General features: G+C 41.8%; 5 protein-coding genes across 7 annotated transcripts in view; 3 read left to right on the top strand and 2 right to left on the bottom strand.

The window, feature by feature from the left end:
* LOC109895772 (ral guanine nucleotide dissociation stimulator) overlaps window positions 1-20,318 on the top strand; it is a 32,221-nt gene extending 11,903 nt beyond the window's left edge. For 2 of the 3 annotated variants that reach the window (XM_020489746.2, XM_020489745.2), the window contains exons 2-18: window positions 7,411-7,715; window positions 7,846-7,920; window positions 8,058-8,251; window positions 8,404-8,528; window positions 8,655-8,870; window positions 8,982-9,085; window positions 9,348-9,432; window positions 10,747-10,824; window positions 10,984-11,070; window positions 11,185-11,217; window positions 11,559-11,680; window positions 11,779-11,874; window positions 12,835-13,039; window positions 13,308-13,382; window positions 14,984-15,241; window positions 15,442-15,556; window positions 17,369-20,318. In XM_020489746.2, the coding sequence (XP_020345335.1) occupies window positions 7,411-7,715; window positions 7,846-7,920; window positions 8,058-8,251; window positions 8,404-8,528; window positions 8,655-8,870; window positions 8,982-9,085; window positions 9,348-9,432; window positions 10,747-10,824; window positions 10,984-11,070; window positions 11,185-11,217; window positions 11,559-11,680; window positions 11,779-11,874; window positions 12,835-13,039; window positions 13,308-13,382; window positions 14,984-15,241; window positions 15,442-15,556; window positions 17,369-17,544 (2,349 nt within the window). In that variant the 3' untranslated portion in view covers window positions 17,545-20,318. Of the gene's footprint in view, window positions 1-790; window positions 1,230-7,410; window positions 7,716-7,845; window positions 7,921-8,057; window positions 8,252-8,403; window positions 8,529-8,654; window positions 8,871-8,981; window positions 9,086-9,347; window positions 9,433-10,746; window positions 10,825-10,983; window positions 11,071-11,184; window positions 11,218-11,558; window positions 11,681-11,778; window positions 11,875-12,834; window positions 13,040-13,307; window positions 13,383-14,983; window positions 15,242-15,441; window positions 15,557-17,368 lie in introns of those variants that run through there. The other variant, XM_020489742.2, reaches the window with a different exon arrangement.
* A 5,596-nt stretch (window positions 20,319-25,914) lies between these two features.
* mmp11a (matrix metallopeptidase 11a) lies at window positions 25,915-39,604 on the bottom strand. The gene is made up of 8 exons (XM_020488733.2): window positions 39,343-39,604; window positions 33,687-33,949; window positions 30,655-30,798; window positions 30,355-30,488; window positions 29,961-30,199; window positions 29,600-29,804; window positions 29,033-29,293; window positions 25,915-27,633 (listed from the first exon to the last, which is right to left on the bottom strand). The coding sequence occupies exons 1-8, from the start codon at window positions 39,451-39,453 to the stop codon at window positions 27,515-27,517; spliced, it is 1,476 nt and encodes a 491-aa protein (XP_020344322.1). The 5' UTR covers window positions 39,454-39,604; the 3' UTR covers window positions 25,915-27,514.
* A 10,576-nt stretch (window positions 39,605-50,180) lies between these two features.
* p2rx7 (purinergic receptor P2X, ligand-gated ion channel, 7) lies at window positions 50,181-56,626 on the top strand. The gene is made up of 13 exons (XM_020489747.2): window positions 50,181-50,459; window positions 50,740-50,887; window positions 51,050-51,121; window positions 51,227-51,299; window positions 51,598-51,694; window positions 52,074-52,154; window positions 52,606-52,747; window positions 53,898-54,034; window positions 54,212-54,302; window positions 54,847-54,912; window positions 55,005-55,109; window positions 55,259-55,366; window positions 55,503-56,626. Exons 1-13 carry the CDS (start codon window positions 50,341-50,343, stop codon window positions 55,938-55,940), a joined length of 1,677 nt encoding a protein of 558 aa, XP_020345336.1. The 5' UTR covers window positions 50,181-50,340; the 3' UTR covers window positions 55,941-56,626.
* Window positions 56,627-56,722: 96 nt separating this feature from the next.
* LOC109894887 (P2X purinoceptor 4) lies at window positions 56,723-60,668 on the top strand. Its single transcript, XM_031830216.1, has 12 exons — window positions 56,723-57,031; window positions 57,173-57,320; window positions 58,002-58,073; window positions 58,300-58,372; window positions 58,584-58,680; window positions 58,767-58,847; window positions 58,968-59,109; window positions 59,355-59,491; window positions 59,569-59,662; window positions 59,847-59,912; window positions 60,079-60,189; window positions 60,396-60,668. Exons 1-12 carry the CDS (start codon window positions 56,895-56,897, stop codon window positions 60,423-60,425), a joined length of 1,188 nt encoding a protein of 395 aa, XP_031686076.1. The 5' UTR covers window positions 56,723-56,894; the 3' UTR covers window positions 60,426-60,668.
* Window positions 60,669-60,736: 68 nt separating this feature from the next.
* LOC109895088 (small nuclear ribonucleoprotein Sm D3-like) lies at window positions 60,737-67,699 on the bottom strand. Its single transcript, XM_020488734.1, has 2 exons — window positions 67,507-67,699; window positions 60,737-60,801 (listed from the first exon to the last, which is right to left on the bottom strand). Exons 1-2 carry the CDS (start codon window positions 67,697-67,699, stop codon window positions 60,737-60,739), a joined length of 258 nt encoding a protein of 85 aa, XP_020344323.1.
* Window positions 67,700-70,649: the final 2,950 nt, after the last annotated feature.

Below are 70,649 nucleotides of genomic sequence, written 5' to 3'. Positions count from 1 at the left end.
ATCTTGTGCTGCTGAATGAGGGGACATGGGAGAACATGTGGGCTCAGGAATGTATTGGAGAAAACACCCCCTGTTGTTAAAGCAGATGTTTTCACAGTCACACCTGTTTTTCTCTTCTTTCTCACACTTAGAATAGTGTATGTTATTGAATATTGTATTTTGCAATGTGTTGTAGTAATGTTTGATTCTTAAGAGGTTGCAAGTGTTTTCCAATTCTGACCAGTAGAGGGAAGTGTCACTGAAGAGAAATACCATCAACATTGTCTGTCCAGTCAATGTCAGAGATGACATGAGCACTCATCCACAGAACATACAATTATACCCATAATGATACAATTCCTTTGACCTGCAAACGTATCATCTTTTTTTTTAGATAACCAGCTGTTTTAAAAAAAGGAGAAACGTATTGAATGTTACTTGTAGTTGTTGCCTCACCTCAAGATAAAGGAGTCATTGTAAAAATACCCCAGCACTAATTGATGTGGTACTGTTATACTCACCCATTCCCTGGGGGTACATAACGTCTAAAGGATCCACTTGCCTTCAAAATGCTTCACTGACTATGGTCCATTTATTAGATTTATTCTAAGGTTTTGGTGGCCAAAATGCTCTAGTTGTTTTCGATCCTTTTATATTTCTACCGAGGTATAATACCCCTGTTGTTGCGCGTTATGGCTACATGCAGTGAATACATTTTAACCGGACGAATGTATCAATATTACAATACCTTCTCTGGAGACGGTTTCCACAGCGACAATAATAGTAACAACGATTCCCTGAGGGACGGGTACCGTAAGAAAGGTGGAGCTATGAAGCACTTTCCGTAACTGAGTCATGCATTACCAAGTACAGTAGGTCGAGGCGCTTGCCTTTAGCACAGAAGCATACTCCGTTTATGTACGTCCGTTTTTACTGTGTGGGTGGGTCCATGGTAAAAAGTAATGTTATTGTAGCCTATCATACGAAGGAACTATGGATGTACGACCAAGATAGGTTGTCACAGCAGCGATTGACTGCCATAATCGTATCCTTTATCAATGGTCCACTTTATGGGGATGTACTCCGATGCGCAAAACATCAAATCAGGATTCCTCGATGAGATGTTTGATGCTGGAACATGGAAGGTGCGAAATATTTGGGATGGGGTAAAGCTGGAGGTTGGCGAGGACGAAAGCCCGGTGGTCCTTCACAGTTTTACCCATTTGGACCCTGACCTACCACTATTTGAGGTAAGCCAGTGCGTAAAGAACTCTACATCAATACCGAATCAGTAATTATAGGCTCGTGGCCTAGAGCTAGTGTCCCTAAACTGAACATTTGGGATGTGGTAGTATCCTATTGATTTTGAGTCTTATCAAAATGTATACAATGTAGGCCTACTGAAGTTCATAGCGATGTTTCACAGTTGTTATATGATTGTTATCATGACATAAGTACTGAGTGTCCTGTACTACCCACATTTCAAAGGAAGATTCAAAAGAGTGGGCTATGTTCCTTCTAACTTAGGCTACCATCTGCTGATGCTCAATACTGGCCTTATAGGCAGATGGGGAACGTGTAAAGAAGTACATATACCTTAGCACATATTATACTATGGGTCTGTACTTTTAACAGTTGTTTTTCACTGAGAGGTTGCCGCAAATAAAGCATTGGGGATGACTAATCAAATTGGTTGGCCTTACATAATGCCTTCTTCGATCAGAGGAGATCAGATGAGGACGAGAGCGTAATAGATACAGTGACTTTGAATGTTGTTAGTTGTTACATCAGATCAAGAATTGGCAGGCAAAACATCTGTAATTCTGGGAAAGTGCGTATACAAACCGTGTGTGTGTACTTACTGTATGTTACCAGTAACACCACCGTCTGGCATGCATGTTTCTAAATATGTTCAATATCCTTCTGAAGAATAAATGCTGCCTTAAGAGTTTCAACAAGCTTGTGAAACGAAAGGCTGGAACTCAAACGCTCCATTATTATTAAAGACAGTATGTTTCCTTCATTGGCACAAGTGTAGAGGGCAATTCAGTCTCCACTCCTACATGTACTAACTCTCTCTCTCTCCTATAATCTAATCCTCTCCAGTAACACAATTACCTAATGCTTAATCCCCCTCTTTCATTGGCCTAGGAGCTGCCTCTACAATCACAGCCATTCTTCTCCTTCAGCTGAGTAGGCATGGTGAATGTACAGTATTGGAATTCAATAGTTCAGTTGTGTATAAATAAACTCAGTCCATTGACATTAATTTGACACTTCAGCCAATGGCTGTTGATTGCTTTAGGGCCCCTATAGCCCCTGTAACCCATATGCAGTTATATATCCTTGAGCTGAAATGATGGTGTAGTGAGAGTCTGTAAATAACTCGGGTCTATCTCAGGAGTGCTGTGACACAGGCTTGGCATAAGATTGATACTGTTATGGTCACTCTGTCATCTGAAATATTACATTACTGACAGTGGTACAACCAAATCAAATCAAATGTATTTATATAGCCCTTCGTACATCAGCTGATATCTCAAAGTGCTGTACAGAAACCCAGCCTAAAACCCCAAACAGCAAGCAATGCAGGTGTAGAAGCACGGTGGCTAGGAAAAACTCACTAGAAAGGCCAATACCTAGGAAGAAACCTAGAGAGGAACCAGGCTATGTGGGGTGGCCAGTCCTCTTCTGGCTGTGCCGGGTGGAGATTATAACAGAACATGGCCAAGATGTTCAAATGTTCATAAATGACCAGCATGGTCGAATAATAATAAGGCAGAACAGTTGAAACTGGAGCAGCAGCACAGTCAGGTGGAAGTTGAAACTGGAGCAGCAGCATGGCCAGGTGGACTGGGGACAGCAAGGAGTCATAATGTCAGGTAGTCCTGGGGCATGGTCCTAGGGCTCAGGTCAGTTGAAACTGGAACAGCAGCATGGCTGCATGGCAGCACAACCAAGGGTAGAGAGGAGGAGCCACTTTGTCTTGTGGATGATGTCCTCACCCTGTATATGTGTGTCCTTCCTTTGGCCCTTGTCCATTAGCCATGATTCATAGTCATCTAGCCAATGTACTGTTATGATGATAAAGTACTGCACTTTATAGCTAATTGTTTATTTCGGGTTTTGAGTTTATTAGGTCAATCAAAGAGATTAAACTGGTGATACTGGCACAAATTCTCCTTGGTAAAGATGGCGGACTGTCATTGAAAAGTGTTATTGTTAATCATGCAATAATTAAAATATGAGGGCTTAAGAATTTAAAGAGTATTTCCACATATGTGGTAATGAACAAATTGGACATATCATTTGTCAAACAAATAAGTCAATAGCAAATCATACTCTCCCACCGAATAGTTAATTACATACTTTGTTGTTGTTTTGTGTGTGTGTGTGTGTGTTTGTGTGTGTGTGTGTGTGTGTTTGTGTAAATGCTCTACAAATGTCCTTTTTGTTAAGGAGACCATTGTTTGTTGGATCTCATCCTGTACTGTAATGAGAAACTGTAGGTGGATTTGTAGCTCATTTGAATGGAGACGGAAAGGAAGGGAAAGGGAGAGGAAGAGGGACAGCGAGTGAAAGAGAGGGAGAGTGGCACTGAGGTTCAGGAAGGTGGAATGAAAGAAACAGACAGTGTCTGGAATGTTTAGGCCTGCATCCTGGAAAATAACTTTATTCCAAGTTTTTGAAACTTAATACCAAGTAAGTAGTTGTCTTTGACTTACTTCCAAACATGAATTCCTACTTATGTCCTAAACCGTAGGACACTAATGTTATAGCAAGGATGTGGGCCTTGTTCTGTCTGACTATTCCAAATATCATTTTTGTGGATACAGCTCCTGATATGAATTCACATAGAACAAAGAACATTCTGAACATTCAACTCTCTTGTGCTCACAGGCCCTCTCTTAAAGAACAGCACTCAAAAGAAAATGAGTAAGACAAGCAGATAATGCACACTCGCATTTTACCCTTGCACACTAAGTTTTGTGTAAATCATAAACTGATGTCAACGGGACATTTTCTGCACCGTTTGTGTAATTTGTGTGTATATTTGTGTTTATAGTTGAGATTTTGCTCTAGAAAAAGTGATCCTAAGCTGTACATGATCTCATTGGCTTTCATCAGTCATTGTGTGTGAGCGGAAGCTGCTGCCTGTGCTAGAGGGTCACTGTTGGACTGCACTATTGTTTGTGTTGTGTATTTGTTTACTTTATTTCGGAGTAGATCTCTTTCTGGTGTGGACTTTCTATGGGTCAGTTCCCTGAACAACTGGAGGAGAGGATGATTATGAAACCAGCTGTGGATTTGCCAACCATTTCCCAATAGCCAACACTATCAACAAACTACCGAAATACAATTATAAAAAGTTGATTGTTATAGCGATGCTATGTGCATTAGCTGTAATAGTGCCATGTGACAATGTGTATTCAGCCACATGTAATGAACGGATTATCTGCAACTGTTGGCTGAAGGATGGAGGTCTCTATTGGCACTAGCTCAGAGTCTAAAGATCAATGCTTTGTTTATGTTGTCATTGTGGCTACAGCCTCGCTACATGCTATTCATAAGGTTTCTAAATGACTGAAGCTAACACATCCAGATAGATTTTTTTTATAGATGGGATACATGGTACACACTGTAGGTGAGACCATGAATATGACCACTCATTGTCAACTTGCATTGACAGAGGAAGTGAGCTTGCAAAACAGAACCCATTCAAATGTTGCAGTTGTCATGGTTACAGTGAGGTTCCTGGCCTGTCAAGTCAAGACTAGTTTTCATTCTTTCATTTTTGATGGACTTTCCAGTTAGAATTCGCTTTCCGATAAACTGATGACTTGTTTAAAAGGAGACTCTTCCCCACGTGAGTTTCATTTCCTTTCTTCCCTATTAGAGATTCACACCACTGTCTAGTATCTAGTCATCATCACACCCTTGTGACAAGCACCTGTTTGTCATAATGAGGAAGTTTACTTCTAGAATGCATGGTGCCACTCTATTAGTGTGTGCTCAAGTACAACACTTGATCAAATCAACTCCAGATCCAACACTTAATTCAAAATGAACTCAGGTAGGCCTATCAACACTTGATAAAAAAAAATCTGCACTAATCAAATTATCATATGAACGAGTACTCACAGAATAATGAAAATCTGTCAATGAGATGGTGCGTGACAAAGGTCTTCGTGGTTTATTTGAATCTGATGGTGAACAGATGTAGGATCTTAATTTGATCACCTTGTTGCAGGATAACTTTATGGCAATGCAGGACATTTAAAAGGTGTAATGCATTTGAGATTTAAAAATGATTCTGAAGTTTGTAATTTCCACTTTGAAATTTCAGGCTTGATTTTTCCTTACAAAACTGTATCAACCCCTACAAAAAAATGTCCATTCATTATAATTCACATAATAATGAACATTTCCTGTTGCTAAAGGATTCTTTTCATGCTGTAGCAAACTGGCTTGGATTAAGATCCTTCATCTATATATTGTATGTTTGTGATGGTGGCTATTTTTGTGTTAGAACAACAGAAAGTGGAATTGAGACCCTAGGCACACTACTAGGGCTACCCATGACACCTCTTTCGCTGACTAAGCTATGAGTCAGGCAGAGAGGGAATATGACTGGTTAAGGCTAAATGGGGGAAGCTGTTTTCTCTTACGTATATGTCTGTTTCCTGGCCCTACTTATGCCCTGTTCCTGTGGCTCATTGGGAGTTTCCTCTGGTTTCCATGGTAACCTGGTCTCTGGAGAGTCCCCTGACTTTTCTGCAGTTGTAAATAGGTCCTGTGTGGCACAGCCATACCACAGGCAGCCACAGTTCATCACTGTATACACATACACAGACTACACAAATATAGTTTTCCACACAAACCTAATCTTATCTAAACCCTTTAATCTACATTTACATTAGGATTATGGTTTCTTTCTCCTTTTCATTCTTTCATTATTCAAGACCTGGTGAATCTGAATAGCACTGATTTGAGGCCTTGCTCCATGAACCTAGAGAGGTTGCCATTATGTTAATTAAGAGCAGGGCTGTGTTCCATTGGGTTTAGATTGATAGGCCAGCAGCATTTCTGTATGGCTCAGATGATAAGGGCTACTCTCACTGACAAGTCCAGTGCTGGTGTGCTCAGCCTCTGCCATACAAGGGAAAGGAGGATACCTAGTCAGTTGTACAACTGAAAGCATTCAACTGAAATGTGTCTTCCGCATTTAACACAACCCCTCTGAATCAGAGAGGTATGGAGGGCTGCCTTAATCGACATCCACGTCATCGGCACCTGGGGAACAGTGGGTTAAGTGCCTTGCTCAGGGGCAGAGCAACAGATTTATACCTTGTCATCTCGGGGATTCAATCCAGCAAACTTTCGGTTACTGGCCCAACGCTCTAACCACTAGGCTACATACATGTCAAAAAAAAGATTTGTAACAACACTTCTGTTCAAAAATAGGTTGCATCATTGATAGTATGAATATAGCACTTGAAATGGAAATGCAGCTGCTCCACTCCATGGAAACCAAGCAAAACAGAGCAGCTGTGTGATTGAAGGTGAGAGAGTACAGAGTAGGCTATGACTAACAGCAGATGTCCTGAGGGAGAAGCTGCTGTATACCCAGCTACTGAAAGGTTCTGATGAATAGTGTGTGACAGATACACAAGTAAAGGTATGACTGATGTCTGTGGCATGCTAGATTACTGTACATACCAGTCCCCCATAGAGGTCGGAAGCCAAAAAGTGATTAAACTGATGTTGCTTGGCTATCTGGGCCAAGTGCCTGGGATGCTCACTGTAAAGTCCTGTATTGTAAATGTATTCTGCTACATGTACTGGTTATGTCAGACTGTGTGCGTTTAAATGACCATTACTGTTTACAACATTCTGTGTTGGAGAGCTGGAGAGAAAAAAACGAATGGTGACAACAATCAACAACAGTGAACTGTTTTATGGCCTCTTTCATTGGGCTTCTACACCTGCATTGCTGGCTGTTTGGGCTTTGAGGATGGGTTTCTATACAGCACTTTGTGACATCAGCTGATGTAAGAAGGGCTTTATAAATACACTTGATTGTTAGTTCCTTGTTTGTAAAGCAGGGCTCTGTTGTTGGGCTGTGTATCTATAGCAACCTCTGTTTGCTGAACAGTATTGTTATTTATGCATATACCCCAGTGGAGGCTGCTGAGGGGAGGACGGCTCATAATACTGGCAGGAATGGAGTTAATGGAATGGTATCAAACACATCAAACTGGTGGTTTCTATGTGGTTGATGCCATTCCATGGACTCCATTCCAGCCAGTATTATGAGCCGACCTCTCCTCGGCAGCCTCCACTGTGAGTGATTGAGAGATAGAGCAAAGGCCCGATCTCAAACGTTGCTTGTGTATTTCCAACATTTTGCTGTCTTTTTTCCCCCTGTAGAGCTCGACACAGGAGATCGGAGAGGAGGTGGAGGAGGGGGCAGTCTTCACCATCACCCTGAGGAAAGTGCAGCTGCACCAGTCGGCCAGTAAAGGGCAGCGATGGCTGGGGGTGGAGACAGACTCTGCACTCAGCCTGTATGAGACATGTAAAGTACGCACCATTAAGGCTGGTACGCTGGAGAGGCTGGTAGAATACATGGTGTCTGCGTTCAGGGGCAAGGACTCCACCTACGTCACCATCTTCCTCTGCACCTACCGCTCCTTCGCCACCACCCAGCAGGTGCTGGGCCTCCTACTCAACAGGTACAGAGACTGTCGGCTATGAAGCTAAAACCACACCTGCTGGTGTACACACAAACACACACAAACTAACACAGTGTACGTGTCAGTTCCCTCTGTAGAACGTTGACAGATGTTGTCCTTCATGTCTTAGGTATGCCAAGTTTCAGAACCAGCCTGGTATAGACTTACACAGACACACTCAGGAGGACCACACAGAGATCAGACAGTAAGTGTCTGGGGAGACCAGCGTGTTCAAACAGTTTGATCTTTCAGAATTCTAATGTACCACTGGTGCTCTTCCCTCTCTGTCATCTGCACGTCTCCTCATTCCCTGCCTCTTCCCATCCGGGTTGTGTCTTGCAGCAATGTGTCATCCATCCTGGGGGCGTGGCTGGACCAGTACTCAGAGGACTTCTGGAGTCCTCCACAGTATAGCTGTCTACACCACCTGATGTCCTACCTGCACCAACACTTCCCTGGCTCTGACCTGGAGCGCCGTGCACTCAACCTGCTGGCCCTCTTCCACCGCAGGCATCGGTGTGAGCCGGACCTTAACGGTGAGAGCCAGGATAGGGTTAAACTGGTCTGTGTCTCAGAGATATCAGGGATGATGGGGATGCTGATGCTTATTAAGGGCCTGTGGTGAACTGGTAAAATAGACGGTCATTTAGGCAGTCTGATTATTATCTCAGCTGTGTTTTCTTTACAGTGGAGCAGGTTGGCTGTCCGTTCGCCACACAGGAAGAGAGTGTCTTTGAGGACGAGCTTCCTGCCCTGAACTTACTGTCCTTTGACCCCATCATGGTTGCTGAGCAGTTCACACTCATGGATGCGGTGAGACATTCCCCTCTTAATTTGAACTTGCTGCTCGAGTTCAAGTTACTTCAATTTCATCTTCTTTGTGCTCACCCTTACTTACCCTTACCTTCTCTCTCCCTCCCCCCTGACATCACCCTGTAGGATCTGTTCAAGAAGGTGGTCCCCTACCACTGCCTGGGGGGCATCTGGTCCCAGCGGGATAAGAAGGGGAAGGAGCACCTGGCCCCCACCATTCGGGCCACTGTGGCCCAGTTCAACAGTGTCACCAACTGTGTCATCACCACCTGCCTCAGCAACCCCTGTCTGAAGCCCACCCAGCGGGCCAGACTGGTGGAGCGCTGGATAGAGGTGGCCAGGGTAAGGCATTAGACCCACTCTCTGGCTCAATCACTCAACAGTTAGTTTCATGTGTAGGTCATTGGTCATGTCTGTTTTTGTCACTCCATGGGTTCTTTCTGTTGTGTTTAGGAATGTCGGATCCTCAAGAACTTCTCATCTCTGAGAGCTATCCTCTCTGCTCTGCAGTGTAACTCTCTCCACCGACTCAAGAAGACCTGGGATGAGGTGTCCAGGTGAGACAGGGGATCAGCGACAGAGGGATAACAGTTGGGTTGGAGGGTGTACTATTAGATTATGAATTGAACCAGGGGGGTTTCATGGTCAAGTTCCCCAACCACCAAAGAAAACATCATTAGTGACATGGGTTTATGGTTGGGTTGATGGTAGAAGTTAAAATGTAATTTATAGTTTTTTTTGTAGTGGTGGTTTAGGTTTGTCTTTGCCACTGAGATATCAGGTTCCTCTTTTGACCTATTTGACTTATTCTGCCAACAGAGAGAATTTCCGCACCTTCCGTGAGCTGTCAGAAATCTTCTCGGATGACAACAACTACTCTCTAAGCCGAGAGCTGTTGGTCAAGGTGGGTCAATGCTCAGAGGGAGAAGCGTGGATGTCGAAACGATTGTGTGCATAAATGACCCAAATGTTACTCAGCACCTAGTAGATCTTTTAGGATAGGGACTGCATAAACAGGATGTGGTTGTGTCAAAAGTGGGGGTTGACAACTTAGTAGTTGACAGGAAATGTGGCTGGCTGACCCATTACTGCTTTATTGGCCCTCATCTCTATCTGTACAGCTGGGTCTCCATAGCAACCTGAAAATGAATAGACAAACTAGCTAACACCTTGTCTCCTCTCAGTTGCTAGCTCATTTATCATTCATCATGAGTTGTACAACACTGTATAGAATCTTACCTTGTAGTGTTCCCTCTAAAGTGTATCAGATCCACCAGTGCAAGTATCAGTGTGTTTGTGTTTCGAGAGGACTTGCTATGCCTGCAGAAGAAGAGCGTGTCACCAGTAGTCGTTCATATTTTACTCTTTCAACACGAGGCTCAGTGCTTCTACCAGGACTAGAGGCAGGTCATATTCTCTTTGATGAAGTTCACAGACGATTAGATAGCAGACAACATATTCAGTTATATCTGAATCCTCCAAGAGAAACATATTTAGTCTGCTCACCTGAATACATTCCTACACAAAGAAATAGGACGTGCCCTCGTCGTTGTTATGCCTATTTAGCATAAGTTACTCTTTAACTGCCAGCATATTCTTTCACTGGTGAAATGGGGAAATTACTTTGATGTCATACGAAGCAATTATGATAGGAAAAAGCAGAGTGTTTCTCCAACAGGTATTCCTATCCACATTCCTAGGCTATTAGGCGTGTAAATGAATTGGCCCTAACATTGAAGCCTGGGGTGCTTGTTGACGTACTTGTACATTGGCTGTGAATTGACAGAGGAAACCTGTGCTTGCTCAGAGGGAATCCCCGCTGACGTCATAGGCAGTTGGCAAGTACAGATAAGAGCACCACCCTAATGAGGCATGAGCCTGTAAGGGATATCCCAAGGCGTTGTCCTGCTTACCTCTGCTCCCACTTACCACTACTACTCTATCTATCTGGGCCAGCCCAACCAGGCCTGTGTAGGATTGCAAGCTCTCATTACCTGGGGTGAAGAATCACTCTGGTTTGCACCATTCACAGAAATGTGAGAGTTAACTCGACAGTGCCCATACTGCACCCTCTCATATATTTGTGAATTAGTTAAGCCCTGTCCGTCTACTCTTCTGAAATTGAATCATGGCCAATACCAGTTGTGTTTCCCATTTGGTTTTTGCACTGTTCTAGGCAGTTTTGTAAAACCAGATTCTCCTCCCTCTCTCTCTGCAGGAGGGCACCTCCAAATTTGCCACCCTGGAGATGAACCCTAAACGAGCACAGAGGAGACACCAGCAGCAGAGAGACTTGGTGAGTTGAGATGTTTTTTTTTAACATGAAATACCAAAGTCAACCACTTTATGCTGTTATTGTGTTCATAGCGCCATCTAGTGGTTAGATGCGTGTTATTGCTCCTGTGGTCACTGCTCTCTCTGATAACTCCTCTCTCTGACTCTGTCTCTGTCCCAGGGGGTGATGCAGGGGACCATTCCTTACCTGGGCACCTTCCTCACTGACCTGGTCATGATGGACACGGCTATGAAAGACTTCACAGAGGTGAGAGTCTACCTATCTCTGGATCCTGTAGCCTCTTCAGTCCACTTGTTAAGTCTCTGTTTATAGCAACATGAATAGTGCCCACATCTAATTGTTCTTTGTTCTCTATTCCAGAGTGGACTTATCAACTTTGAGAAGCGACGAAAGGTAAATTAAATTCATATGTACCTATGATAAATAAGTGTTGGTAAACAGGGAGACGCCCTGGTATTATGGTTGTGGCCCACCAGAGGTGACTGGCAGAGACTCACCTCCCCCCTCTCTCGCTCTCTCTCTCTCTATCTATCTCTCTCTATCTCTCTCTCTATCTATCTCTCTCTCTCTATCTCTCTCTCTATATCTCTCTCTCTCTCTGTCTCTCTCTCTATCAATCTCTCTCTCTCTATCTCTCTCTCTATCTATCTCTCTCTCTCTGTCTCTCTCTCTCTATCTATCTATCTCTGTCTCTCTCTCTCTCTCTCTCTCTCTCTCTCTCTCTCTCTTTGCAGGAGTTTGAGGTGATAGCTCAGATTAAGCTTCTGCAGTTGGCGTCCAACAACTACAGTTTCACCCAGGACAGCCTCTTCAGGGATTGGTTCTCAGAAGTGGAGAGACTCAGTGAGACAGAGAGGTGAGGAGAGGCCTAAGGATTTTTATGAAAGGTAAAATGAAAAGAATCAAGTCTATATGGTCATACAGTGTTGTCATTTACATTCCTTTTCTCCACAGCTACACTCTGTCCTGTGAGATTGAACCGCTGTCTGAGTCTGCCAGCAACACTCTCAGAGCCAAGAAGAACGGGGGCATCATGAAACGCTGGAGCGAGTAAGTCCCATATAGTATAGACAACTTTTCACACTATCCCTAAATGTATTATACACTGAACAGAAATATGAACGCAACATGTAAAGTGTTGGTTCCATGTTTCACGAGCTGAAATAAAAGATTACAGAAATGTTCCATACATGGTAGTGAGCATTTCTCCTTTGCCAAGATAATCCATCCACCTGACAGGTGTGATATATCAAGAAGCTGATGAAACAACATGATCAGTACACAGGTGCTCCTTGTGCTGTACACAACAAAAGGCCACTCTAAAATGTGCAGTTTTGTCACACAACACAATGCAATTGGAATGCTGAATGCAGGAATGTCCACCAGAGCTGTTGCCAGATAATTGAATGTTAATTTCTCTACCATAAGCCGCCTCCAACGTCGTTTTAGAGAATTTTGCAGTTTGTCCAACTGGCCTCACAATGTCCCAGTTCCTCCATGGCCTGCATACTCACCAGACATGTCACCAATTGAGCATGTGTGGGATGCTCTGGATCGACATGTACAACAGCGTGTTCCAGTTCCCGCCAAAATCCAGCAACTTCACATTGCCATTGAAGAGGACTGAGACAACATTCCACAGGCCACAATCAACAGCCTAATCAACTCTCAACTCTAAGAAATGTCACACTGCATGAGGCAAATGGTGGTCACACCAGATACTGACTGGTTTTCTGATCCACGCCCCTACCTTTTTTTTAAGGTATCGGTGACTAACAAATATTTTATTCCCAGCTGTGAAATCCAGAGATTAGGGCCTAATGAATTTATTTCAATTGACAGACTTGCATGAACTGTAACTCAGTAAAAATCTTTGAAATTGTTGCATGTCGCGTTTATATTTTTGTTCAGTGTAGTTGAAAATTATTATTGACATTTTCTTACCCGGTGTTTTCCATTGTGTACAGTGGTCCGGTTCTTATACGTCTCTGTGTTTTCCTCCAACTCCAGTCGGCAGTTAACTGAGGCCAGCTGCAGCAGTGCAGGAAGCTCCCACTCCAAGTCGTTTGACCAGTCCCACTTCAGACTGTACCAGGGAGGGGGAGTTGATAGTGGGGACACCCTCAGCGTCACCTCAGCTGGCTCCAGCGGCTCTGACCTGGAGGATGTCAACTCCAGCTTCCTGTCTGACTCACCGGACGCCCAAGAGAGAAAGGTGAGGAGGCGGACCATGGTCACATGGGGGGGAGGAGAACACTCCCACTAGATGCAGAGGCATTTCATCATGCCGCACACATCCATCTTGATTTTTTTTTCTGAGATACTGAAATTACAGCATCACTGCAGCAATTTCAGTCCTGACATCGTCATGTCTTTGAATGAATGTTCTATAATGATTAAGGGCCATGTGAATTGACACTGCCCCATGTACTTACTTTACCGGGCAGACTTTTGGCTAACTGTGGCTGTGATTCCCTCTATAGAGCTCTACATCCTCAGTAAAACATTCAGCGTCTGCTTTGGGGAAAGAGTGGCAGACTCCTGATCCCAACTTCACGGTACTTCCACTCAGCAACCTTTTCTTTCTAATCCTCTCACTCTAACACGAGGGGGTTTCTTCTTTCTAACCCTCTCACTCTAACACGAGGGGGTTTCTTCTTTCTAACCCTCTCACTCTCACACGAGGGGGGTTTCTTCTTTCTAATCCTCTCACTCTCACACGAGGGGGTTTCTTCTTTCTAACCCTCTCACTCTAACACGAGGGGGGTTTCTTCTTTCTAATCCTCTCACTCTCACACAAGGGGGGTTTCTTCTTTCTAATCCTCTCACTCTCACACAAGGGGGGTTTCTTCTTTCTAATCCTCTCACTCTAACACGAGGGGGTTTCTTCTTTCTAACTCTCTCACTCTAACATTAGGGGGGTTTCTTCTTTCTAACCCTCTCACTCTCACACGAGGGGGGTTTCTTCTTTCTAATCCTCTCACTCTCACACGAGGGGGTTTCTTCTTTCTAACCCTCTCACTCTAACACGAGGGGGGTTTCTTCTTTCTAATCCTCTCACTTTAACACTAGGGGGGTTTCTTCTTTCGAATCCTCTCACTTTAACACTAGGGGGGTTTCTTCTTTCTAATCCTCTCACTCTCACACGAGGGGGTTTCTTCTTTCTAATCCTCTCACTTTAACACTAGGGGGGTTTCTTCTTTCTAATCCTCTCACTTTAACACGAGGGGGTTTCTTCTTTCTAACCCTCTCACTCTAACACTAGGTTGGGTTTCTTCTTTCTAACCCTCTCACTCTCACACGAGGGGGTTTCTTCTTTCTAACCCTCTCACTCTAACACGAGGGGGTTTCTTCTTTCTAACCCTCTCACTCTAACACTAGGGGGGTTTCTTCTTTCTAACCCTCTCACTCTAACACTAGGGGGGTTTCTTCTTTCTAACCCTCTCACTCTAACACTAGGGGGGTTTCTTCTTTCTAACCCTCTCACTCTAACACGAGGGGGGTTTCTTCTTTCTAACCATCTCACTCTAACACGAGGGGGGTTCTTCTTTCTAACCCTCTCACTCTAACACGAGGGGGTTTCTTCTTTCTAACACTCTCACACGAGGGGGTTTCTTCTTTCTAACCCTCTCACTCTAACATTAGGGGGGTTTCTTCTTTCTAACCCTCTCACTCTAACACTAGGGGGGTTTCTTCTTTCTAACCCTCTCACTCTAACACTAGGGGGGTTTCTTCTTTCTAACCATCTCACTCTAACACGAGGGGGGGTTCTTCTTTCTAACCCTCTCACTCTAACACGAGGGGGTTTCTTCTTTCTAACCCTTTCACTATAACACTAGGGGGGTTTCTTCTTTCTAACCCTCTCACTCTCACACGAGGGGGTTTCTTCTTTCTAACCCTTTCACTATAACACTAGGGGGGATTCTTCTTTCTAACCCTCTCACTCTAACACGAGGGGGTTTCTTCTTTTCTAACCTCCTCATTACCGTCTCATCACAGACATTACTTCTCAGCTTCTCACCCTCATTATCTTTATACTTACGACTCATACTTTCACATTTCACATTTTATTTGTTTCTTGCAGCATGCCACTCTGCAACAGAAGCTTGTTCTTTGGACTGTAAATGGTTGTAATCAATCTCTCTCTCTTTTTCTCTAGTTTTGGGAGTCCACCTCCCTGTCATCTCTAGACACCTCAGGGATGGGTTCCGGTTCAGGCTCCAGCAGTGCTTCGTCCTCCTCGGTGTCCTCCTCCACTCCTCTCCCAGGCGCCTCCCACTCCCACAAGCGCTCAGTCTCAGCCGTATCCTGCTACTCCACCCTTTCCCTGCCCCGCTACAACCAGCAGGTGGATGACTGCTGCATCATCAGAGTCAGCCTGGAGGTGGACAACGGCAACATGTACAAGAGCATCCTGGTAAGACCAAGGAGGAGGAGCAGGAGAGAGTTATTTGATATTGATAGATTCATTTCTTGTGAAATGTTTTCCTTGTGGAAAATTTTAATTGTTAGCAGAGGGTGGTTCATTCAATAAACAATGTCTGAGCCAGAGAAGAGATTTCAGGCACATCAGTTTTATATGTCAACTAAAAATGTGTTCTTTATCTCCTGGTGCAGGTGACCAGTCAGGACAAGACGCCAGCAGTCATCAGGAAAGCCATGGTGAAACACAACCTGGAGCGAGAGAAAGCTGAGGACTATGAGCTGATGCAGAAAATCTCTGAAGAAAAAGGTAATATTATAATTTACCAAAAATATGTTAAAGGCCCAAAAACTTGATTTCCTGTGCTTTATATTTCCACAATATGAGGTTGGAATAATACTGTGAAATTATGAAAATGATAATAATGCCCATTTAGTGTAAGAGCTGGTTGGAGTTTTGGCCTGCCTGGTGACATCACCAGGGGTAAATTAGTTAATGGACCAATAAAAAAGAGTTCCAAACTGCTCTGCCAATAACAGCTGGTTTACTGTTTTCCCCTCCCCACTCAGACCAAGCAGTTACAAGCATTTTGCTACACCCTGCAATAACATCTGCTAAACACGTGTATGTGACCAATAAAATTAGATTTGATCCCTCCCAGACAGTCCTAGCAAAATTCTTCCTTGAGAAATGTCTCTTTGCTAATAAGCTATTTTTGTTTCTCTTTGACCATTTTAATTGAAAACAATCACAGTTAGGTACTTAATTGCTATCCCTTCTTAAGAAAAGAAAAAAATATGTTCATAAAATAGTTCGCAAGTGCAATTCCTCAACAATATTTTAAGATTTAATGATTTTCTTACGAACTTCTCAAATATCTTCTTACAAATCTTAAGATGGTTGTTGCTAGGCAACCGATTTAGATTGCGATCTAGCTAGCAATGGCAATTATGTTAGCATATTTCTTACAGAGACTACCGTTCTAAAACATGTTCTTGGGTTTAAAATAATCAATACTGAATCTTTCAGATGAAGTTTGTGAGTGAATGTTAAACCAATGTTCAATTGCTTTTATGAATTTAGCTATCTTTGCATTAACTTTATTTTCAAGAATCAAAATGCTTAACTTTTTACTTAAGGAGAAACATAAGAAATAGCGCAAGAAAGTTTCCAATAAACTTTTTGAGGAATTTGCTTAACTTTCTTCTTAAATCTATAGTTAAGGTAAAAATGGCAGTCCCGAAGAACCCGACTCAACCTGCTGAGCTACCGTTCAGGTTACACTTAATTAAAAAATCCTAACTACATTCATTGTAAGTACGATGTCCAGTAGAGGTCGATGTTTGAAAGCAGCTTGGAATCGAAGAATGCAGTGGAACCACAGAGAAATCAGAGGGATCTCGCTTTTTGCAACACCGGGTTTGAACAAACACGTAAGATTCATTGTCGTTGATCACGTGATGATGTTACTTTGAAAATAGTGCCACAGATAGAACAATGAGACAAATATTTCACTGGATGTATAAATGTGGTAGTGATGGTAGTTAGAGGAACCCCAGTGGCCGGCAGTGCGATGGTAGTGAGAAGAACCCTAGTGGCCGGCAGTGCGATGGTAGTGAGAAGAACCCCAGTGGCCGGCAGTGGGAGAAGATGGAACGAGATGGATTTTGGACGACATTCTGCAAATTTTCTCATCGATGAAACATTTAAACTCAATGCAGTTTTCAATTCCCAAAACAAAAATACGTAACGAACAGAGTGGACTAAGTTTTGTAGACTTTACCCTTTGCCAAAAAATTTTAAAATTGCGTTGTTTAGGAGTGCAAATGTGAATTGAGTTATTGCACACGCGCACTTCAAAGTAAGCGTTCCCCAACGGAAATATGCAAATGATATTGAGATCAAAATGGCTGCATTGGACCTTTCCATATTTCGTTTTCGCCCATATAATACTTTTCATTATCATTCAAACAGATTGTCATTAATAGTATATCCATTTGTTGTTCTTACCACTGACACTTATCTCCATCCATCTTGTATAGTGTCCTAATTTATGAATTACTTACCTGGAAAACAAATGTTTTTACTGACAATATATACACCTCTCCTCTCACCCTATAGAGCTGCGGATCCCAGACAATGCCAACGTTTTCTATGCCATGAACTCTACCGCCAACTATAACTTCGTGCTGAAGAAACGTACCTCATCCAAGACAGGCCGGGCCAAGAGTGTAGCTAGCTCTACGCTGCCCCGCATGAAGCAGAAGGGCCTGAAAATTGCCAAAGGGATCTTCTGAGGGCGAGTGCCCCAGCTCTCTGTCAGTCTTCTGGATTAAGGCCCTCTAAATCCACCTACACTAAAGTATCTGAGAACTACACTAGAGATGGAGCCTAGTGAAAAACAAGAACTGTCTGCATGTATCATAAGCAGGCAGCAAAGCAGGAGAAGCAATTACTGGTATCAACACAATTGTGTCCAGACCAGGACTCTCCAGACAAGCCTGAAGAGACTGATGTCTTCTTGGCTCAGGACTTGATTATTGGGAGCTTAACAATGTGCTGTCCCTAACCCTTCGTGCCTGAGTTTGTGGCAATGGTGTTTACAGATATTTGGAATATCTGGTCATGTTAAATACTCTCTCTGACTCTGTGATGATAAGAGGGGTGTTAGTAAATATAGTAAAACAGGAGCACAAGGAACGTACAGAAAACTAAAGTGGCCTGGTGTGATTAGATAGAGAGGTGCTCCTTTGTAAGTTTGAAGAGTTTACTGCAGATGCTGCCATATTGAATATAGGTTCAAGTCTGTGCCCATTTCAGAGCAAACAAGGTGTGAATAGTGTACACTCTATTAAGAGCAGCCAAGAGACACATCTTGTTATATTCAATTATAACCACTACAAGGAAGAAGGATGTAGCAATGGAGCTCAATATGCTCAAAATAAACATTAGAAAGATTACAGAGAGTTAGGTGTAAAATAAGAGAAAAACGTGATAGAGATACAGTATTATGGTATTTAAGAAATACCCAACTTCACAGCATAATATCAGCATTACTTTGCAATGGACCTGTATGTTTGACGATGTTCCCATTACAGTTAGGCTATTGCTTTAGTTGTTTTTGCCACCATTTCCTTTGCTATGGGGCTGCTGCTAAATGTACATTTTCTAAAGGTCAATAATTCACCTTCATTTAAGGGGCTCAGAGGACAGCATTTCATACCACCCTGTCCCTACTGGACTATCTCTGTATGGAAAACAAGGGTTTACATCCCAGTACTGACAGTGGGATAGTGGTATCATGTATAATCTGTAACTGCCTGATGATTCCCCTTATGGCTGCCCAACCATGCAAGAGGAGTTAATAATCCTCGCCTCAAAAGAAAGCAGTGCATCAAACCCCAAAGCTTCTTCTTACTTACAAGCAGACAAGAGTGAGAGGAATGACACCAACTCTGAAGTTATTACAAGCATGACAGTGGTCTTTTCATGTCATGGAATAGACGACCAAAAAGTTGTCATTTCACTGACATTACATGCCTTTATTGCTCAGTGCTGTATGCTGGTCCCAACCCCTTCAGTTGCTTTTTAAATGTGTGTCCTTTCCTTGATGACCATGGTAGGACCATAGAGATGAGTAATAGCAGCATGGTAGAGACTCCCCCGTGATGTTAAGAGTTCTTTTTGGGGGGACATACATAGCATAATGATTGGTTATCTCTTCTGGGCTGTGTCACTGAGGGTATTCAATTAATGCTCCGGACTTCCCCGGGTGAACTGGGTTAGCTTTAATTGCATTAGTTTTGTAACCGGGTTGCCTCCTAGGAGTAAGCCATGTACCCCGTTTTGGCCGATGGCGAAGTTGGCTCTAAACAAAAGTGACGTAGGTTAAGCACATGGTTTAATGACTAGGATTCTGTGTTTTCACATGCAGAAGTGATTGCTTTTGATTTTTTTTAAAAGGCTTTAACTGCCTTCCCAATGAAAACTAATTAGAAGATTCAAACATATTTTATGGAAAAAGAGATGTATGTTTCTGAACGATTCATGATGCTGCCTTGTTGACAACATGACCGAGCGGCACAAATTACAATTCGATTTGAGAAGGGTACTCCTCCCTCACCGCTTTGGCCCATTCACGTCATGGGCCATAGCCTGGTGCACTTAATCGAACTCCCTCACTGTGATTTGTTCCCTTACACTGTGATTGGGTCTTTGCCGATTGCTCCGATTGGCTCTCTTCTATGCAGAGCACTGTGAACACACATTCTCTCTCTGTCTCTCTCTCCATTATGACACAATTAAATGGGGAAAACTCAACCCTGACGGAGAATAGATAGAGGTCCACGTGGTGGTAGAAAATATTTCAGGCCATGGAGAAAGGTGGCTGGTTTACCCCTTCCTATATGTACCAAAGAGATGAGTAGAGTGGGTGAGGGAGGGAGGGAGGACGAGGGGTCTGTTACTCTCAAAATACATTGTTTGTTTTATTTCTCTATCACTTGCTTTTTCTCGGAGAGATGGCCATTTCTGAGTGTTATGTTCTGAACACTACAACAACATTCTAAGAACCTCAGATACACTGTTCAAGCCTAGGTGGCAGTGTGGTTATTACTGGTTACCCTTGGAGAAACTGAACCACTTAGCAACAGGAACTAATTTGACTCTTGACATTTGAAATGGTTCAGTATGTTTTATGCTTTACCTAACTGTGTGTTTACTACCACTTGACTGATCACTGATTGTTTTGTGGTGTTATTCATCATTTACTGGAGTCTGCTTTGCTTTACCTGGAATGACTGGTCCTACTCTGCATATTACTTTGGCAGTATCTGTTGCCATTGCCATTATCATAGAGTTAAAAACCTTTTATATGTATTTGCGGTGTCTTGTCTCATGAAAATATTAAGATGTCATATGGAATTGTCTTTGTTTATATATTTGTTGACCTGGCATTATTTATTGGTTTGTACAGAGATTTTGCTATGCATTGTACATTATTTCCTCTTACGTAATTATAGATTCATATATATACTCATGTATATACAAATAAACACTTATGTTTACAAAAGTCAATACTCACTCTAATTTCACTCGTTGTTTTGGTGTAATTTAGTTCAATCAGGTGAGACGATGGCTCCTTCCTTGGTAGATGTGATAGTAATGCTCACCCCTGGTATAAACGGATCAACAGTTTGATACCCTCATACAGCCTACACAATAAATTACAGCAATTGAAGAATATTCACAGGAAAACATCTATGATGAACATAGGCTACAGTATATTATCCCTGGGATTTCCCTACTCCATTGAAGTTGAATTTGCAATGATTCAGTTAAGGGTTAGGGGTTAAGGGTAGAGACGTCCCAAGGATCCGTATCCAGGGGGACCCTGAGAGAGCGCTTGTTTGAAATTGAAAAGTGTCGCGGTAGCTTCTGATAAAGAATAACATGGGATCCCGAGGGGTTCGTGCTGATTGTACAAAGATTGTGAAAGACGGTTAAATGGCATCCCTTGAGAAGGCAAGAACAAGATGTATGTCAGGAGAAGTGCAGTATTATCATAAGGAGACATATACTTGGAATACGGAGGAGGAATGCAGGGAAAAGGAGAGGCAGAGGAGGTCTAAGAGAGAGAGGGAGGAAGATGGTGAGCTTGAGTTGGTTAAAAAATTGTAGAAAAAAGGGAGATGGTTTGTTGAAGAAGAATGGTAGAAAGTGTAAGCAGAGTGAGCTGAAGACAGGAGGAGAAATGGACGTGAATGAGGATGAAGTATTGGAGGTGGTAGGTGTGGTGAAGTTCTCGGAGCCCTGAGTTTTCTCCTCATTCCCAGTATAAGGCGCTCGTAGATTCAGGCTCAGCTGGGAACTTTATTGACAGATCATTTGCCCATAGTTTAGGGATCCCTATTGTTCCAGTGGATATGCCCTTCCCAGTTCATGTCCTAGATAGTCAACCATTAGGGTCAGGGCTAATTAGGGAGGCCACCCCTCCACTGGGCATTGTGACGCGGGAGGGTCACAAGGAGAGAATCAGTCTCTTCCTTATTGATTCTCCTGCGTTTCCCGTGATGCTGGGCCTACCCTGATTGGCCTGTCATGACCCCACTATTCCGTGGCAACAGAGGGCTCTCACGGGGTGGTCACGAAAGTGCTCGGGTAGGTGTTTAGGGGTTTCCGTCGGTGCGACTACGGTGGAAAGTCCAGACCAGGTCTCCACCGTGCGCATCCCCTCTGAATATGACGATTTGGCTATCGCCTTCTGTAAAAAGAAGGCAACTCAATTACCACCCCATCGACGGGGGGATTGTGCGATAAATCTCCTAGTAGACGCAGCACTTCCCAGGAGTCAAGTGTATCCCCTGTCGCAAGAGGAGACTGCGGCTATGGAAACATATGTCTCCGTATCCCTGGGGCAGGGGTACATTTGGCCCTCCACTTCACCTGCCTCTTCAAGTTCAGTTTTTGCGAAGAAAAATAATGGAGGTCTGCGCCCATGTATTGACTATCGAGGCATCAACCAGATCACGGTGAGGTACAGTTACCCACTACCTCTCATAGCCAGTGCGATTGAGTCAATGCACGGGGCGCACTTCTTCACAATATTGGATCTCAGGAGCGCTTACAACCTGGTGCGTATCCGGGAGGGAGACGAGTGGAAGACTTTCAGTACCACCTCAGGGCACTATGAGTACCTCGTCATGCCATACGGGTTGATGAATGCTCCATCAGTCTTCCAGGCCTTGTAGACAAGATTTTCAAGGACCTGCACGGGCAGGGTGTAGTGGTGTATATTGATGACATCCTGATATTCTCCGCTACACGCGCCGAGCATGTGTCCCTGGTGCGCAGGGTGCTTGGTCGACTGTTGGAGCATGACCTGTATGTTAAGGCTGAGAAATGTCTGTTCTTCCAACAGTCCGTCTCCTTCCTAGGGTACTGCATTTCCACTTCAGGGGTGGAGATGGAGAGTGACAGCATTTTAGCCGTGCACAATTAGCCGACTCCCACCACGGTAAAGGAAGTGTAGCGGTTTCTAGGGTTTGCCAACTAATACCAGATACTCAGGTAGCGGCTCCCATTACCTCACTGCTGAAGGCGGGACCGGTGCGGTTGCAGTGGTTGGCTGAGGCGGACAAGTCCTGACAAGTTCTTCTAAGTCCTGTCATCTCATCCCTTTGCCCTTTTCCCTACAGACTGCAGAGGCCTCGTTTACCCACATCTTCCGGCACTACGGGGTGCGTGAGGATATACTATCTGCTCAGGGTCACGTCGAGGGTCTGGAGGGCGTCCATGGAACGTCTGGGGGTCTCGGTTAGCCTCACCTCAGGTTATCACCCCGAGAGTAATGGGCAGGTGGAGAGAGTTAACCAGGATGTGGGTAGGTTTCTGAGGTCCTATTGCCAGGACCAGCCGGGGGAGTGGGCAGCGTTCGTGCCCTGGGCAGAGATGGGCCACAACTCGCTCCGCCACTCCTCCACTAACCTCTCCCCTTTCCAGTGTGTATTGGGGTTTCAGCCGGTTCTGGCTCCTTGGCATCGGAGTCAGACCGAGGCTCCTGCGGTGGACGACTGGTTCCGGCGTGCGGAGGAAACATGGGACGCTGTCGGAAGCTGGGTCCGTGGTTTATGGGGCCATTTAAAGTTCTGAGGAGAGTAAACAAGGTTTGTTACAGGTTACAGCTTCCCCCCGATTACAGCATTAACCTCTCGTTCCATGTGTCTTTCCTCAGGCCGGTGGTGGCCCGCTCCAGGAGTCTGAGGTGCGGGAGGTTACTCCCCCCCTCTGGACATCGAGGGGGCACCGGCATACTCCGTTCGTTCCATAATGGAATCGAGACGTCGGGCCAGGGGCCTTCCGTACCTCGTGGACTGGGAGGGGTATGGTCCGGAGGAGAGATGCTGGGTTCCGGTGGAGGATGTGTTGGATCCTTCAATGCTGCGAGAGTTCCACCGCCTCCATCCGGATCGCCCTGCGCCTCGTCCTCCGGGCCCCGAGGCTGGTGTCGACGCGCAGCTGGAGCCGCGCTTCAAGGGGTGGGGTACTGTCACGACTTCGGCCGAAGTTGATGCCGCTCCTTGTTCGGGTGGTGTTCGGCGGTCGACGTCACCGGTCTTCTAGCCATCGACGATCCATTTGTCATTTTCCATTTGTTTTGTCTCGTTTTTCCACACACCTGGTTTTCATTTCCCAATTACTGGTCATGTATTTAACCCTCTGTTTCCCCCATGTCTTTGTGTGTGATTGTTATTTGTTCAGGTCAGTATGTTCTGGCCGGTTTGTACCGGATGCTGTTTATCACCCATGTTTTGTGGCAACCGTTCTTTTTGCACTTTGTAAATTGTTTACTTTGTGCTGTCGAGTAAAGTGCGTTGTTTCACTCATCTCTGCTCTACTGCGCCTGACTTTCTACACCAGCTACACCCACCAGCCTGACAATAAGCCTAGGTAAAAGGCAATTATCTTACTTGTCTATTATTATAATGTTACATGCCTCATGCTTAACAATTATTTTACCATTTTGTCCAAGACAACATTTCTTTCCCCTTTCATTTAATGGCGTGACCCCATTGGATATTATGTCACACTGAATGACAATACACAACAGGCAGTCAAATTTGACTGTTTTAACATAGTGACACTTTCTGATACACAACAGGCAGTCAAATTTGACTGTTTTAACATAGTGACACTTTCTGAAGTTTCTTACCACTGTAAAAATGCTTCTAAACATCAGTTCTGAACATCAGTAATGGATCATCATGAAATAATTTGAAGTGTACTTATTGCAATTACAGGGACTCGAAAGTCCTGCATAGTTACTTTTCATCACTTTCTCCCGAAATCGGGTGTGGATCATTTGCTTGCCTGCTGCCTTCCTTGGATGTGGTAGCCATTTCTCAGGCTCCCTCTCCTGAATCAAACCCTGATTCCTTGTTTCCAGTGGTAGCCATGGTAGGCACAGAAACTACCATAAAAAGTTGATAGGTCAGACATTCGAATGAGACTCCAGGGCCACAAAGGGTCACCAAAAGCGTCCAGGGCACCCGACAGCACTCCGTATGGGGTTTGGGTCTGATAAATGCACCTGTCCCCAGAGATCAGAACTTGTTTGCATATCTTAGCACTAGAATTCCAAGTAATCCAAGTAACATTGGAGTGATAAAGGGAACAATAACTGATTTAATGAACCATTCACCGTTTCAATGTACCGGCCATGTGTAATTGCTTAATCTTTGGGACAAGAATATTAACCACGTAGGGGGGGGGGGGGGGGGTCTCCAAAAGAGGCACGGTTGATGGGGGCCCTACCAGTGAAACTGGTAGGACAGACAGAGGGACCAATGTGATTGATGGTCTAATGCAGGAAGTGAGAACCAGGAATGGGAGCACCGCAGCCAGCCCCCAATATCTGCCTGCACCATCCCTAGGGCCAAGTAAATTAACAAGACCCTCCCCAGAGGGCAGAGACAGACCCAGAGGTTGCTAGAGCAATGTTCACCTGCTAAAAGTGTGAAACCATGCATGGGAGAATGAATACATAAATATTGCACTCAAAATCACTTAAATTAATCAAAATTGCAACAGGATACAAAAAGGTCTAACGCGAATACGTCTTAAAAGGTAATTATAGAAGTTTATTAAAACATCTTCGGGATCAGTGTCCCTTCTACGGGATGGTTGACCTAACGTAGTCTAATGCGATTAGCATGAGGTTGTAAGTAACAAGAACATTTCCCAGGACATAAACATATCTGATATTGGCAGCAAGCTTAAATTCTTGTTAATCTAAAGGCACTGTCCAATTTACAGTAGCTATTACAGTGAAATAATATCATCCTATTGTTTGAGGAGAGTGCACAATTAGGAATATACAAATATAAAATATATAATATAAAAAAAGTTATTTTGTACCATCATCTTTGAAATGCACCAGCCCAGGTGTATATTTTGGCCACTTGATAGCAGTAGTGCATGTGCAAAGTTTTAGACGGATCCAATGAACCATTGTATTTCTGTAAAAAAAATTGTATCAAGACTGCCCAAATATGCCTAATTTGTTTATTAATAGGTTAATGGGATGTACCATATTCATATCACACCAAGGGAAAAAAGGCCCAGCCAATCAGAATGAGTTTTTGCCCACAAAAGTTATTTATTACAGACAGAAATACTCCTCAGCACCCAGCATCCATCAACTCCCCCTCCCTCAGACAATCCCGCAGGTGAAGAAGCCAGATATGGAGGTCCTAGGCTTGCGTGGTTACACGTGGTCTGCGGTTGTGAGGCCGGTTGGACGTACTGCCAAATTCTCTAAAACAACATTGCAGTCAGCATACCAATTGCACGCTCTCTCAAAACTTGAGACATCTGTGTCATTGCACATTTTAGAGGGTACCTGTATCATGATCATGCAGTTTAATCAGCTTATTGATATGCCACACCTTTCAGGTGGATGGATTATCTTGGCAAAGCAAAAATGCTCACTAACAGAGATGTAAACAAATTTGTGTACAACATTTTTGAGAAATAAGCTTTTTGTGCGTATGGAACATTTCTGGGATCTTTATGTTCAACTCATGAAACATGGGACACTTTACATGTTTAATTTCATATTCATCCATCTATCTATTTATCTATCTGATTCATAAAAATGGACAATGTACTCAGGCTGAAATATTTTATTTGTACCAAAACACAGTACAGAATTCATATATTTGTATTTACATAGTAAATGTGACATTTGAGTAGAAAAACATGTAAATATGTAATTAGAACCGATATAATGACTCTTTTAATTAAAGATCAATTATGTCCTGAAATACTTCTGAGCTCTATAGTCAACACTCGAAATGTTAGAAGAGACAGACTAAAAACAAGTTATCCACCAGGCTGCAGCTATTGGCTGTCAAACACAAAATATCACAAATACATACACTACCGGTCAAAAGTTTTAGAACACCTACTCTTTATTTGTACTATTTTGTACATGGTAGAATAATAGTGAATACATCAAAACTATGAAATAACATATATGGAATCATGTAGTAACCAAAAAAAGTGTTAAAACAAATCTAAATATATATTTATGATGTGGAAACTCCTTCAAGACTGTTGGAAAATAATTCCAGGTGAAGCTGGTTGAGAGAATGCCAAGAGTGTGCAAAGTTGTCATCAAGGCAAAGAGTGGCTATTTGAAGAATCTCAAATATAAAATATATTTTGATTTGTTTAATACTTTTTTGGTTACTACATGATTCCATACAGTATGTGCTATTTCATGGTTTTGATGTCTACACTATTATTCTACAGTGTAGAAAATAGTCCAAATAAATAAAAACCCTTGAATGAGTAGGTGTTCTAAAACTTTAGACCGGTAGTGTATTTTACAGTAAAGCAGATATATCAGTGTCCTGCACTGACAAACTGCAGTCATCCAAAAAGTAACTTATCCTCATGGCTTAGATTCACATAATGCAGCACCAAGTTCACCCCATCCCTTTGCACTGACTGAGAGCACCATGGGTGGAACATTATTGAATGAAGTATATTAATCTTAGAGAGAAATTAAATGTGACAAGATAATGTACTTGATGTCATACATATAAGACTGTGAGTAAGTGTTCATAACATTTGAGAACAAAAGGTGTCCCTGATTGTCAGTGATTAACAGATTTAGCACCTTAATTGCAGTGCTTTAGACATATTTCCCTTTAAGAATAAAGCAAACATGTTTATGCTGCAACATCTCTGGAGTAAATTATACATCATAATATAGTTAAAAATAACCTCCTGCAATTGGTTGGTACTGGACTGTAGATGGCACTGTACTGTCAGCCCATGGTCTTGAACATCGCAACTCCTGACCATAGAACCGAACCCAGTAACAAATAAATACAAGTACATAGCTGCACATGAAGTCCAAACTCTGAGGAAACATTTGAATTTGTGTTTCCCTGAGAGGAAAAAAAGGATCTAGTCCGTTCAAAGTGTTAAGATCATGATTAAACAAAAACATATTTGAGGAGGAACACACATCTTTTGGAACTCACTCAAGTAAAAGAAATAAAGTCTCTTTCTAAATAGTTTGTTTCTTCAACATTTGGAAGAAGATGAAGAAGCCTCTGTCGATGCAATGGTCTTGTTCCCAAAAAATGCACAACATTACAATGTTGTATTTGAAGACCATCAGTACGAGAGCATAGTTGGACTAAACCTGGACTTGGGTTTGATCTTGAGACAGCGGTATCACTTAATACTGATTATTCATGCATTTAGGCAGCCAAAGAAGTCCATTCCAATATAGCGAGGATACCCCTGTAGTAAATTCATCTCCACAGGATCAAACTTCCAGTACTGCCTCCCTCGGATAAAGTGGGCATAGCCTGTCAATAAAAAAAAAAATTGATTACACTCGTGGGAATTGGCCTATAAGAACTGGGCTACATTGAAATGTTTCTTACAGAAAACATATGCATAACCATGGTAGCAATTAAAAGGGAACTGTTTGGAGATTATGGAAAAATGATTAGACTAAAGGTGAGGACACAACAGTTCACCTGACACAAGACTGAATCCAAACATTACCCTGATTTTGATTGATTTTCTGTGCATTTTACATTTACTGTACTATTCGCTGCATTTATTGCTAAAGAAATCTGAAAATATCCTGGATACATTCAGTAACATGCTAAGAATATTCCTGAAAATGTGGGGTAGGTGAAATATAAGACAAAAAAATGACAAGGGTTTGAGTGAGAGGACTAATTGGTGTCTCCAAGTGGAGACAGTTCCCAAGTAATGTACTTTTATGACTCAAAGAAGAGTCTTCAACTTATTTTATCTCTCCTAGCTGTGCCGTTGAAGAACTAGAGCAAGCACACTTGTATTTGTTTTGTTTGGATCACAGCCCTGCATCCCCGCCTTTCCATAATTATTGTTGTTGTTTACGCAATACAAAAACGGTCAATTATAAATTACAATCTAGGTTAGGTGGGCATAATTTGAAAGTTGGTTCTATTGCCAACATCACTAGCTAAATTATCAAGTACGATCTTACAGTGTTAGACTTTCACAAGGCAGTTCAGAGAAACGGATAGTAATTTTAGTGATCATAGAATGGAGTCATGAGTGCATTCAGATGAGTGGTCCACAGCTCATTTTCTACACAATAGAGAAACACAGAAGCACATTCTGTTCTGAACAACTCAGGGTATGACGCCATGTCATCTTGTAACTGTACATAAAAAATAGTGATGTTTGCACACTCGACATCCCAACAGCCACTTGTCAACATTCCAAAATTCTAAATCTAGTTGCGAGCACGTAAGTTCAGAATTCCAACAGTATATTACATGAGTTTTATAATATGGAAATGTGAAGTGCACATTTGGACTCACAGGGTTTGGCTTGCTTGTATAACATCCAAGTGGTATTTATTATAATCCGTAATTTACAGCATTTCTCAAACAACAAACATTTAGCTAAAGTTGCACGATTAGCGGGAGGGATGGGGGAAACGTCTTGTCGCGTGGTGATCAAGTTCAGAGTGGCTGTCGGTCAAAACCCATGCAGCTCTGTGAGGCAGAGACCCTGGGCTCTGACATCATGCATAGCATGTTACAGTACAGGCACTGCGTTCCAATTAAGGTGCTTATCCTTCTGAGTGTCTGAGTGAAAAGGACTACTCAATACAATCCAATAATTATTCCATCATGGAATATTTCAGTGTAGGACTCACCTCAAAATTGAAAGCTGAAAGCTTATATTCATAAGATATATTACCGTATTGGTCCTTGAAGGCTGCGTCTACATCACTGGGGATGCCGCTCCAGTCCTGCATGTTGCGAGGGTAGACAGAGTGGACGCGGTTCTCCTTGGGGCTGAACCTCCAGTAGCTGCCTGACTTGAAGAAGTAGGTGTTGTAACTGCTGTCCTGGCCCCAGAGCAGGGCTGCCTGGATGTGGGAGACTGACAGGCCGAGCCTCCGCACAGGTTCTGGCCCTGTGATCTGTCTCTCTGCATCAAACACCCAGTAGCTTTGACCTTTGAGAGAGAGAGAACTTCATACAGTTGATGCCCCTGCTGTGGCCCTGGAAGTATCTGGGCTAAGTTTTCATAGTTTACATAACTATTGGCTACCCTTGTCACTCTTGACATGCCCTACTTAAGGTTGCTGAATTTGGTCTTGGAAGAACACTTTTCTGGGTAACCAAAAAAGGCATAACGCTATAATGCAGTAATTTTACTGCTTGTCTGCCTACATGTATATTTACCTGCCTGTTTCCAACTTGGGGCTTTTCTATACTCATAAGACATGACTAACCACAGCATAGACAGCCAACATCTCACCTTGAAAGAACCAGATACTCCCTGATTGGTCTTCAAAGGCAGCATCAATGCTCTCTGGAATCCCCCTCCAATGGCGGGACGCCAGCGCGGGGTAGCCCGCCTCCAGCCGCCCCTCCCGAATGCGCCACACATAGCTTGATTTAAAGAAAAACAGCTCCCCGCGGATCATAGACACAGCATCAAAGTCTGTCTGGCAGACGTCAGGCTGGAGACAGAAAGAGGATCAATAGTGCATCTCCATACTGTCATATTATGTGTATTCTTGTGTGGCTAGTATCTTAGTTGTATTTTATGTCTTATGTTATTATTATTTGCCTGTGTAGCACCTCAAAACATATGAATGGCAAGATGTAACACTCACGATACTACTAATGATCTCATTGGTCTCTGTGATGATTTGTGGTGGTGATAGTGGCGATGGGGGCGGGATATGTGGACGATGGCCGTACAGGTATTGGATCCCCAGCTTGTCATCCTCGCTCAGCTCCAGGGGATAGGAGAAGCTGTAATAAGGGGACATCACGGCACCCGGTTCCCGGGAGTGCTGCAGGCCCAGAACATGCCCAAACTCATGAGCAGCCACTTGGAGGAGGTCTGTGCCTGCAGTGGAATCAGGGAGAGGGTCACACCTACGGGGATACACAGTACAACCACATAGCTGACAACTACTTCCTGACTGTACTAATTTTACATAGAGCTCTATGCAAATCAACTCTTCATAATTCTTGCATGTTCACTGCCAAGCAAACACTCACCCATGTAGTTGCCAAGGGTCCATGCTTCATCATAGTCAAAATGGATGTCGCCCTCCCTGTGGGTCTGGGGGAAGAAGGCATGGGCTAGAATGCCCCCAGGCCCGTCAAAGGGCAGGTTATCTCCATGCCAGTACCTACAGTAGAGCTCCATATCAGGAAAGGGACTTAGTAACTCAGTAACTTGAAATCGAACATTTGAATACACATACTGTACTGACATTTGAATACACATACTGTACTGACATTTGAATACACATACTGTACTGACATTTGAATACACTTACTGTACCACATTCATACCTGGTGAAGTCGATGACAATGTCAGCCTTTCCACTGCTGACCTCAGTGAAGGTGAGGGGTGTGACCTCACTCCACACTCTCAGTGCTTCCTGCAGGACACGCCGCACTTTGTCCTCACTCATCTGCCAGGGGAAGCGAACCACTCTGAGGAAGGAAGAGATGTAGATATATACATCAGAGACTGTAAACTCCACACACCATCATCTGTAGAAACACACCATAGACCACCAGCCTTGTTACATATCTATAACCTCCCTCTCATCAGTCAATCACGTATAAATAAACATTTTTAAAAACTGCCCCGTCGCAGACATCGACGTCTTGCTCCCAGACAAATTCAACAACTTCTTTGCTCGCTTTGAGGATAATATGGTGCCACTGACACGGCCCGCTACCAAACCAGTGGGCTCTCCTTCTCCATGGCCAACGTGAGTAAAACATTTAAACGTGTTAACCCTCGCAAGGTTGCCGGCCCAGACGGCATCCCTAGCCGCGTCCTCAGAGCATGCGCATCAATCCCTATCCCAGTATGTTGTCCCCATATGCTTCAAGATGGCCACCATTGTTCCTGTTCCCAAGAAAGCTAAGGTAACTGAACTAAATGACTATCGCCCCGTTGCACTCACTTCTGTCATCATGAAGTGCTTTCAAAGACTCGTCAAGGATCATATCACCTCCAACCTACCTGATACCCTAGACCCACTCCAATTTGCTTACCGCCCCAATAGGTCCACTGACGATGCAATCGCCATCACACTGCCCTAACCCATCTGGACAAGAGGAGTACCTATGTAAGAATGCTGTTCATTGATTACAGCTCAGCATTTAACACCATAGTCCCCTCCAAACTCGTCATTAAGCCTGGGTCTCGACCCGGCCCTGTGCAATTGGGTCCTGGACTTTCTGACGGGCCGCCTCCAGGTGGTGAAGGTAGGAAACAACATCTCCACCCCACTGATCCTCAACACTGGGGCCCCACAAGGATGCATTCTCAGCCCTCTCCTGTACTCCCTGTTCACCCATGACTGCATGGCCATGCACGCTTCCAACTCAATTATCAAGTTTGCAGACGACACTACAGTGGTAGGCTTGATTACCAACAACGACGAGACGGCCTACAGGGAGGAGGTGAGGGCCCTCGGAGTGTGGTGTCAGGAAAATAACCTCTCACTCAACATCAACAAAACAAAGGAAATGTGTGTGGACTTCAGGAAACAGCAGAGGGAGCATCAAGGACAACAACCACCCGAGCCACTGCCTGTTCACCCCGCTGTCATCCAGAAGGTGAGGTCAGCACAGGTGCATCAAAGCTGGGATCGAGAGACTGAAAAACAGCTTCTATCTCAAGGCCAACAGACAGTTAAACAGCCATCACTAACATAGAGAGGCTGCTGCCAACATACAGACTCAAATCTCTGGCCACTTAAATAAATTGAATTAATAAAGGTATCACTAGTCACTTTAAATAACACCACTTTAATCATGTTTACATATCCTACATTATTAATCTCATATGTATATACTGTATTCTTTACCATCTACTGCATCTTGCCTATGCCGCACGGCCATCGCTCATCCATATATTTATATGTACATATTCTTATTCATCCCTTTACATTTGTGTGTATAATGTAGTTGTTGTGAATTTGTTAAGATTACTTGTTAGATATTACTGCATGGTAGGAACTAAAAGCACAAACATTTCGCTACACTCGCATTAACATCTGCTAACCATGTGTATGTGACCAATACAATTTGATTTGATTTGATATCTAACCATCAAATCAACAGAGAGGTGTGCTGTTACATAGACCCGCAGGCTTTGTAAGATAATTGTGTATAACAGTCCTCTTCCTTCACCTTTACATGAGCTGTCTCAGGTAAAACCACCCAGGATGACTATTACATTAAAACAAAGAAACTCTTTAGAGAGCTTACCTCAACAATTAAAATTTAATTAGGGAATCATCAAAGAAGTGTATTCATATCAAATGAATGCCTAAGTGAACTATCCAAACTATTTATTTTATTTTTCTTTTTATTTAACCAGGTAGACTAGTTGAGAACAAGTTCTCATTTACAACTGCGACCCTGGCCAAGATAAAGCATAGCAGTGTGAACAGACAACAACACAAAGTTACACATGGAGTAAACAATAAACAAGTCAATAACACACTAGAAAAAATAAGAAAAAACTCAAGCCCTTGGCAAACCCAGTGATTCCACTGTCCTAAGTATGAGGGCTCCCAATGTAACACTGCCATGACACAGGCGAGCCCTACTCCTATCCCTGGGCACATTGAGACAACTGTATTGCTCAACTCCAGCAGTCTCATTTGCCCATCATGGCTTGCCCTCTACTCCTCTCTCTGAGGGGCTCTTTAGATACCATGCATTATGATTGGGGCGGCAGGGTAGCCTAGTGGTTGGTTCCAAGGTTCCAAGTTCAAACCCGCGAGCTGATAAGGTACAAATCTGTCGTTCTGCCCCTGAACAAGGCAGTTAACCCACTGTTCCTAGGCCGTCATTGAAAATAAGAATTTGTTCTTAACTGACTTGCCTGGTTAAATAAAGGTAAAAAAATAAAATAAAATAAAGAACAGCCACAATGAGAGGAACCAGAGGACACAGACAGAGAGGCAGCATCCAGCCGACAGAGGGCCCAGCCCAGACACTCCATGCCGTGAGTCTCCGGAGGAGGCAAAGAAATAACATCATAGGTTCCTCCTTTTCAGAGACACACTTTGTTTTTGAGGCAAACGGGATGAGAGTGCACCTCCTGCTTGCCTTGTTGAGTTAGAATATAAGAGCTATGACCAAAACAGGGGACTTAAAAAATAAACAAATGATGGATAGAATAACACTGGATTCTGGGCATACTGTACCTTTATAACCAGTTGTACTGGCAACTATCCACCAAAACATGTCATATATAAAATGATATTTCCTTGGTTGGGTCCACGTCCATCTCTAAATACATACAAGCCGTTCAACAGTGTGGTTATACTATGATAATAATAATATCTCCTTACTTGTAGGTGAGGTCAGTCTTCTCCAAGCGCCCCCCGAACAGGACAAAGCGTTTCTGCCTGTGTTTCCCCCTGTAGAGGACATCTTTCAGCATGGGGTAGTCAGGGACCCCACAGCGGGGGCGGTTAGACACCTCAGTGCTGTTAGTTACCAGGGCTGCTCTTATAGGGTCTCCTCTGGTCAAGGCTGTGTCTTTGAGTGTGTCCTGAGGATGGTCTCTTCCTCTCTTCTTCAGGTTGTGGAGATCAGACCTCTGGAGCCATCCCTTTGAAAAAGCAGGAACATGAGCAACATTTATTAGATTTTTTTATTTTTTTTTATCATTGGAGAACACCAGATTTGGTACAAATATATATCCAAGTGCATGACTTTTTATTATAATCCATGCATACATTGACATTGGAGCGGCAGGTAGCCTAGTGGTTAGAGCGTTGGACTAGTAACCGAAAGGTTGCAAGATTGAATCCCCGAGCTGACAAGGTAAAAATCTGTCATTCTGCCCATGAACAAGGCAGTTAACCCACTGTTCCTAGGCCATCATTGAAAATAAGAATTTGTTCATAACTGACTTGCCTAGTAAAATAAAGGTAAAATATCAAATAAAAACATTGCCTAAACATGATTGCCTGTAAATATTTCTTTAGGTGGGAGTATGAGAGGTCAAAAATAACTGAAAATCTTGTGGGCTTGGAGCTTACTGTACTGTCAGTTATCATTACACATAGGAACTAGTTCAGTAAATATCCCCCTGCAGAACCCAGAGGAAATGGCTATGCTCATTAACTCATACCTCGAGCGTAAATGACAAAAAGGAGGAATTCTGTCAGGCACAGCGTCTCCATGGCTTTTTGAAGTTGTACAATTGCAGGCCGTTTACAGCTCCTGCAGCATTGCAATTCAGGAGCCATTGTGGTGAATTCAGGATCAAAAAAGGGTTTACAGTACATTTCCTCTGACACTGCTACTGTAAAACACATTCAATTCCCTAATACACTAAGAACATGAGATGGTAGTGTACTGCAGTGTATTCTAAATGAAGAACAGATACCAGATAATCATTCTGTCATTGGGTTAAGATACCATGTTGCTGAAATGACCACCCTCCCTCTGGTAGCTAACTTCTGCTCTGTGAGGCAATAGTGTTGTGGAGTTGTGAGGTGACCGATAGCTGCAAAAATGTGTTGTGCATTTTTGTGGCGGAAAATGTGGCACCGGTGTAGATTGATGTACCCTGAAAACATTTAGATATGGAGCCACCACAGATTTGGCCACTGTGGGCGTGGAAGGATTTTTCAAAATGGGCACCAACAGTAAAACTTTTTGGGAATTCAGAAGGACTGTTTCAAGATAAAGGCTCCACATTTGGCACAGGGGTAGATTTATGAACACTGAATACATTTAGCTATGGATCCACCCCAGATTTGGCCCCTGGAGGGCATGGCAGCCATTTTACAAAATGGCTACTGTCAGTAATACAATGTTAAGAGTTTTGGAGGACTTTATTTGAGATAAACACACCAAGTTTGACACATGTACCCTGAAACAATTTAAAAACGAAGCCCGCACAGATTTGACCTCTGGGGGTCGTGGCAGTCAACTTATGAAATGGATGCAGATGGTAATGCAATTTACATTTCAGAAGGCCTATTTTGAGATTTACACATCAAATTTGGCACAGAGGTAGATTGAGGTATGCTGAAAAGATTAAGATATGGAGCCACAATCATTTTACTAAAAGGCTGCAGACTGTGCCACTATTTTACAAACCTTTAATCTACAAAAGGTAATTGCATATACTAAGTCCTATTTCTGGGCTTTACTTCTTGCTCTGGATATCCTCAAAACCAAAATGTTTAACAGTCACACACAGCATATTACAACGAGTACAGAAGGAAACACAGCAATGTAGGTCTTTTTTTTAAATTAGTGTAGCGGAGATGAGGTAGAATGTGAGGTATAATTTTGCACGCCCAATTTTTCAGTTTTTGATTTGTTAAAAAAGTTTGAAATATCCAATAAATGTCGTTCCACTTCATGATTGTGTCCCACTTGTTGTTGATTCTTCACAAAAAAATACAGTTTTATATCTTTATGTTTGAAGCCTGAAATGTGGCAAAAGGTCGCAAAGTTCAAGGGGGCCGAATACTTTCGCAAGGCACTGTATATATCTTGTCAAGGTACATAAATCTACCTCTGTGCCAAATTTGGTGTGTTTACAAAATAAATTGTTTAGAATTGTAACATAGTATTACCAACAGTGGCCATTTTGTAAGATGGCCACCACGGCCCACAGGGGACAAATCTGTGATGGCTCCATATCTTAATCTTTTCAGGCTACATAAATCTACCTCTGTGTCAAATGTGGTGTGCTTGCCTCAATATAGTCCTTCTGAATATTGAAATAGTATTACCCTATGTGGCCATTTAGAAAAATTGCTGCCACTCCCCCCCATGGGCCAAATCTGGGGTGGCTTCATATCTAAATATTTTCAGGGTCTATAAATCTACCTATGTGCAAAATGTTGAGCTTTTATCACAAAATGTGCATAGCTGCCCCACTATAATGGGAACAATGCCCAGCAGGATTTGTGGAATGTGCTCCAGACCTCAAAACGAGAGGGCCTTACCCTGAGTTATGTGCCCCTAAACAAGGGGAGGAACACTATGCAGAACTCTCAGTCTTTCACCTGCATTTCACTTTGTAGAGTTTGCAAACTGGAATTCAACTCAATATATGGATGTTAGGGTTGCTCTCTAATCTAGTTTGGTGATAAGACATATATATATACCCAACAGCATGCGAAAGGAAGTGTGGGTTATATACAGTACGTTGTAAATCATGGCTAACAGGCAGTAGAAGTGTGCACTCAACATGTTTTAAAGAGAGAAATGATAAGAGAAATGAGTGTTGTTGACAAGTTATCCCCCCTCATCAATCAAATGAACCAGTCTAGCCTCTGAGGTGAGAGAAAGCGCAGCTCTTCCCCTCAGATTCCCAACAGGGTAAAGGTAAAAGGTCACTTCCATGGTGTCACGGGTTGAACCGGAAACTTTGCCTTTATTTACATTTACAGCATGTATTGTATATGGTGTTCTGTGTGTATAGCCATTGAGTGTACAGGCTGGACACATATGTAATTATGTACATATGTAGTGTATACCCAGTACACAGTGGTGTTGTGCTTTCACTGCTTTGGCTGCCACTCAGTCAGTCCATCATCTTCTGTTCTGCTGACTATGCAAATAGCCCATTTTTGAAGTAGTACACCCCGAAAGTGGGTGATTCAGGCTTTTTTATCATTGTATATGTGAACCAACGTGTTTTAGGAGGGGGATTCATTACATGTATGGACACGTCTAGCTTCTGGTAACATTGATGACAAGATCTCTGGGCCAATGCAGTGGAGAGGATCTGGCAGAGTGGTATTCAAAAGCACAACTCAACATGTCTGTACAAGGCGCCTCTGAAAAGTTTCTCTATCTATACTAAAGCCCTGACATTATAACATGTGGACATTCTGTCAGATCTCACTATGTCTTGTAAGAACTTAGAAGGATACTAAAACCCGTTCCTATTAGAACAATACTAGAGGGTATTTTCTGAAAACTGAGAAACTTGGTAAGCATTCTGGAGTGAATCTAGTTATGAAGAGAGAAGCTGGTCTTCTTGAGTGAATGTTTACATGCGAAATCAGATGTGGTCTGGATTTGGAGAGTGCATATATACAGCTGAGCAAATAAAGACAAACTATTTCACTATAACAGGAAAGAGGGTTAAACCCATGAGGTGAGAGATCGATGCACCACTATCAACACATGCCTTGGTATCTGCCTCCTTATCCTCCTTAATCCAATACATCAGCCCCAATCAGTAACACCAGGCAATGGAAGATATATGACAAATTCCCTGGGTACTTACTGTGCTTGCTTATCTTTCCTGGCAAACAAACTTCCTCGTGCTGAGCTGAGAATCAAGGGGATGATGCGACTCTCACCTTGCATGAACTGATCGTATTCATTTTCTAAATTTTTTATGGTCCTCAGGAACCCTCCTCTGTTTTGCAGATGCTTTACAGAAACCAATCACCTTTCAAGAGGGAGGGCTTTTCAAAGCGTTCTAACTTGTCATTTCATTGGAGCCTTCCAGTGATGTGGAGCTGCTGTAGCCTAATTCAACAGGTGGATGCTATTTAACTGAGGCTAGTAATTTCTCTGGTCTCACAGTGTCTAGCAGTCAATTTGGCCAGAGGACAGAACTAATGGAGCAAAACAAGAAGAAAAACAAAGGGACGTGGGTTTTATTCACAAAGAGATATCCAAACAGTGAGCCCATCGTGTTCCCTTCCCTCCATTTTCCCTGAGAGAGCAAACAGGCACTGTGTTTCCTGACCCAGATGCCACATACAGAGAAACGTGTCTGTGCTTGTATACTCACCCACTCTTTTGTCAACAATGGGAAACAAATTGACAAGACTACAGATTTTCAGTTCAGTTACCAACTAGACATCAACTTAAATTCATTGAAATGATGTGGAAACAACACTGATTCAAACAGTGTGTGCCCAGTGGCATAACAGTGAATTACTATTTGTATGTGTTGCCATCACAGGTGCAAGTCATTTCAGTAAAAGGAAGAGAGTAGAAACTAAAATAACAACTTTTCCTCCATTCCATTGAGGAGACGTTTACCATACTTCGTGCTTTATAGAGTAGGTTTACAGTACCTCAAACATTCTCAAATTGATGTCACTTTTCTTTTTTCAGTTTTCATCTTAAAGTACCTGATAATCTCTGTAATTGAGGCAGTAGGCTAATATTGCAAGTTATCAGCAATATCTCTTTATCCTCTCATTCATGGGGTTGTTGACAACATGTATTTATAGCCCAGTTATTATAATTCCTGCCTTGCAGAGACAAGAACTCAATTACCTTCTCTATTGATCACATGCCCAGGACTTTCAGTTGTGCCATGGTAGCCAAGGTTGAAAATAAAATCCTTCTTAATGTCAGTGTCAATGTTGTGGCAGCGGCTTTGTGGAATTTCTAAATGAAACATTTCTTAGACTTAGTCCCATCCTGGGATGGTTATGTATTTGACCGAGACATCTTTTTGTTTAGGATTAATGATCCAGTGTTTAAATCTTATGTTGTGATTTACTCCTGTCATGTATTGGTCATCATTGAAAGATATGACACTTTGTCCACTGGGCAGGCGCATCATCTTAGCACTAAGTATTGACATAGAACCCTTCTAATAATATTGAACATAACATCTACATTTTTTGTTTGCCTGATTAGTTTTAAACATTTAGCAGGTTGGTATCTGTCAACCAGGGTTCAGCACAATCATAACTGCAAGCAAACTGTAGTGTAGGTATCGCACACTGATCATTCAGGAAGAAAAAAAGAAGGAAAAAAAGATTTTCCCCCACTGCAGTGAAAATCTGAACTGGAAAACTGGGAATGAGAACTAAAGCAAACTTTTCTGCACTCTCATGTGTGCATGATTTGAAATAGCAGGTGATTTTGAAATGCACGGATAGTGGTTAACTTGCAATACCGATGAAACTTCCAGTAATTACTATCAAGTTAATTTTGACTGTTGAGAGATATTATCAAACAAAGAAAATGTATAAAACTCAAGTATACTGCACTCACCGGCGCCGCTTGGTACCTGCTTCCTTCTGGCACTGGCGAACAATGCATGCTTCGGAGGCACTGCAGCGTAAAGACGCAGGGTAGAAGGATAGAAGTCAGCATCATCATCATCTTCTTCTTCTGGACCCGTGGACGCAGAGTGCACCGGCAGTAATCTTCTCTGCTCTCTCTAATGCCAAAGAGTGACTGCGCAGCGTCTTGGGGACTCTTATATAGGTTCTGATTCTTTGTTCTCTTACTTCAAATACACATTTTATAGCCTCGAGTGATACCACCCGCTACCACGTGACATTTAACCCATTTTGTGCTGCGCTAACATTGATTCAAAACACATGATCTACCTGCAATAACCAGAATAGGAAACGAATGCATTTAGTCTTTTGGAAAAACAACATATGTGAAACTCAAATTTAATTTATTCTTCAACAATAAATATTTTTTAAATGCTATTGAAGTTTGTTATTTATATTTGGTTCGATATTCATTGGCCAAGGTTTAGCTATTCGCGCAGGCAACTGATAATGACACATATAGGCTACACCCATTTCGTTTGCAGCAAGCTGTGTAATTGTTTCCATATAACATATAACCATTTGTGTTTTTGATGTGAAAATAATGCGTCATAACAACACTCTTTCCCCAAACGTTGCCCTAGGACTGGTGCCCATCTCCAAGTGGGCACCAGTCCCACCAGCCACAAAAAAGCTGCAACACCCGCAGCAAGGCATTCCCTGAAACTCCATTTATGTTAATTTCAGTAATTGTGGGCATTAAATAACAGGATTGAGGAATTGAACATTGCCAGTCTATTTAATTACTGACAGTTAGGTACAGGGAAAATGCCATAATAAATCCCGTTTGCCTGAAAGAGAATCACAACCCACAAACCACAGAAATATATTATAGAGGTGTGTGTGTGTATGAATGTGTGAATGATTTAGAAATTGCGGTAACACTCTTATGTAGGTAGATGTCATAACCAGCCATAAAATAATTCCATGGTAGGTTTCCAGGGTTTTTACAGTCGTATGTAGGTGTCATAACCAGCCATAAAATAACGCAATATATGTCACAACAGGTCTAAATATATGTGTCATGACAGTGTTATGACTATATTATAACAGGTTGTGATAAGTTACGTCAGCTGTTATGACATATTATGACATGGTTATGACTGTGTCATAACGTGTTACGACGCTGGGTGTCAAGTAAAGTGTTCCCGAAATTACTGACTAGCTAAAGCTTTTCAAGGACTGAGAGGCTTGAGTGGACATTCGACAAGAACATGACCTTCTAGGGAATATATTTCCAAGAATCCAGTGCTGTGCCCACCATAGCAGCGGGAAGTAGTTTTGGTGGGGATGCTGCGATTCTTTTTTGCAGATGTGTGGGGGGTGCAACAAATTGTCCAGAGCTGAAGATATATATCCGTCCCTAATACAGGACTAGTAAAGGCCCAGTGTACTACTTTTTTGAAAAATCTTTAAACTCCATGTTTTTAAGTGTTTACCAGCATTTGTAACTTGAGTGTGATAATTATCTGTGCAAAACAATTAATCTGCTAAAATTTGTAGAATATAAAAAATACTTGCTTGATATATGCTTTCCAGTTTCTTGAAATACTTTGGAACTTATTTATATGTGAAAACTGAAAGGATCTATTAATTCCTTCTCAGTAGATGCTCTTACCCAGAGGAATTTACAGTAGTGAGTGCATATATTTTCAAACTATCTCGTACTGGTCTCTGTTGGGAATTGAACCCACGACCCTAGTATTGTAAGTGTCATGCTCTACCAACTAAGCCACATCATATCATCACAAACTACTTGATGTCTCAGTTTACTCAATTACAGCCAATGTACAATACAGAACATTTCCATTAAGTGGTTTGTATTTTGCACAAAAAGTGGTTGTATTCCATGTTACTTGATCAAGAAAAATATTGAATTTGATGTGGATGTTTTGTGTCTTTGCCCTTAACTTTGCACCTTTAGATGTAAATGTTTGACGACAGGGTTTTGTTCTTACTGGATTATTTTAGAATGACAATAGCAGAGAAAGTGACAGGGCGAGATACTGTTCTTAATTATACAACTACCTTTTTTTGCCAAAGCGGAGATGCTGAAGAAAAAGTTTTGCCCGCCCTACAGCCGTCTATATTTGTTTTATTATTAGGATTTTTCAAGTGGTGCAACATCACCCTCAGCACCCTTACTTCCTGTGGCTTTGGTGCCCACCCTTACTTCCTGTGGCTTTGGTGCCCACCCTACTTCTTGCTTACAGTTTATAACCCTGTCACTACAAGGTAACTCTCATGAACCAGGGCCAGAGTGGCTGATGAACACTGAACTCAGCGTCCCTCTCACCCACCTCATTTCTCCTACCTTATTTGGCCCCCTATTGGTCAGACAGATAAATTATGAGGTGAATACCTTTGTGCAGATGAAGTAATCTTAAAGACTAGTGCAAACATGATGCTCCATTACAGCGCATAAAATACCCTTAGTTGTTGTTGTTGTAGTGTTTTGCCCTTGAACCCTAAAACAAAGCTGTTTCCAATGTATTATGAATCGAAGCTACTCTGTCTGTTTATCAGTTGCACAGATTATATAATGTTGAAGATTATATAATGTTGAATGGGACTGATTTCCTTTGTTGTTACCAATGATTTTGACTCTGCACATTTGTCTCTGAACTGTGTGCAGCAATGCTCTCTAGTGAGATCATTCTCTGAGTGGGGGTGAAATGGCTAATAAAGCTTGGCTGCATTAGGCCTCTTTGCCTCAGTCTGTCTCAAATGGCAGACCCCGGCGTGATGTCTTCGGGCCCTTGTATTCCGTTTATCAACAAAGGATTTCTGTTTCCTCTCACCTGTGAGCAACACTGGGACAATCACATTGCTCTTTACAGAGAGGGACAGCTATACATCCTATATATATACTGTGTATATATATCTCCCTGACAATAACCTGTCAGGAATGGTCAATTCCAACAACCAATGTGTGGTTGTCCAGCAACCAGCCCTAAGAAACAAATTTTCACATCTTCAGTTATGTTATGGTTTGTGTCAGTACCCTTTGTTAAAACAAAGACCATGTGTCATCTTAAATGCAAAACAGACCATGGATTATATGGGCCTGATTCAGATTTAGGAAATGAAACCTTTCCTACGCACTTCTCAGTAGCTGGTATTCAGACTTAACTTATAAAGGTGTGTAATGGGCTTTGCAGACGTGGTTCCCTTGTGCACTCCAAATAAATGTAATTATACCGCTGGAAACCCTCCCACTTGTTTGCCAAAAGATTTTCTCACGGAATTTTCAGTCAATAGTGTTTTCAATACATTTATCGTAAGCCATCCCTTTAAATACAGTGTACCTTTTAGTTAGAATTTTTTCGACAGACTAAATAGAATATATTGGGGTTCAGAATATTAGGGATCAATGAAAGAAAGCCATCTAAATATATGTTTATTTGTCTCCGTTTCAGCACCAATCGGTAGATTTAAAAATAGTCTGATCTTGTAGGTTATTTAGGGTTATGAAAGTATTTATGAATCATAAAAAACAGGTTTGGAGAGCCTTTATGCATGAAAGAAAGTAAACAGTGGTTTGATTCATTCTGAAAATTGCCATATTCAGTTCTTTTAACTCATGGTCATGTTGGAAAACTAGTGTACATAGAATTACAATAGGGAGAATAGTGTACAACAGTAGGCTGTACCCTCGTCTATTGCCTGCACTAACCATGAAACTGTGTGATGACACGGCCAGGTATTGCGCCATGCGTCAAGTTCAAGCTGTTAAGAATTGGTCTGCACTCCGCTCCATAATGATTTAAATATATTTAAAAATATATATTATCAACTGTTACTAATGATCCTCATCAACAACCACATGGCTGTGACAGCGTCTACATAGGAAGCAAATTAAGGTAAATTAAAGAATGTAATTAAACGGAATGATAATGTAGTCTATACCAACTGAAGGGAACTAACAGTAAATTGACAGTTGAATATGTGTTGTTATTAGACATTCGAGAGTGCTCATCCCTGCAAGTTAAAAGGCAGTATAATTTAAATTCTGCATAATAGCACAGCATTTCATAAACTTTATTGTGGGAAAGTTGATATGTTGATATGCTTCCGTTTGCTGTTAAACGACTGGTTTCACATTCATCCCCAGCAATTATAAGGTCAAATATATCTAAAACAAGTGTCATTTACACTGAGTGTATTAAACATTATGTATACCTTCCTAATATTAAGTTGCACCCCCCTCCTTTTGCCCTCAGAACAGCCTCAATTCGTCTCCAATGCTTTCCACAGTCGTGTCAAGTTGGCTGGATGTCCTTTGGGTGGTGGACCATTCTTGATACACATAGGAAGCTGTTGAACATGAAAAACCCAGCAGCGTTGCAGTTCTTGACACAAACCGGTGCGCCTGGCACTGACTACCATACCCCGTTTCAAAGGCACTTAAATACAGAAAAGTGTATAAGAAGGGAATTACGTTCCATATAACTGTGCTTAACTCGGGTCAGAATTGGGCCCTATTTGTATCCAATCTCCAACAGCCTGGTCTCATAGGCTGGACATAGCAGGGTCGTGAAAATTGGGAGAAACATTATCCTTCTTTCTCTCCCCATGAGTGACCTGGCTTGACCTCCTGTGAGACTTACAACAACAAAGGAATGAGGTGGTAGTTTGGTTGGGTCCCTTACTGAGGCTGAAGGAAGATCAAACCATGTAGTATGGTAGTGATTATATTTGTAATGATGTCATGTACAGCTTTCGTGATCAGTTCATTCTTTCTTCAAAGCTATTTTTGTTCACAACTCAGTTTCGTCCTGTTTTCCAAGCAAGATACACACTGATGCTCTAATCATTACATAATAATGATACATTGGGCATGTAGAGTGAAAGGGGAAAAAAACATCTGAAACATGGGCAAAGGTCTATGGCAGGTGTTGCAGAGACCCCTGCTGCACAAGAATGACAATATTCAAATCAAATCAAATCTACATTTATTGGTCACATACACATGGTTAGCAGATGTTAATGCGAGCCTAGCGAAATGCTTGTGCTTCTAGTTCCGACAGTGCAGTAATATCTAACTGTAATGAACAACTGTAAGGGACATAGTGCTGGTTTCAAGCACAGGGCGCATCAGGTGTTTATTTGTAAAGGACCACAGGAGGGAAGCAGGTAGCTGGGTCCAGGGGCAGGCAGAATGTCATACACAGGGGGTCCAAAAAGGCAACAGTACAGGCAGGGAAAGGGCTAATAACGTTGTCTGGGAGATCAGGCAATAGCTTGATAACAGGAAATCCGGCTAAAGTACAGGCAGGGAATAGGCAAAAGGCATCGCTAGTGAGACAGACAAAAACTATCATACACGGGAGGATTAAATTAAGGGGGAAAAAAACAGAGCTCTGAATAGAAGTGTCACAAAACAAACAATACCTCACAATGATGGGGTGCAAAGAACTGAACTAAATAGTGTGTGATAATGACATACAGGTACACACAAATGTACTGAACCTCATAGATTTGACATATTTTACAAACATTTTCGCAGTGCTAGAGGCATTACTACAGACACGGGTTCATTCCCAGACTGTGCCACAACCGGCCATGGCTGGGAGTCTTACAGAACGGCGCACAATTTGCCCAGCGTCATCTGGGTTAGGGGAGTGTTTGACTGGGGGGGGTTTTACTTGGCTCATCGCGCCCTAGCAACTCCTTGTGGTGGGCCTGTAGCCTGCAGGCTGACCCTGGTCGCCAGTTGAACGGTGTTTCTTCCGACACATTGGTGCGGCTGGCTTCCGGGTATTATTATATTATTGACTATGACTTTTTAAATCACCCAGCAGTGCTATTTGCAGAGGGGGACATAACGTGGCAGGCGGTCTGGGGGCCTTCCCATTTTTGGGGACATTTAAAGCACATTTCCTGCATTTCTACATAATCTAATATGACCCATGGTCCTTCTAGCCATCTTTAGAACAACAAAAAGCAAGCAAAAATGCCCACAGTCATCAAGCTAGGTAAGAGATGATTAAATATGTTTAAGTGATTGATAAAACTGAACCAGATCCATGATAATTCAATAATAAATATTGTGTTGCACCTTTAACCAATAGCCTGACAAATGAACAACTCCTACAAATAAAGTACAAAGACAACTTTTGATTGTCTTTAAGACCTCCTCTATATCACATTCCAGCCAGACCACCCAGCCAACCCAACTTTTGATTGTCTTTAAGACCTCCTCTATATCAAATTCCAGCCAGACCGCCCAGCCAATCTGAGCCACCTACATGCCCAACCCCCACCAGTCAAGTCAATAACTCAACTCTCTCCCCAACTTCCTTCCCATTTAAAAAAATGTAATTCAAGGAAAAGGGTTGGAAAACAAAAGATGAATGAAAACACATATACCCCTATCCATTAACACACAGAAACAGTACACCCTCCATATAATTAATATCGTAGGCCTAATAGTCCCGTAGAGCTTTTTACTTGCACACAATACAGCTGGAACACCCCGTCCTGCCCCTAGGTGTCCACGTCCCTGTAGTGCCCCAACCAATCACACCCAACTCAGCTTTAGGATCTTAGTAAGTAAGCATTTCATGGTAAGGTCTACTACACCTGTTGTATTCGGCGCATGTGACCATTTTTTACATTTGATTTAGTGAAACATTCATTATTGGTTTCAGGTGTGTTAGGCCAGAGTGACAACAGTACAGCAGATCCCCAGGGCCAGGACTGAGCAGCCCAGCAGCTAGGGATTGCCTAAATCTCCCCTGATGTGGGTAGGTTTTCAAAACAGACTCATTTTGTCGTACAGTAGTCCATAAAATACCTTATGAAAGTTGAACAGTATACCTTTAATCTTAAAACAAATGTAGTGATACAGTACATAACTCGACATTTATTCCATGCATTGTGGGAGGATAACCAACCTTCCAATGAATGGCAATGCATTTATTAGCCACTATAAATGCTAGGTTACACAGTTTCTTCTGATATAATGTGATTTGTATTAGTCAGTAGGTCTGATATAATGTGAGTTGTATTAGTCAGTAGGTCAATGTAGCGTTATTGATCTGTCAGTTTCCCTCGTTAATTCCCTACTTTTCACACTGACACAGTAATAAACGGCATCAACATGTATCAACATTTCCAAGCAAACAAAAACAGGGAGAAGGGAGAATCTGTAGACATGCTGAGATAACAGAACATGCTATTTGCCAGAATTCAGCCAGCCTTCACAAGACACATGCACATACAGTATGTCCCCTTTTGTGCTTTACACCTCCAGCAGAATAATACCATTTTGTGAGTGCATGATATTCAGTTTCACTGGCATATATAGTATGTTATATGGATGGTCTTTATGTCTGAGATGATATGAACATGACTGGGCATTCAAACATATCTGTATCCATTCATCATCATCAGTAGCGTCTCCCAGGTCTTCCTCACATTTGTGTTTGACATGTTTTGTATCATCAGGAAAAGCATCTATCAACCCTTAATACAGTTTGTCAGACTGCCTTAAAATAGCATCTGATGTGTCCAGTGTTTGCTGGACAGAGGGAATAAAGTGTTGTATCTGCAAAAATCTACCTCACCTCTGTCACAGACTGGTCTTCCCTGGCTGCCTGACTCTGCTAAGGCCCCTGTCACCAGCTGATCCTCCTACAATGAGGCATGACAAATAATTACCTTGGTGTGCAAAATAGAAGAAATGGTTCAATAATTGAAATGAACATTATTCCCAGATCCCAGACTGTAGCTTTAAACTTAGCCTGCTGTCATGTAGCTACTGTAGGTCTACCCATCAATTCAAGATGGAACTTTGTATCATTCACTGAATATACTGCGAAATTCACCTGAGCTCCAAAGACTGGTCTTCCCTAGCTGTCTGACCCTGCTGGGACCCCTGTCACCGTCTGATCCTGCTAAGACATGATGAGCATAGTGTTGGACCTGCTGGTCCCGACAGAGATTATGGCTCGTTTGGCATTTTTCATACTACAGTCGGGAGCAGGCCTTAATCAGACGACAGACGACTTTGGGATGAAACTATTTTTATTGTCCCACAGATTATTTGAAACTGTCCTCTTTCTGCTTTGTAAGCGTTAGCCTACCTATTGTATTAAAAGTACATATTTTTCGTATTAATCACACACTCAGAATCCGCTGCTTCAACTTCAGTAGCCTACCTCTCCTAGTTGGGCGCCTAGTATGTGTGTCCTTGTTGAAATAGAGTAAGCGATGAAATTAACTTAAATATGATTAGACTAGGGGCCTCCCGGGTGCCGCTGTACTGCAGCGCCAGCTGTGCCACCAGAGACTCTGGGTTTGCGCCCAGGCTCTGTCGTAACCGGCCGCGACCGGGAGGTCCGTGGGGCAACGCACAATTGGCCTAACGTCGTCCGGGTTAGGGAGGGTTTGGCCGGTAGGGAAATCATTGCCTCATCGCGCACCAGCGACTCCTGTGGCAGGCCCGGCACAGTGCGCGCTAACCAAGGTTGCCAGGTGCACGGTGTTTCCTCCGACACATTGGTGCGGCTGGCTTCCGGGTTGGATGGTACTGTGTTAAGAAGCAGTGCGGCTTGGTTGGGTTGTGTATCAGAGGACGCATGACTTTCGAGCCCATATGGGAGTTGTAGCGATGAGACAAGATAGTAGCTACTAAACAATTGGATACCACGAAATTGGGGAGAAAAAGGGGTCAAATTTAAAATAAAATATAAAAAATATGATTAGACTGTAGTTTACTACAGTGTCTGTAAATAAACATTGATAATGAAAAGAAGTGGAAGGCATTCAACCAAAGTGAGTCGAAGTGCAATCAAATGTTTTTATCGTGGTTGAAAAGGAAAACACACAATAGGTTAGGCTACTATGCTGAGTGAGCTTTGCGCCTTTTCAATTTCAATAAGTATGGATTACCCATTTATTTGTCTCTGCCTGTAAACAGTCCTCCTAAATGGTAGGCTATATCCTATAGGATTATGCAAAAATGTAGCAAGTGACACTGCTGCTTCCAGTTCAGTAGCCATACCTGCGAAATCAGGTGCGCGTGTGGTCTCAATTAAATATCTTTCCAAGGAAATGTACTTCCTAAAATGGCCTGTGATTAGGCCATAATTTACTACATTGCCTAGAAATAGGCCTAAATAGTGATCACCCATATTTCTCAGTCTGAAACTCTTCCCACTCCTTAAAGGTAGGCTATAAAAATAGCTCAAGAGGAAGTGCAAGTCTCTCCTACTCTGCTTGCTTCAATCTACATCTAGCATATTGGCTGATATAGCTCAGTAATACAGATAGCCTAATATAAGTCAGAATCTCTGGTAACTTAACCTGTTTCTTAAGGTATTGTTGCACATTTGATATTGCCTATAGGGCACAAAATTGCTGGGACCATGGCTGGCAAGTGAGCTGCGTTACATATGCCTAAAATAACATTGTGGGATTAAGAAATTGGTCCTGCACAGACCTCTTCTGTGCACCATGATAGTGAAGACTCTAATGTTAGAGCTGTTTATTACTGTGTCAGTGTGAAAAGTAGGGAATTAACTAGGGAAACTGACAGATCAATAACGCTACATTGACATACTGACTAATACAACTCACATTGTCTAGTTTGATTGAGGCAAAAATAATAGTTTATGTAAGCCAATTTTTGGTGCTCTCTCTCTAATGGTACACCAACTAGCGAAAGCTTGCCAAGTTCATTTACTTCTGAAATGTGACAAAACAAAGGCTACAAAACATGTCCATGCAAACAAAACAAAGGGTACAAAACATGTCCATGCAAACAAAACAAAGGGTACAAAACATGTCCATGCAAACAAAACAAAGGGTACAAAACATGTCCATGCAAACAAAACAAAGGGTACAAAACATGTCCATGCAAACAAAACAAAGTGTACAAAACATGTCCATACAAACAACTGCTGTTAGATAGTAATAATAACCACCTCATATCGCTATCTGACAGATAACTAGAGGCTAGAGCTGACCTGGCTGTGTGGTAGCTAGTCACTAGCGTAGATTATTCATTCACTTCAGCAGAGAGGGGATGAAACATTAGCCAGCGTTACATGTCAGTTACAATACTAGCTCAGCACTGCGAATAAACACTAGTTTAGTTTTTTTCTGTTAAAGAACAGTTACCTTGACGGCTAAGTCAGTCAACTAAAGATTAGCCAGTTTCTGTTCCTTTCACAACTATGTGAAAGAGCGCAAGGCGTACGCGTACACTGAACTATGCTCAACTCCCCTCCCCGTGCTGGTCCAGCCAGACTTCCGGGAGGCTTTGCCTTCACACAGCCTATCAACCCACTCTGTGGTCTCCACATGGTCCTAAATCCAGTCGTCTAAACACTCCAAAAAGCCTACCCGACCGCTCGGAGGCGTCTGCACACCGTTGCCTTCTTTTCTATCACATTCCAATGATAATACCAGTGGACAAAATTTAAATTTCAGAATGTTGGGGAGACATCCCCCCTTCCCCAGTGAAAGTTGTGCCCCTGCCCAGATACAATGAAACCCTTCATTAGGATATGACCCTTTGATATGCAAATACTGATAGTGTCAGAAATCTTAATTTAATATCCTTTACCTCTTTTAATGTTCTTACCGGTATAGCCCAAGGCCTACGTCATTAGTCAATATGAATATATTATTTATTCATGTACTTTTCAAACAATTTATTGTCAAATCATTTCAAAGTAGCAAATAACATAAAACAATCGACAAAGACGACTTTGTTTTCAGCTTTGGCTGCTCAGTAGGGATGTGCATGCACACTGCCTCCACAACAACGATGACTGGACCAGTCTTGAATTTCACAGACGTAGAATATTGTCCGGTCAATGGAACTGCAACAGCTGCAAGCTGACCCAGAGGAAGGAGAAGAAAGAACCAAGTATGAGTCAGAAGAGATCCTTTCTCTCAGTCAGACTAATCCAAAATGCCTTGTAAACTGCTAAATCTATGTGAGTATGAAACACATAAACTGGTCCGAATACAAAGTGTAAGGCTGGGATCGCTGAAATGGACATTTAACGGAGTCATATTGATGTTCATCTGGTGAGTAGGCTATTCTGCAGAAGGACTCATCTTGCGGTAATAACGGTAATAGACTACGAACGCCCACTCGCCTTGACTGATCAAGAATGTGTGCATAAAAATAAAGTATGAATGTTTTATATAATGATTATATTCTAAAATAATTATGTATTACTTGCATCAACTGTATCTCTTGTAGCCATGCCAATGGTATTTTAAAACGATTAGGGATATCTATCAAAGTAGGCTAACTTACTCCAATTTGCAACATACCATGATCAAATATTGTTTTATTTTGTAGCATTATGATGCTCTGGAACAAGGAGTACCAAGAACACGACTATGTGGTCAGCTCTGTTACCGCTAAGGTCAAGGGAGTGGCCTTAACCAGTTTACCAGATGTTGGTGATATAGTATGGGACGTTGTGGATTACAGTGGGCCATCACAGGTGTGTGTGTGTGTGTGTGTGTGTTTATGTGTGTGTGAGATAGTGAGAGAATATTGTTGTTTTATTGTTGTATATTATACACATATTACATTTGTAATATACATGCACATATTTTTACATTGGTTCTGACTTTCTATACATTTGTTTGACTTTCTGTTTAAGGGAAAGAATTCATTTTTCGTGGTGACCAATGTCATTGTTACAAAAAAACAAAGGCAAGGAAAATGCCCTGAGGTAGAGTGCCAGTAGGACATTCAATTACTGTACAGTCTAAGGTCTTATATAATTTCTATTTGATGACTAGAACACAATAATCTCCTAGGAATGTTTATATTACAGGTCCCTCCGTATGGAAAAGTGTGTCGGACAGACGAGGACTGTGTAAAGGGATTCTGGGATCAGCACAGTCACGGTACAACTACAACTGTATAGAACTTCTCCCATTATCCATCTCTTCTGTTTGTGTCATCTCTATCTGGTGATACCATTTGTTCTTGCATGGAGGGGAGGAATTTGTCCCCAGTGTGTTAAGGTTTCAGACGGTCAGCTCCGCTCTGGGCTCTTTACTATTTGCAGATACATTATGGTTATATACGTTTATACAGTGGTAGTAAACATGTAGACACATGATAATAGAACATCTCAGATAATAGTTGGTATTGTTTGTCATGTGACCGATACAATAATTCAAATGTTGCTTTCCTTTTCAGGGGTTCAGACAGGTGCATGTGTGAAGTTTGATGTGACACGGAAAACATGTGAGGTGTCTGCGTGGTGCCCCATAGAATCCAAGAAAAAGCCCCCCAAGTAAATAAGCTCACTATTATTGTTGTTGTTGTTCTCAGCATCAGTATGCATTTATGTGTGCCTGTCCTCTTACTCACATCAAATTCAGTGTGATTTGACATGTGGTCCCTGCAGAGGTTAGTTACTCAGTAAATAATGTTGTCTTCTCTTCTACATAGACCACTGCCTGACAGCTATATTTATACTTTAGTTCCTCTAAAGTGGAGGAAGCTCACTTTGTTAGTGCTGCATGTGTATATAGTCCAATATGCCAAGGAACATTGTTTCACAGTAGTTTAACAGAAACTTTTAAATGAAAATGAAACCGTCCGCTGTAAAAATAATATTGTTTTCACAACTTTGCCTCAATAATACAATTGATGACTCCTCTGACGTCTAGGCCTGCTCTCTTGGCATCAGCTGAGAACTTTACAGTCCTCATCAAAAACAACATCAGATTCCCAAACTTTAATTTCATGAGGTGAGACTTTCCAATTCAATATGAATTAATTGGGCTTTTTAGTTTGCACACAACAGTTCTCAAGTATATTATAATTAGAGTAACCTTCACCACCTTTACAGATGTGGGATCTTAATTTGAGGACATTTAAAACTTTTAGTATATTTGGGGTTTAAAACATTTTAAAGGCTTCTGAAGTTTGTATTTTCCACTTAGAAATTTCAGACATGATTTTCCCTTCAGAAAAATGTATAAAAAATGTCCATCAATTGTAATCCATATAATAATTCAAACTTCCTGTTGCTGCAGGATTATTTTCCTGCTGTAGCTAACTGGCTCAAACTAAGATCATTAATCTATACATACTCTGAGAGCATAAAAAACAATTCAATTAATTTATAAAAATGTTGAAAACAATCACATTCTTCAATTTAGTGAAAGTGGATCTAACTGATGCGTTTTTGTCTTACAGAAGGAACATCCTCCCTGAGATGACGGAAAGCTACCTGAAGCGCTGCCAGTTTAACAGGCATACAGACTCCTCGTGCCCCATCTTCCGTCTGGGGGACATTGTAAAGGAGGCTAAAGAGAACTTCTCAGAGATGGCAGTTGAGGTGGGCTGCTTTGTTAGATGGAGTTTCTCAAACAACCACAAACTTTCACATAAACTAACTATATGACCCTCAATTATGTATGTCCCTCACTGTTGTCTGTATCTATTTTGGCACTGCGCATAATGTTGGACATGTTTGATTACGTAATGAATTACAGAATTATGGGTTTGGATTCAATCCGTATCCGTTTAAAAATGTTAAGGTGATTTCCGATTTGGTATTTTATTAGGATCCCCATTAGCTGTTGCAAAAGCAGCAGCTACTCTTCCTGGGGTCCACACAAAACATGAAACATAATACAGAATGAGATAATACAGAATATCATTAGACAAGAACAGCTCAAGGCAGACAGAACTACATACATTTTGAGGAACACGTAGCCTACATATCAATACATACACACAAACAATCTAGGTCAAATAGGGGAGAGGCGTTGTGCCGTGAGGTGTTGCTTTATCTGTTTTTTAAAACTAGGTTTTCTGTTTATTTGAGCAATATGAGATGGAAGGAAGTTCCATGCAATAAGGGCTCTATATCATACTGTACGTTTTCTTGAATTTGTTCTAAATTTGGGGACTATGAAAAGACCCCTGGTGGCATATCTGGTGGGGTAAGTTCGTGTGTCGGAGCTGTGTGTAAATTGACTATGCAAACAATTTGGGATTTTCAACACATTAATGTTTCTTATCAAAAGAAGAAGTGATGCAGTCAGTCTTTCCTCAACTCTTAACCAAGAGAGACTGGCATGCATAGTATTTATATTAGCCCTCTGATTACAATTAAGAGCAAAACGTGCAGCTCTGTTCTTGGCCAGCTGCAGCTAAACTAGGTCTTTCCTTGCAGCACTGGACCACACGACTGGACAATAATCAAGATTTAGACAAAACTAGAGCCTGCAGAACTTGCTTTTTGGAGTGTGGTGTCAAAAATTGAGCCGACATGTGCAGCATGTACCGTGAGTGCATTGAGTGCAAACACGGGAACATTGCCTTTACATTTAAATCGAGATATAACGTGGATGTTCCGTGATACTTCGGCGATACGGATTGATTCTAGCCCTAAATCACCTTAGTTACGTCAGATTACATGATTGTCAGGTTGATATAAAACACGTTTAGTAGATCATCTCCACCATGCTCTCTCACCAAAGGGTGGCGTCATTGGGATCCAAATTAAGTGGGATTGTAACCTGGATGGGTTCTTGCGGAACTGTCTGCCCAAATACTCCTTCCGCCGGCTGGATGAGAAGGAAAGCAATAGAACACTGTACCCTGGTCTCAGCTTCAGGTAATTGTGACAGGCCTTGTTCTTGAGGCCAACGGTCATGTCATAGGTCATTCATGGTCAGATGACCCATTTCAAATTATGGAAAGCTGTCAATCAATACTGCTATAGACATTTGTAATTGTATATATCAATGCAATCCAGATATTACATTGTTTAACCTACTACTTGTGATGGCAGGTTTGCCAGATATCAGACAGAGAAAGGTGTTGAGGAGAGAACCCTGTTTAAAGCATTTGGGATCAGGTTTGATGTCATGGTGTTTGGAGAGGTTTGTATGACTGAGTAAGTCTCATCATTTAAACCTGCAACAATGATGATGGTAATCTTGTGAATGTTGTTATTTTGTCTTTTTTTTTACCCCCTTTTTCTCCTTAATTTTGATCTTGTCTCATCGTTGCAACTCCCCAACGGGCTTGGGAGGTGAAGGTTAAGTCATGCATCCTCCAAAACATGACCCGCCAAACCTCGCTTCTTAACACCCACCCGCTTAACCCGGAAGCCAACCGCACCAATGTGTCGGAGGAAACACTGTTCAACTGACGACTGCTTTCAGCCTGCAGGCACCCGGTCCACTACAAGGAGTCGCTAGAGCGCGATGAGCCAAGCAAAGTCCCCCCGGGCCAAACCCTCCCCTAACCCAGACGGCGCTGGGCCAATTGTGCGTCACCCTATGGGACTCCCGGTCACGGGAGGTTGTGATACAGCCCGGGATTGAACCTGAGCTGTATCTCTTAGTAGGCGTACATTTATTTTTCTAATTCATGAAAATCTGAAAAATACAAATGGTCATTTATATAATGTGTTCTTTTAAGGCAGGAAAATTCAGCATAATCCAACTGATCATATTTATTGGATCAACTCTATCATATTATACACTGGTGAGTGTTATTCAGTCTTTTTTATTCAACTTGTTTCAAATGCAAAACTAATAACAGGGAAAGTAAAGGACAATGATTGTGATTTTTCGTAGACCACTGTATTTATCGACTGGCTCATTGGGACCAGTTGTTACTCTAAAGAAGCCAGACAGAACTACTCCGAGAAGAAAGTTGAATCTGTTCAGGACAGAAAGCAGGTAGGAGTGGGATGTAGGAGTGGGATGGCATTCCCCACTGAGGATTATACAAACCCACAGCAAGATCGTCATTCTCATTGGCTGAATTGTTTGATGTAAATATGTGGTGAGACGCTGAACAATGAGACAATTCTTCTTCTATGTTCCAGTGCATTCTCTGTGTCTCGTTTGTGGACGAGAACCATATAAGAGTGGTGAAGAAATCACATAAGAAAAGTTTACAACAAGTGAAGCCCATCTCTGTTCACCCATGCAAGGTTAGCATAACTGTGTTTTCCCCAATGTAGTGCCATTCTCACCCCGATACAATATACAGTAAGTCAGTATGGTAATACATACATATTGTATCAGTGCATATGACTAATTTGATGTGTACTGCACACTTGTTGCCAGGACGACACAGGGCACCTGAGTGCCATGGTTGGTGTATTGCAGAAAGGCAACAACATCATAGACAAGCCGTCCCAGGTTCTCCCCCGGCCCAACCGTCCAGCCTGGTGTCTGTGTGGCTGCTGTCTCCCTTCCACCCATCCCCAGGAGCAGCTGTGCTGCAGGCAGAGCATTGGCCGCTGCATTACCACCTCCACCCTGTTTGAACAGCTGGTGCTGAGTCGGCCCTTGTTGGAGGCAGTGTTGCTGTACAGGGAGCCTCTCTCCGACCTGACCGAGGGGGAGCAACGGATCGCCGCCCTTCGCAACTGCTCCTACAGACAGTACATCAGCTGGAGAATTGGGGCCCCACCCAGAGAAAGTATCCCTGTCATGCCCAGTTGTAGTGTGTGGAGAATCAGAGAGGAGTACCCCAGCCAAGAAGGAGAGTACACTGTCTGAGGCCCAGGAGAACTACCTCTCCCCAGTCCAGCCCTGACACACAGCTTTAGGGACGAGGAAGAGTCAGTGTTCTAGAAAGCTCCATCAGAGATGGGTTCTCATCATGTAGTGACTGTACAACGCATTTGTACTGGTGTATTGATCTAATCTTCCATTCAGCATTAAGGTTAACATCTTCAACCGGAACATTGTCTTGTAGATATTGTGTCCATCCATCTCACTGTCTAGGGACCATCAATAATGAAGAGGGAAATAACGTAATAGACTTTATCTTAGATGAGACTGTACTGGAGCTAACTGGAGGTGGGAACTGCTTTATCTTAGATGAGACTGTACTGGAGCTAACTGGAGGTGGGAACTGCTTTATCTTAGATGAGACTGTACTGGAGCTAACTGGAGGTGGGAACTGCTTTATCTTAGATGAGACTGTACTGGAGCTAACTGGAGGTGGGAACTGCTTTATCTTAGATGAGACTGTACTGGAGCTAACTGGAGGTGGGAACTGCTTTATCTTAGATGAGACTGTACTGGAGCTAACTGGAGGTGGGAACTGCTTTATCTTAGATGAGACTGTACTGGAGCTAACTGGAGGTGGGAACTGCTTTATCTATTCTTTGACTGTCTACTTACATTTAGATTGGAACATATGTTTTTTACCATGTGCAATAAATGTAACTTTGAAAATATTGTTGAGTTGATAACATAATTTCACAACTTCGCTAGTTCTTGTGTGCATACAGTAATATTTTCATTCATCCATTGGAGTGGATGAACAGCAGTTTTATTATGCCACTTGTCAGATAGGGTATATTTGCCAACTGAGCCAGGGTCCGTTGTAATTTTCATACTAGCCATTAAAATGATTAGACTATTATCTCAGCAGGCTGTGACACCTCTTTACCTCTTTAATCACTCCCATTGCTAGTTTTCTACAGTGTAACCATAACTCAGAAGATGGGCGGCTGTAGCTCTCAGAGCTGCCACCGCTGTTTCTTTGAATATGAAACAGAAAGAATGATTGTGGTAAAGAGCAAAGTAGTGGGATCCGTCTTCAGATTAATCCAGTTTTTGATCCTCTTTTATGTGATTGGGTAAGTTGGGATTCAATTATTCTGTTTCTTACATTAAAAAGCTGGTGTTCCAGTACATTTAGTCAGAGTGGATGTGTGAATGTATCATTTTGTTTCTACACCTGTGTCCCCTTGTCTCCTGTCTGACCTGCTACACTATAGGTATGTCTGTGTGGTGCAAAAGTCCTACCAGGAAACAGACTCAGTGATCAGTTCTGTCACAACCAAGGTGAAGGGCACTGGCTTCACCAACACCTCTGATCTGGGTGCCCGTGTGTGGGATGTGGCTGATTACAACATCCCCCCTCAGGTAGAGTGGTGGAAAAAGTACCCAGTTGTCATACTTGAGTAAAAGTAAAGATACCTTAATAGAAAATGACTCAAGTAAAAGTGAAAGTCACCAAGTAAAATACTACTTGAGTAAGTCTAAAAGTATTTGGTTTTAAATAAACTTAAGTATCAAAAGTAAAAATAATTTCAAATTCCTTATATTAAGCAAACCAGATGGCACCATATTATTGTTTTTTAATTTACGGAAAACCAGGGGCACACTCCAACACTTAGACTTAATTTACAAACGGAGCATGTGTGTTTCCTGAGTCTGTCAGATCAGAGGCAGTTGGGTTGATAAGTGTGTGAATTTGACTATTTTCCTGTCCTGCTAAGCATTCAAAATGTAACAAGTACTTTTGGGTGTCAGGGAAAATGTATGGAGTAAAAAGTAAATTATTTTCTTCATGAATGTAGTGAAGTAAAAGTTGTCAAAAATATAAATAGTAAAGTACAGGTACCCTAAAAAACAAACAATGTAAGTAGCACTTTAAAGTATTTTTACATAAGTACTTTACACCCCTGCTCAGGTAGAATCCTAAACTCTATACACTTTATCTGCAGTGTATTACTTTTTTGTCCGTTTGAGTTCAGATTGTGTTGGTAACTGTTTTTGTATAGAAATATATTTTTTTCTCAGAAAATGTCTTCTGTCTGGCAGGGTGAGAGTTCTTTCTTTGTGTTGACCAACATGATTGTCACCCCCAATCAAACTCAATCGACCTGTCCCGAGGTAAGTTGCTGATTTCTCCTTTAAAATACATAAAATAAAGTCTATATTGTAAAATGTATTTAATGTTTGAATGAAACACTACTGAAAATGTCCAGTGAAATGTTAAGTTGGACTGTATTTATACTAAAATACATTGACTTAGAAGATATGCATTATACAACCATTATTTCAATGGTAATCAAAAGTATTTGAATGATAGTGAAATGTGATCCTGTATCTTCTTAAGCTCCCAAACCAATCCACCATTTGCATGTCAGACAGTGACTGCTTAGAGGGATCCAATGATGTTCGTGGAAACGGTAGGTCTTCATGCCTTGCTGATGAGTCCTTGTAAAATTGTTAAGGGCAGAAACCAGCAGGGAGATGGCTGAAACATTCATAAAGAAAATCTAAATCTACTGCTCCAGATAAAATTGTCCTGAAATTCAGTCATATTTTCAGAATCATCCTGCAACATATTTGATTAACTAAAGAGCAATGTTTTCTAATTGTATTACTCTGTTAAAAAAGGAATCCAGACAGGGCTATGCATGAACTATTCAGAGACTGTCAAAACATGTCAAGTGCTATCTTGGTGTCCTCTTGAAATAGACATCAACTTACCCGAGTAAGTAAGAACAAATTATAATGTGATTCATGAGGGTATGCTCATTGGGGCAAGGTATTATAAGTGGAACACATTTTGTATCATAGACATGCACTGCTGGTTGCAGCAGAGGACTTCACGGTGCTAATCAAAAACAGTGTGACATACCCCAAATTCAACTTTCACAAGTGAGTCATGTTCATTTGTCCTGCACCGAACTTAAACATGAAAAGGAATAAAGGCAGGACAACTGCTTGAGAGTTTTACTTCATTCTGTAGAATAATATTTTCTCTTTGGTCTCTTGCAGAAGAAACATTTTGCCTGATGTTAACTCCTCCTATCTGAAACAATGTGAATTCAATCGCAAAACAGACCCTGACTGTCCCATCTTCCGCCTTAAAGACATGGTCTCTGAAGCTGAGGAGGACTTTCAGACCATGGCAATCAGGGTATAAAATTTAGCTCTACACTCTCCTCTTTAGGTCCCTTACAAGCCTCGGTTCTGCATAAGTCCATACTAGATGTTCCTGTAGTTATTCTTAATGCTGTGTTTAGTGTGTGTTGCAATTGAATGGGCTTTAATCATCCTTGTTCATCAGGCCACATTTTGGCAGTAGTGCCACTCATTGGTATATCAAATTACACATTTAAATAGATGAATTTGAGATGAGACTATATGGTTGTGTTTGTTCAGGGTGGTGTTCTTGGGATTATGATTGACTGGAACTGTGACCTGGACTGGCCTGAACATTACTGTGGCCCTAAGTACTCCTTCCGCAGGCTAGACAACAAAATCCCTGAAAACAACGTGGCCCCTGGATACAACTTCAGGTGAAATCAATGAACCTGTGGACACAATATTGTCATAGAGTATAAATACAGCTTTTCAACAATACTTATTTCCACAGGTTTGCCAAGTACTACAAAACCACAGATGGTAGGGAAACAAGAACCTTGATCAAAGCATATGGAATCCGATTTGATGTCATTGTTTTTGGAACGGTGAGACTCAACATACAAAAAAAGAATTGATTCTTAAAACCAAAGGAGTAGAATTCTTAATTTTGACAATGTATGAGCTTTATGTTCACAAGATGGTAAAGGCAACAATTGAGACCACCACAATAAGGGTTTCAAGGTCAAATGACAAATCGGCCTACCTTCCTCTACTGTTCTATCTTTACAGGCAGGTAAATTCAACATGGTTCCGACCATAGTGAATGTTGGTGCAGCGCTAACGTTTCTCTCTTTGGTAAGTTCTGTTAAGTGGAGCCATCTCCAGAACACTCATTATTTGTAAACAAACATTAATTATTAGTACCATAAAGCATTTTTTCTAAGAAATGTTAGCTTGTTAATACAGTTTAATTGAGTTGTCATTTTCAGTTTGAAATAGTCATGCAAGTGTGTGCCCTTAGGTGAATGCAGTTTGTAGCTGGTTTCTCCTGACATGCACAAAGAGAAGAGACTACTACAGCAAACACAAATTCACATATCTGGATAACACTGATGACAATGCCGGTGAACCTGTGAGTTACTGACTTCTCAAGCTTATTCCACTATATACAGGACCAGATTAATTATCATGGAATATTTACAAAAATAACCATCAATATTCTTTACTTAACAACCGCAACTTGACTGTTCATCAACTTTTTCATTATGCAGATTTTACTTAAATTAGTTATATAAATCATGTATTATTAATCTGACAAATTCTTATTTGTCTGTACAGCTGGGAGAAACAACGTATGGGACCCAGTAGATCCTGCACAGAGAAGTAGTCATTTCATATTGTGGAGGAATGTTGAAGCCATCTTTTGTCCAGACCTCTAGCCATCTCCAGCCCCTGCCCCCTAAACATCATACATGGGGCATGTACTGATATTTCCTAATATTCCAGATTAAGCCTCGTCAAATGTGAAGTGTATAATCTGTTATAAGATACCTTAAAACAAGGTACAAATAAATAGTAAGAAAATCATTTTAATATGGAAATTGTCATTTCACATAATTGATCACAAAAGAATAATAAACAAGTTACAATATAGAAAGTAGAAAATATATATTTTTAGACTATCGCCTTTTCTGGAAAATATGTCCTCTTCCCATCCCTTCACGTCCTCGACTCCTGACAGCCACTGTGAAAGAGGAGACAAAGCAAATAGTTTGTCTATAAAAACATACAGTACCAGTCAAAAGTTGACACCTACTCATTCAAGGGTTTTTCTTTATTTGGACTATTTTCTACATTGCAGAATAATTGTGAAGACATCAAAACTATGAAATAACACATATGGAATCATGTAGTAACCAAAAAAGTGTTAAACAAATCAAAATATATTTTAGATTCTTCAAAATAGCCACCCTTTGCCTTGATGACGGCTTTGCACACTCTTGGCATTCTCTCAACCAGCTTAAGTTTTGTAAGCTAGGCTACCTATGTAATTTATTAGTTTAGTTTCATATGTTGCTGTCCAGCGGTTCTGAAATTGTGATGCACCCGACTGTCCACATTTTTCTGTGCAATAGAATTTTACATTTGAAAAGTGTGTGTACTAGGCTATTTAATGTACATGACCCGTTTGTCTTCAGTCCATTTTAAAATGGGATAGATGGGCTATGGTATAGGTTGAATGTGATAGTCTGCCTCAACCAGCCCGAGTAGGCCTATGACTCCATTTCTATTCTATTCAGAGTTTAGAGAAATTAATAGAATTAGAAATGATTTATTATCAGGCTGATTAACTTCTCTGGGATATGTGGGACGGTAGTGTCATGTCTTTACTATCATTAAATGAAGACTTAGTTTTTATCAACGATTCTCTGTAATTAGTATTACGTGATCAAACTGATTAATCATGTAACTGTAATTAACTAGGAAGTCGGGGCACCAAGGAAAATATTCAGATTACAAAGTTATCATTTCCCAATATAACCTTTCAGATATTTTCATATCTGATCAATAGTCTTCTGATTAATTAATTATTTATTTTACCTCACGTTAGTCACATTCCAAATGTCGTAAATTGTTGGTTATCTGCACGAACCCAGTCTTCACTATGAGTCATCCATACATCAATTGTCTTAAATCATTTATTTATTACTAACTAAGTAAGTCACAGAAATGCATAAACAAACAAGGTAAATATGGTTACAAGAAATGATAGGGGAATGTGCCCTAGTGGGCTAAACCGGCATGGCGGCTTGTTAGAAGTGTGGGGGGGGGGGGGTCGACTAAGAAGTCACTACAGAGTTGATAATTATAACAATTTAAATGCTAATCCTTTGCACATGAACGCTCAATCATTCGGGAACAATTGCAATCAATATATATATTTACGCCCAGTGTGTCGTCTTGATCGCTGTTGAAAAGTTTGTTTCTTTTGTAGAATTGTCCGTCTCTCTCTCTGTCGTGATTATAGTGGATAGTTCAGAGTGACATTCATTCATGTTGTTGTAGAATGGATGTTTCGGCGGTTGTCGTTCTTCGCGTTCAATGATACCGAATTCCTAGCTGCAGACTAGTAATTAATATCAAAGACTTGTTCTTATTCTGTCGGTATCGATAGTCTAAGAGTTTAACCACGTGGTATGGTTAAAAGATTCAGCAACGGTCTGCAACCTTTGTCCTCCCATGATTGAGAGAAACATGGTCTACTTAGAATTTCTCAAAGTTGGGTTTTATTCGGAATTGCAGAAAAGGGGCTGTCCTAGGATGCCTGACCCTAACTGGGCTCATGGGCGGTCCTTTGATTTAGTTCAACTCAAAAGGGAATTGGAGTTTCCTTCATTAAACAGTCCCAAATCACATTGTAAAATTGTGTAAACAGTATCATCCTCACTCATCTTATACAACAATTAGATGTAAACGTCATATCTGAGGCTATTATATAAACAGCGTTATGGTAATGTGGCCGCACCATCTCCCATGAGCTTCCCCAAGTTGTAACAAACGGACCAGTTCGTAGCTTAATTCTTCACCGATCTTTTATACCTTCTCCGGAACATGACATTTGTTCGGACCTCAAGTTCTGTGAGGTGGAAGAAAGTCCTTTATTCTCTATGAAAATTCAATCACTTATACTGTGTCCATGAGGAATTTACGACCTCACTGACCACAGCAGCCTGGTTGAAGGAGCAGAGAGAGGGGGATGGTGCTTGCTGTACCCAAAGAGGGCAACATCATGACAGTAGCATCCCACCTAACCAACAGCCAGTGAAAGTGCAGGGCGCCAAATTCAAAACAGAAATTCCTCAAGTATTATACACCATTTTAAAGATGAACTTCTCGTTAATCCAGCCACAGTGTCTGATTTCAAAAAGGCTTTACGGCGAAAGCACACCAAACGATTATGTTAGGTAAGCACCTAGTCACAGAAAAACACAGCCATTTTTCCATTCAAAGAGAGGAGTCACAAAAAGCAGAAAGAGATAAAATCACTAACCTTTGATGATCTTCATCAGATGACACTCATAGGACTTCATGTTACACAATACATGTATGTTTTGTTCGATAAAGTTCATATTTACAGTGGGGCAGAAAAGTATTTAGTCAGCCACCAATTGTGCAAGTTCTCCCACTTAAAAAAATGAGAGAGGCCTGTAATTTTCATCATAGGTACACTTCAACTATGACAGACAAAATGAGAAGAAAAAAATCCAGAAAATCACATTGTATTTGGTCAATAACAAAAGTTTATCTCAATACTTTGTTATATACCCTTTGTTGGCAATGACAGAGGTCAAATGTTTTCTGTAAGTCTTCACAAGGTTTTCACACACTGTTGCTGGATATTTTGGCCCATTCCTCCATGCAGATCTCCTCTAGAGCAGTGATGTTTTGGGGCTGTTGCTGGGCAACACGGACTTTCAACTCTCTCCAAAGATTTTCTATGGGGTTGAGATCTGGAGACTGGCTAGGCCACTTCAGGACCTTGAAATGCTTCTTACGAAGCCACTCCTTCGTTGCCCGGGCGGTGTGTTTGTGATCATTGTCATTCTGAAAGACCCAGCCACGTTTCATCTTCAATGCCCTTGCTGATGGAAGGAAGTTTTCACTCAATCTCACGATACATGGCCCCATTCATTCTTTCCTTTACACGGATCAGTCGTCCTGGTCCCTTTGCAGAAAAACAGCCCCAAAGCATGATGTTTCCACCCCCATGCTTCACAGTAGGTATGGTGTTCTTTGGATGCAACTAAGCATTCTTTGTCCTCCAAACATGACGAGTTGAGTTTTTACCAAAAAGTTATATTTTGGTTTCATCTGACATTCTCCCAATCTTCTTCTGGATCATCCAAATGGTCTCTAGCAAACTTCAGACGGGCCTGGACATGTACTGGCTTAAGCAGGGGGACACGTCTGGCACTGCAGGATTTGAGTCCCTGGCGGCGTAGCGTGTTACTGATGGTAGGCTTTGTTACTTTGGTCCCAGCTCTCTGCAGGTCATTCACTAGGTCCCCCAGTGTGGTTATGGGATTTTTTTCACCGTTCTTGTGATCATTTTGACCCCACAGGGTGAGATCTTGCGTGGAGCTCCAGATCGAGGGAGATTATCAGTGGTCTTGTATGTCTTCCATTTCCTAATAATCGCTCCCACAGTTGATTTCTTCAAACCAAGATGCTTACCTATTGCAGATTCAGTCTTCCCAGCCTGGTGCAGGTCTACAATTTTGTTTCTGGTGTCCTTTGACAGCTCTTTGGTCTTGGCCATAGTGGAGTTTGGAGTGTGACTATTTGAGGTTGTGGACAGGTGTATTTTATACTGATAACAAGTTCAAACAGGTGCCATTAATACAGGTAACGAGTGGAGGACAGAGGAGCCTCGTAAAGAAGAAGTTACAGGTCTGTGAGAGCCAGAAATCTTGCTTGTTTGTAGGTGACCAAATACTTATTTTCCACCATCATTTGCAAATAAATTCATAAAAAATCCTACAATGTGATTTTCTGGATTTTTTTTCTTCTCATTTTGTCTGTCATAGTTGAAGTGTACCTGTGATGAAAATTACAGGCCTCATCTTTTTAAGTGGGAGAACTTGCACAATTGGTGGCTGATTAAATACTTTTTTGCCCCACTGTATATCCAAAAATCTGAGTTTACATTGGCGTGTTATGTTCAGTAGTTCCAAAACATCCGGTGATTTTGCAGAGAGCCACATCAATTTACAGAAATACTCATCATAAATGTTGATGGAAATACAAGTGTTATACATGGAACTTTAGATAAACGTCTCCTTAATACCCCTTCCAGCATTATGCAAGTCAACAAGTCTTAATCTTAGGTCATCTGAGTTCTCTTTTGATCAAGGCATGGTTCTCATCAGGCAATGCTTCTTGTGAGTGTTTTTTATAGGGCAGGGCAGCTCCTAACCAAAATGTCTCCTTGATTTGACTCCAGGTTAGTTGACTCCTGACTTCAATTATCTTTTGGAGAAATCATTAGCCTAAGCATTCACATACACACATTTTAGATGAAGATCAGATCAAATGTATGCAGTAATTCAGGTAATTCCAAAGGGTTCACATACTTTTTCTTGCCACTGTTCATCACGTTAACTTCTTTGGGACTGGGGGGCAGTATTGAGTAGCCTGGATAAAAAGGTGCCCAGAGTAAACTGCCTGCTACTCAGCCATAAAAGCTAGAATATGCATATAATTAGTAGATTTGGATAGAAAACACTGAAGTTTCTAAAACTGTTTGAATAATGTCTGAGTAGAACAGAACTCATTTGGCAGGCAAAAACCTGAGATGAAATCCAACCAGGAAGTGGAAATCTGAGGTTTGTAGTTTTTCAACTCATTGCCTATCGAATGTACAGTGTCTATGGGGTCATATTGCACTTCCTAAGGCTTCCACTAGATGGCAACAGTCCACAGTGTTGGACAGAACAGAACCTTGTTTGAGGCTTTTACTGTGAAGTGGGGGCGAATGAGAGGGGATTGAGTCAGGGCTCTGGCAGAGTGGCATTAGCTGACCAAGCGCGTTCACGTGAGAGTTAGCTTGCGTTCCATTGCAATTCTAAAGACAAAGGAATTCTCCGGTTGGAACATTATTGAAGATTTATGATAAAAACAACCTAAATATTGATTCTATACTTCATTTGACATGTTTCTACGAATTGTAATATAACTTTTTGCCTGAACGTTCGCTTGGACTTGCCTGCGCATTGTGAGTTTGGATTGTGTACTAAACACGCGAACAAAAAGGAGGTATTTGGACATAAATTATGGACTTTATCGAACAAATCAAACATTTGTGGAACTGAGATTCCTGGGAGTGCATTCTGATGAAGATCAAAGGTAAGTGAATATTTATAATGCTATTTCTGACTTCTGTTGACTGCACAACATGGCGGTTATCTGTTTGGCTGTTTTGTTGTCTGAGCGCTGTACTCAGATTATTGCATGGTGTGCTTTTTCTGTAAAGCTTTTTTTAAATCTGACACAGCGGTTGCATTACACAGTGTCTCTAAAAGTCAGTCCACGGTAAGACAAATTGTCTATAAATGGAGACATTTCAGCACTGTTGCTATCCCCGAGTGGCCGTCCTGCAAAGACGACTGCAAGAGCACAGCGCAGAATGCTCAATGAGGTTAAGAAGAATCCTAGAGTGTCAGCTAAAGACTTAAAGAAATCTACAATACGTAAAACACTAAACAAGAATGGTGTTCATGGGAGGACACCATGGAAGAAGCCACTGCTGTCCAAAAAAAAATTGCTGCACGTCTGAAGTTCACAAAAGAGCACCTGGATGTTCCACTGCGCTACTGGCAAAATATTCTGTTGACAGATTAAACTACAGTTGAGTTGTTTGGAAGGAACACACAACACTGTGTGAAAAAAAAGGCACAGCACACCAACATCAAAACCTCATCCCAACTGTAAACTATGGTGGAGGGAGCATCATGGTTTGGGGCTGCTTTGCTGCCTCAGGGCCTGGACAGCTTGCTATCATCAACGGAAAAATTCATTCCCAAGTTTATCAAGACATTTTGCAGGAGAATGTAAGGCTATCTGTCCGCCAATTGAAGCTCAGAAGTAAGGTGATGCAACAGGACAACAACCCAAAAGACATAAGTAAATCAACAACAGAATACACTTTCTGGAGTTGCCCAGTCAATCCTGACCTCAAGCTGATTGAGATGCTGTGGCATGATCAAGTTCTATGATCTGGTTCACACCAGACATCGCAAGGATATTATGGAACTCAAACAGTTTGGAAAGAGGAATGGTCCAAAATTCCTCCTGACCATTGTGCAGGTCTGATCCACAACTACAGAAAACGTTTGGTTGAGGTCATTGCTGCCAGAGTGTCAACCTGTTATTAAATCCAAGGGTTCAGATACTTTTTCCAACCTGCACTGTGAATGTTTACACAGTGTGTTCAATAAAGACATGACAAATATTCATTGTGTGATTAGTTTAAGCAGACTGTGTTTGTCTATTGTTGTGACTTAGACGAGGATCAGATCAAATTTTATGCAGAAATCCAGGTAATTCTAAAGGGTTCATATACTTTGTCTTCCCACTGTATGTCTGTTGAATCTGAAAAAGAATCATCCCACACTCAGCCCCGCTCCACATTCTCACCCAGTCAGGATCCGCTACTATGTAGTGGCAGTGACAATGCATACTTTTTACTAAATGGTACGACCTAAATAGTATGAGACGATGAGTAGCCTACATAGTATGCAGTTTAAGTATGGAGCACGCTAGTATGGGTAATCTTAAAAGGCCAATAACTAACAAGGACTTGGCATGATGGCACTAACAGACTGGCACCCAGGCTAGTAGGATACCAAGGTGGGTCTGATTAGGGCCAGAATGTAATGTAAATCTGTACCTTGTGCTTTGAGAATGGCAGCTTTGCCTCTTCCTGCTCCAGCTCCCTGGTTCTTGTTCTTCATACTCTTTAGCATGGGTGTGTTCTTCAGCATGTCAGGGAGAATGAGGAATCGGATCTTGCTGCCTCGGATGTACACCTGCTCCAGCTGGGCTACACGGCCGTCTCTGTGGGTCACTGTGATGTTGGCCATCTGGAGGAGGCAGAATGTGTAATAAGAAATACATCACATCTAGATAAGGAAAGGAGGTAGGTAGGTTGTGGAGGACTACTTTATGTGTTGCTGAGGAACCCTCAACTCCTTTCTCTTATATGGAGGAGGGTTTTGATCACTGGTCGCGGGATTTGCTAGCAACAACATTGAGTCACCATCAGTCGATTCTTGTAAAAATGTCAATTCTGAAAACGCTTCTCGTTTTTCAAGCAAAGGACTTTTACGGGAGTATGCGAGCACGCTCATTCGGTTAGCCGAGCTCGGCTAGGCATACTTAAGCATGAAACCGGAATAAGGTCAGGGGTTACGGTTAGGGTAGGGACATCAAGGTACCCGGACAGCACAGACCAATTGAATCTCAGCTTACCTAATATGTAGTATGAGCAACAAGGGGAAAAAAAGTTGGTGGCTGTATTCGCTAAAAGATTTTATAGCAGTATGAATTCAGCCTCCGGTGGAAGCGCCACAGTTGTAGTTCAGAATTTCATTTTTTACAAGAATCGAGATGAGATGGTGACTCAATGTTGTTGCTAGCAAATCCCATGACCAGTCATCAAAATTCAACTTCGCCTTGATATAAGGGAACAGAGTTGAGGGTTCCTCAGCTACTTTATGGGGGACTCAGGGATCACAGAGGCTGATTTGCTACTCTTTATTTTACTGATGTAGCTGGCAAGGTAACTACCATTTTACTTAAAAGAAAAAAATTATTTAATTCCCAGTGCCGAGTTAGTAGTGTAACTGACACGTAATGTAAGCTAATGCAGTACATGTTTCAACCACTCGACTGAAGTTCTGTCTGAAGTGAATGAACTAGCTAGCTACCACTGCCAGTTCAGCTCTAGACTAGCTATCAGTTTGATGAAATAATTAAGACACACAAATGACTAGAGGAAGTCTGACCACAATTGATTTGATTGTGCCGCCTGGCTCAGACTTACCGTGCTGTTTTAAAAAGACAGAGGCTAGTTTACCAAAATCAAAATCCCTAATTTGTTTAGGAAAAACATTCCCTATTGCCTCAACATTTGCTCTTTGTATGGGACACATATGCTTCGCATACACCTGACCAATCGGGCCTGACCTATATCATAACACGTGACAGCAAAATGGATGGCGAGGACGTGACAAATAAACTTGAAAACAGGGAAATGTTTACTGACTGCTCAGGAGGTAAAGGGGAAGTCAGATGTTTGGAATAAACTTGTCTAGTTCTGGAAAATACTGGAGATAAAGAAAAGGTATGGAGCAAGCGCTGTATGCATTTTAGGCCTGTGTGTGTGTGTGTGTGTGTCAAACAGGTGCTTTTAGATTACAATCATTTTTATGACCATTTGGAATAATTTATAAGCGTACCAGAGAGTCTGTTGTAATGTTTTTTTGGTTGTAAAGCCTTTATTACAGCAAAGACATTAAAAGTTGCATTCATTCTAGAATGCAAATTCCGAAATTGAAAAGTTTAGGTCTATTTATTGTTTAGGCTAAGTATTCAATTGTCGCTTTATTTTATTTTAAAACTAAAATGCTTGATTGCATTTCACATCATGAATGACTCATATGCTGTGTGATGACGAATACAGTGCCTTGCGAAAGTATTCGGCCCCCTTGAACTTTGCGACCTTTTGCCACATTTCAGGCTTCAAACATAAAGATATAAAACTGTATTTCTTTGTGAAGAATCAACAACAAGTGGGACACAATCATGAAGTGGAACGACACTTTTTTAACAAATCTGGACTTTGACTTGGCCATTCTAACACCTGGATATGTTTATTTTTGAACCATTCCATTGTAGATTTTGCTTTATGTTTTGGATCATTGTCTTGTTGGAAGACAAATCTCCGTCCCAGTCTCAGGTCTTTTGCAGACTCCATCAGGTTTTCTTCCAGAATGGTCCTGTATTTGGCTCCATCCATCTTCCCATCAATTTTAACCATCTCCCTGTCCCTGCTGAAGAAAAGCAGGCCCAAACCATGATGCTGCCACCACCATGTTTGACAGTGGGGATGGTGCGTTCAGGGTGATGAGCTGTGTTGCTTTTACGCCAAACATAACGTTTTGCATTGTTGCCAAAAAAGTTCCATTTTGGTTTCATCTGACCAGAGCACCTTCTTCCACATGTTTGGTGTGTCTCCCAGGTGGCTTGTGGCAAACTTTAAACTACACTTTTTATGGATATCTTTAAGAAATGGCTTTCTTCTTGCCACTCTTCCATAAAGGCCAGATTTGTGCAATATACGACTGATTGTTGTCCTATGGACAGAGTCTCCCACCTCAGCTGTAGATCTCTGCAGTTCATCCAGAGTGATCATGGGCCTCTTGGCTGCATCTCTGATCAGTCTTCTCCTTGTATGAGCTGAAAGTTTAGAGGGTCTTGGTAGATTTGCAGTGGTCTGATACTCCTTCCATTTCAATATTATCGCTTGCACAGTGCTCCTTGGGATGTTTAAAGCTTGGGAAATCTTTTTGTATCCAAATCCGGCTTTAAACTTCTTCACAACAATATCTCGGACCTGCCTGGTGTGTTCCTTGTTCTTCATGATGCTCTCTGCGCTTTTAACGGACCTCTGAGACTATCACAGTGCAGGTGCATTTATACGGAAACTTGATTACACACAGGTGGATTGTATTTATCATCATTAGTCATTTAGGTCAACATTGGATCATTCAGAGATCCTCACTGAACTTCTGGAGAGAGTTTGCTGCACTGAAAGTAAAGGGGCTGAATAATTTTGCACGCCCAATTTTTCAGTTTTTGATTTGTTAAAAAAGTTTGAAATATCCAATAAATGTCGTTCCACTTCATGATTGTGTCCCACTTGTTGTTGATTCTTCACAAAAAAATACAGTTTTATATCTTTATGTTTGAAGCCTGAAATGTGGCAAAAGGTCGCAAAGTTCAAGGGGGCCGAATACTTTCGCAAGGCAC

The sequence above is a fragment of the Oncorhynchus kisutch genome, linkage group LG8 (genome assembly GCF_002021735.2).
Source record: "Oncorhynchus kisutch isolate 150728-3 linkage group LG8, Okis_V2, whole genome shotgun sequence".
NCBI lineage: Eukaryota > Metazoa > Chordata > Actinopteri > Salmoniformes > Salmonidae > Oncorhynchus > Oncorhynchus kisutch.
This window is presented reverse-complemented; position numbering and strand designations above follow the sequence as displayed.

Bases quoted from the DNA above. Each gene is read 5' to 3' on its own strand.
- mmp11a (XM_020488733.2), bottom strand. From the start codon at position 39,453: ATGATGATGATGCTGACTTCTATCCTTCTACCCTGCGTCTTTACGCTG. The intron at 33,950-39,342 runs GTGAGTGCAGTA...GCTTTTTCAAAG, and splicing joins GCAGGTACCAAGCGGCGCCG to GGATGGCTCCAGAGGTCTGA. The intron at 29,805-29,960 runs GTGAGTGTTACA...TTCTGTCTCCAG, and splicing joins ATGAGATCATTAGTAGTATC to CCTGACGTCTGCCAGACAGA.
- p2rx7 (XM_020489747.2), top strand. From the start codon at position 50,341: ATGCCTTGTAAACTGCTAAATCTATGTGAGTATGAAACACATAAACTG. The intron at 52,748-53,897 runs GTGGGCTGCTTT...CTCTCACCAAAG, and splicing joins TCTCAGAGATGGCAGTTGAG to GGTGGCGTCATTGGGATCCA. The intron at 54,035-54,211 runs GTAATTGTGACA...TTGTGATGGCAG, and splicing joins TACCCTGGTCTCAGCTTCAG to GTTTGCCAGATATCAGACAG.
- LOC109894887 (XM_031830216.1), top strand. From the start codon at position 56,895: ATGGGCGGCTGTAGCTCTCAGAGCTGCCACCGCTGTTTCTTTGAATAT. The intron at 58,373-58,583 runs GTAGGTCTTCAT...CTGTTAAAAAAG, and splicing joins CAATGATGTTCGTGGAAACG to GAATCCAGACAGGGCTATGC. The intron at 59,663-59,846 runs GTGAGACTCAAC...CTATCTTTACAG, and splicing joins ATGTCATTGTTTTTGGAACG to GCAGGTAAATTCAACATGGT.
- LOC109895088 (XM_020488734.1), bottom strand. From the start codon at position 67,699: ATGGCCAACATCACAGTGACCCACAGAGACGGCCGTGTAGCCCAGCTG. The intron at 60,802-67,506 runs GTACAGATTTAC...CCTCTTTCACAG, and splicing joins TGCCATTCTCAAAGCACAAG to TGGCTGTCAGGAGTCGAGGA.